The 67,149-nt window shown below is 37.6% G+C and overlaps 1 protein-coding gene and 1 non-coding gene across 3 annotated transcripts; one reads left to right on the forward strand and one right to left on the reverse strand.

Annotated features, from left to right (window-relative positions):
* Positions 1–329: 329 nt before the first annotated feature.
* LOC116727600 (double C2-like domain-containing protein alpha) lies at positions 330–41,739 on the reverse strand. Of its 2 annotated transcripts, none has more exons than XM_032575127.1 (11): positions 41,514–41,739; positions 32,482–32,842; positions 31,169–31,248; positions 29,801–29,875; positions 29,438–29,547; positions 23,295–23,421; positions 21,590–21,649; positions 15,760–15,959; positions 5,308–5,389; positions 5,087–5,183; positions 330–1,040 (listed from the first exon to the last, which is right to left on the reverse strand). In XM_032575127.1, the coding sequence occupies exons 1-11, from the start codon at positions 41,619–41,621 to the stop codon at positions 904–906; spliced, it is 1,437 nt and encodes a 478-aa protein (XP_032431018.1). In that variant the 5' UTR covers positions 41,622–41,739; the 3' UTR covers positions 330–903. The 2 variants fall into 2 exon arrangements, with proteins under 2 accessions (XP_032431018.1, XP_032431019.1); XM_032575128.1 differs by having other exon boundaries at positions 32,482–32,840; positions 41,505–41,738.
* On the forward strand, positions 31,774–31,845 carry trnad-guc (transfer RNA aspartic acid (anticodon GUC)). Its single transcript has one exon. It is a non-coding gene; the product is annotated as a tRNA-Asp (tRNA).
* Positions 41,740–67,149: the final 25,410 nt, after the last annotated feature.

Below are 67,149 nucleotides of genomic sequence, written 5' to 3' on the forward strand. Positions count from 1 at the left end.
TAGTTCCACTGGCAGATTATTTCACTTTCAACAGGTGAAAAATGTCTTGTTAAGTGAAATAATAGTTTCTAGTAACAAAACAAATTTACAAGTAACTTTTTAGTGAAAAATAGGAGCTTATTTTTAATTTAAAAGGTTTTAGTTCCACTGGTAAATTATTTTACTTATAATGAGACATTTTCCTCGTTCTAAGTTAAATAATCTGCGAGTGGAATTAGTACTTTCCATCAATATTAAGGAATTAATTACTTAAACCAAGCTCTTGTAAGTTAGTTTTCTAATATTTTGTGTTTTTGTTCTTCCATTTGGGTCTCAACTGCTTCTTAAAACAACCCAAGCGATTAAAAAAAAAGACATCCAGCTCTTTTTGGCCACTGCGCCGTTACCTAGCAACCCCAGCGGAACTCCGCCTGTCACCTAGCAACCAAAGCAAAGCTCCCGCTGGTTTTACTGCTTTATAATGGCAGCTGGAAAAGGCAAGTGTTTTGTTGTTGACTTACCATCGAGACTTATCATTCTTGTTGGTTGTGCAGGAGGCTCTACTAGTGCTTTTCAAAGATACGGTTGTGTAATTGTGCGTCTGTTTGCAGCCATTTCCACTTGCGAGTGTAAACGCTAAGTGGGGGGATGGATTTAAAGTGGCCAGAGGCCCTGAAACAACTCATTCTGAACTCATTAAAAATCTCATTATTTTGTGCAAAAAATGTGATGAACATGTTTTGTGTAGACCACAGACTTATCCTCACCTGATGAAGGAAGCATAATAGGTCACCTTTAAATTACATCCATCTAGCTTAAACATTAGATTACTGCTTCTTTCAGTCCTGGTAGAAAGTCAGCGGGAAATGAATCCATCGCAGTCATGCAGGAAGTGCTCAGAGCGTGCGGCGAATTGTCCCGGTTTCATTCCTGCACCGTGGAGCCGGGCAGCTCGTTGGTCAGGGTGTGCCAGCGCTCCACCTTCTGGCCCTTGTTCTTCAGACAGTCGATCCAGTGCTGCAGAGCGTCGCCCTGCGACTGGCAGCCGAAGGAAACGCCCCCTAACCAGAGCAGAGACGCAGAAGAAGAAGAGTTTTCAAACCCAGAGATGAGGGATCAGGTTGAACCTCTAATGATGTCATCAAAATGTCAAACCCAGACACGCTGTATTCAATAAATTAGAATATATGTCCATGAGATTTAAAAAAAAAAACTTTTAAGGAAGTATTAAACATACTTTTCATTAAGTTCATATTTCTGATTTTAAAAATATATCTAGGTTTTTATAGGTTTCTAATTTTAAATGTCATGATTTCATAGCTGAAAGTTATGATGGGGTGTTAGGGCCATAATACGAAAAATTAAAAAAATATATGAAATTACCAGAATAAAATTCACAAAGTCATAATATGAGAATAATGTCAAAATTATGACTTTGTTCTAACAAGTAATTTACAGGTAACTTTTGAGCAAAATACATACGTTTTTTAAAGTCAATAATTCCATAATATTAATGAAAAAGTTCTAGTTTGGTAAATTATTTAACTTATAACAACAAATGTCTTGTTATAAGTGAAATAATATGCAAGTAGAACTAATATTTTTAAAAATCAATATTAAGTAATTATTGACTTAAAATAAGTTCCTATATTTTGCAGAAAAGTCCCGTGTAAGTTAGTTTTGTTTAATTTAAACTAAGATATTTGCACCAAAAACTAGAGGAAAATACTTGGTAATATTTGAGTTTTTTGCAGTTTGTTACTGTGAAATGTTGTCTCTGCCGCCCAGAAATTCAGCTGTCGTCATGTCATGAAAGAGATGAATCAAACAGCAAAGGTCTTCAGTCAGAGGCCTCCTCAGATTTGTTGCTTGACTGACTGCTACGGGAGATCAGTCAGTTTCTTTCTGGGATAAATAATGTATTTTTTAATTGAGTTTATCAGAATTTTGACCATAATAGTGACCATATGGTGCTGAAATAGCAGTAAATACTTCAGCAGGAAAACAAAAATATACTTTTTTAGTTGTATAACTAAAAAAGTATATTTTTACTTGGCTGAAATTTAATACATGATTTGGAAGAAAACATGAATCTGATTTCTAGCTTTGATTTTGAGTTATTTTCTTACTTTTAAAAGGTTCGTTGATGTTTTGTTAATTAGTGCCATTAATAATTTTTCCTTGTGTAAATAAGTAACGAGAATGAAATGTCTGACTCCAGATTTAAAGTCTAAAAGGTGAGCGAGTTCAACATGCATAGCTTAAATGTTGAAAGTGGAAATTACAAATTAAATATTAATAAGTTAGGTTGCCCTTGTCGCCTTCGCTGACAGATTGCACACCATGAAATTCTCCCCAGCGGCTCTCTGCAGATGCCCATGGGCATTCACTATTACTTGCATTACATCACATGAATATATTTAAATTGCAATGAGATCCAGAACCAGGAGCCTCATTCGACACACAGAAACATTGTTTCCTGAAAGCCACGCCTTAAAGGAGTGATGAAATGTTTTTATACAATTATTTACCTCTAATGTTGTTAAAAATCATTCATTTGTGAGATTCTTTTGAAAATTTTAAACACTTTCCGATGAAAATATCTGCCTGCATCTATCACTGACATGAGACTTGATTTAAAAAAATTTCTTTTTGTCACTGAAGAATAAAAATAAAGAAGAGGTCAGATTGTATGAGGTGACGTTTATAAAGTTACACAGTCAAAAGTTAACCATAGAATACCCATTATGTAGCGAGTAATAAGAGAAAAAGATGGGAAGTCATTTTTTTAAGTCATATTTCTAATTAATTTATAAATGTCACGGTTTCAAACTAAATATTTACATCCAAATCAAATATTTAGCTGGCTAAGTATTTAGTTAGCCACCTAACTGGCTAACTAAATAGCCAGTCAATATTTAGTTAGCTGGCTAACAAAACAGCTAAATTATTAGCTAATAAACTAAATATTTAATTTACCAGCTAAAAATTTACCTTCAAACTAAAAATTTAACTTCCAGCTAAATATTTAACTTCAAGCTAAATATTTAGGTAGCAGGCTAAATATTTAATTTGACGGTAAATATTTACCTCTAAACTAAATATTTAGCTTAAAACTAAGCATATATGTAGAAAACTAAATATTTAGCTTAAAAAATCTTTCTTTTATGACAACATAAATAATCCACATTATTGATAATTTTTGATTGTGTAACTTTACAAGGTAAATCCCAAAGATTTGGCTCCAATTTCTACATCAGAAATCCAAACAAAAACAAATCTGAGGAAGTGGAGGCAGGAAAATATATTTCAGTAGCCTCCTGAGACCCAGCAATACATTTTTGTCCTCTGTGGAGCACATAGGTTTTTTGTTCATAACTCTGAAATCATACATGCCACTGTGTTAAATCCTGTTGGTCCTTAGAGAGGACATCCTGGGCTCTCCAATGATATGACATGTGTGGGGGTGGGGCTTTTCTAGAATTTTCTTCCTGATTCTTAAAAATGGCTGCCATCCCTGTGAGCACATTTTATCGAAAGAAGAAAGGTAAGTATATTATTTTCTAATTATGAGCTTTGTGAGTTTAATATTCAGATTGCTTCTAGTAAATGAACATCTAAGGAATAGTTAGGTGAATTTTCAGAGCAGTTTAATTATTTGTTGGCATAAAACATAACCTGTTTATGTGTGTCCTCCATAGAGGACATCAGGATTTGCTTTTTATTTTTTAACCTGTTTTAATAGAAGTCAGCTCACTGACTGAGGCAGAGAAAATCCTAAACAGGATTACTGATGGAGACTCAGACATAGATTTGTCAGATGAGGAGGACCAAGAGAGACAGATTGACGGTGATTTTGAGGTCGGGAGTTCAGAGGATGAGGCATCAAGTGAGGAAGAGGAGAGTGAAGTTGAGGATGCAAGGGCCCGTCGCCCACTTTGGACCAAAACTAACACGTAGGCTTCTGAGACAAGAGTAGATAAGCTTAGACAGATAAGAGTATTTTTTGGATGAACTATCACTTTTAGAGGACATAATTATTTAACGTATTTGTCTGTCTCTTAAGATTCCTGCCTGTGCTGGAAGACTCCGGAGAGGTTGTCTGTACTGCCCCAAACCGTGTAGACTGGCCACCATCAAAATACTTTGAGCAGTACATTGACAACAAAGTTTTTGAGGACATGTCCTTTTGCACAAACCAGAGACAGATTCAGGTGTCAGGCTCAAGTCTGAATACAACACCTGAGGAGATTAAGTCAGTCAGGCCAACCCAATCCAATTGAATCTGATGCGTCGAATGATGAGGAGTACGTTCCATCACAGAAGAGAAGGAGGCCCCAGCCAGATAAGGAAGTGAGAAAGTATGGAGCTGTCCATTTGCCACAGATGATGGACAATCCTAATACTTCCAGGTGCAGAGCAGAAGGGTGCACTGGAAAAACCTACATAAAGTGCATCAAATGCAACATGTACCTCTGCATCTCAAAGAAGAAGAACTGCTTTATGGACTACCACAAACCAAAACAGAACTAACACACCTGATTAAACTACACTAATCAGCTTGCTTTTGATAAGTTGAATGAGGTGCCTGGAAATCTGAACCACTGGCTTAAATGATGTAGCCATTTGAAATTTACAGCACTAAAGATTGTCAGAGTTCAGAGGTAAATGTATGCCTCAAAATGTGTTCATATTTGCCACAAGAGAGTCCCGATGTCCTCTCCAAAGGACATACTCTAAAAAATAAATAAAAACATGTTTTGAAATTTTTTCAATTGTAGTGATGTTTTTTCACTCCAAAGAGTCATGTAGTGTAAAAAAAAAAGAAATTCAAAAACTTTTTTTTCTCTGGGTCTCAGGAGGGTAGAACAACCCAAATAGATGTGATCACTTGCACCTTGTAGCCTGTGGTAAGTTTTAAACAAACCGACACCCATTTGGAGTATACACAGAGCTACACTGCTCTTATGCTAACAGCTAATTCAGAACATCTGCAAATATGCTGGGCAACATCTAGAATTGTACATGAGGCTATTAGAAATAATTAGGTCTAAAAAGACAAAAACACCTTTATTGTTATTCATCAGTGTTTTTGTAATAAACTCACCTATGAAGTCATTGGACTTTCCCAGGTCGTAGTCCCAAACTGTGACCTCCAGTGTCTTAGAAGCTAACTCCGTGAAGGAGATTTCATAGAAGAACTCCTGGGGAGAAGAAAGAGGTCAGAAGGTCACACAATATTCTCTAAAATTAGGTGGAAGATGAAAAGAAGCAAACTCTGAAATCAAAAACGCCTGTCGCAGTTACACACACAAACATGGAGGTTACCTCGTTAAACTCTGGGTTGAGAGTCTTTTTTATGACGGCTGTTTTGTGTTTGGATTTCTTCTGAACATCTGGCTTCAGGTACCTGAAACAGACAAACATGACAACAAATCATGACTGATCCTTAAGATTCAGCAGGAAAGTGCAAAGATAAATTTAGCATAAGTTTGGAGACATTTCCAGGAACACAGTTACTCAACTATTCAACAACATTTCGCTTGTATTAGCTTTTCTTGTGTTAGCTTAGCTTTATTGTTAGCTGGATTAGCCCCTCTTGCACTAGCCTTGCTACTATATTAGATATATTAGACAAACAGCAGTAAATGGTAAATTTACCATCTTATTTAATCTTTTATTAGATTAGCTATTTTACATTTCATTTTGCATTCACTTGTTTTTTATATTAACAGTGTCAGCTTCTCTTGTTTTAGCTTTATTAGCTAATTATAATGCACATAATTAGCTTTGTTATAATTATTACTATTATCATTGCTAAATGAATGCATCAATTTAGCTGTTACATTAATTAATCTTGCAATAGCACTGCGATTATATGAAATGTTTCCTGTAAGTTAGTTTTGTCTTATTTCACTACTAATTGTACTAAGATATTTGCACTAGAAACTAGATGAGTTTTTTGCAGTGTGGGTAGAAACTTTAAGCAAGAAAGCGTAGCGGCACTTCATAAATTAAAATTACTCGAGTAAAAGTAAAAAGTACAGCGTAGTAAAAATAGTTCTAAAAGTATTTTTTTTCTCAAAAAGTTTCTCAAGTTAGTATAACTAGTTACATTAAGACTTTATTTGAAGGGTTATGCATAAGACTGAATGTTTATGACTGCAGTCATAAAGCATCATTTGGTAATTAATGACCATTTTAATGCAAAATTCATATTAAAAGTCAATTAAAAGTGTTAACGTTGCACATCCCTTCAAATAAAGTGCTATCATAGTTACTACCCAACTCTGTTTAACAAACCAACTCTCAAAAAACCCCAAACTAAATTAACTTGGTGTGTCAAATAGTAAAGAAAAACCAATAGCTCAGCAACACAGCACAGACTTGCAAACAGCAGCAGCGTTTACAGGCTGTCTTTAAATTCGTAGGATATTTTTGAGCCAGCTGGAAGGAGAATGGCAAAAAAATCACTATTCACATTTGCTTTCCACCCACCACCCACAGCTCAGGATGCGTATGTTCCCACACGCTCTCAGACACAACAAAGCATCTGGGAAGAAGCTCCCGCCAAAGGCCAAAGATGTGAGCATGCATGTAAAGCGAAACGCAGGTGCATGATGGGACGAACGGCGTATCAGATGGGTGAGAGAAGGATGAGTGGGTTTGGGTGATGCTGAGAAGATGGTGAGAAAATTTGATGAGAAAGAAGAAAATAGAGAAAACGGCAAGACAAACTGCAGTCCTGTGCACTGTAAGATATCAGAAATTAGACATTTTTATATTTTAATCTTGTTGTTTATGTAAAACCAGCTAAAAAGACAAAGAACAAAAATTTTACTGTCTAAATACAAACATCGGTTTGTAGTTCTTGCCTTTCCTTCTTATTTATAACCTTTATCAAACAACTTGTAACCAGGTAACCTTTTATCTTTTAACCAGGTTGTTATGTATTGCAAATTTTTTGCTCAGGTCCCTCTTGAAAATGAGATCTAGATCTCAACGGGGTTTACCTGATTAAATAAAGGAATATATAACAAAACCATTTTAGAGGAGTTAAGAGTTAACTTTTCAATGACTGTATGAGTTTAAGAGATAGATGTAAGAAATTAGCTATTCTTCTATTAACTAACTTCTTATATTAGCAACATTTCACTCACTTTAGCTTGGCTAATATGTTAGGTATATTAGCTTTTATGTTAGCTGCTACTATATGATGTTTTGCTATTTTATAACTTATCCTTTAGCATTAACTCAATGTTTATATTAGCTGTGTTAGCTTCTGTGCTTGCAACTTCATTAGTTTCTCTTGCATTAATTTAGCTATTATATTAGCCAGTCCATCAGTAGCACAGTAGCATATAGGAGTCACATTTGGTCCTCTTTCATTTACAAAAGTGTAGCTAATGTATTAGCCACGTTAGTTCTTCTACATAAATGTAGCTAATGCATAATCTATATTAGCTCTTTTTACTTAAATGTAACTATTGTATGTGTTACATTAGCTTGTCTTATATTATCCTAGCGGTTGTTCTACTCACACAGAATGAATAAAATACCCATCTAGCTATCGCTGCCCAACACATACTGTATATTAGCAAAGGGAATGGTGCCATAAAATATAGGTAACCTACATATATTAGCGTTAAATTGTATATTAGCCACAAAAGCTTCCCCCACATTAGCTTAGCTATATTAGCTTCCTTTAAAATATTATTGATCATTTTTGCCAGGATAAGTTAAAAGCTGGTTGTAATGTGATTCAGACCTGAATGTCTGCAGTAACTCTTATTTTTTTTGTAAAATAAAAACTTTCTAGATAGAAGCAAATTTAATTTAAGCAAAAAATGTACCTTTGAAGCATGCTATTGCTGTGTTTTAAACCTTTTAATCATGTCAAGAACAACCTCAAAGGCACAGCAGCAATCCCCAGCCAGTGACAACACAGAGGGATTTTACATCTCATTCGTTCACATTCTGTCAAGTTGCATAATTCAGCTGAAGGACCTTCCTGCACTCCCTGGTGGAGCCACTGACACACAGACAGAGACACACAGCAACACTTTCCTGTCGTCAGTGAGTAATGAAACTCCAGACGACCTCATGACACTAGCAATATCTCTATAATCTGATTCCCCTTCTGTGGTAAAACACATCCCAAAGATGATACTCTGTGAGCTGGAGATCAGCACATTTTTTAAGACGTCAACAATGACACCTTTAAATATGAGTAACATACATTTTAAAATAGCTTCCATGTACGAAATGATAACTTGTCACCATTATCCTCAGTGGAGTTAACTCAAATCTTAAAAAATGCCTACAAAATGTCATCTAGCGTCTTCCAAAGGCCTCATAAGACCAAAACATAAGAGGCAATAAAACACAGCAGGCTGGAGAGTTCATCCTGAAATAGGTGTGAACTGTCAGAGCATCAATCTATGCTGGACGTCTGGTATGCAACACCTAAACCCCAGACGGGCAAAATAATTTGGACTCAGAACCACAAAAGCTGGACACACAACGTCGATTACAGCGTCAAAGACTTGGTAACTAAAAGTATTCATTCACCTGAACAGACAAATTACACAAAAGGAAGTGAAACAGCTCGATTAAATATTATTAAAAGGAATTTAAATCCTACTTTCCTACTACCATAACATGCCATTCTGCTAAAGAAATAAACAGTTTACAATATAATATATGTTACTTAGGTATAAATGGTATTGAATAAACGGATGTTTTCTTGAGTGTTTGAAATATTACAGTATCAGTGTTTGAATTCAAAGGAAACCATGGCAACGTGACATCACCGTAGTGCAGTGTAGTGTAATGTCACAATGTGTGACATCACACTACCGTGTCATAGGCAGAATTTTGTGACATCAAACCTTTATTTAGGCTTGTCATATTGATCAACCTTTGTCACAACCGCATAGCAGCCGTTCGCGACACATTCACCTGGGAGTTCCTTTCGACACTCAAAAGAAGTTCAACTTTGCTTGATACTCAACGGACACTGAGCTTGTGTGAAATCTTTACAGAATCTACTAGAAAACTGATTTATCTCTGACTGAAAGAAGGATGTCGTCAAACCATCTTATCATTAAGATAGATACACCCAACAATGTTGTTGTGAGGGAAGTTGAGCCACCGACGACGATGCATAGCGAGAAAAAGAAGGTGCCCTTCATGATGTGTTTAGCAGAACATGAACACAGTTTGGATGACGATACTGGAAAGCTTTACGATTCACTCATCATTGAACCCATCGATGCAACACAGGAGACTGTGGATGATGAAGGAAAAAACGGACCACCTGAGAGGAAGAGGAAGAAGAAGAAGGAGGAGCCGCTACCACTGAAGGTCTGGGTGGAGCTACGCGCTCCTATTGATCAACATATTTCAATTGAAATCACCGAAATCCAGGACGCCTTACAGATCACAATAAAGGAAATTATCCCTGAAACACAAGATCCGGTGGCTCAAACACAGGAGGAACAATCGATGCAGGATGTTAAGAAGACCTCACAAGAAGATTTCCCTCCATCGGTTGGTAAGATTTCATCCACAGAAACTGCAGATGAAAAAAATGATAGTACTGTTCTGAAAAAACAAGATGATCAGACAGACTGCTTAGAACAGGAGGCTCATAGCAGGGAAACTGTCTTCTCTACTGAACTGGATACGGAAAATGAATCAATGTATGAAGCACCGGAGACAGACAATGAGCCAGGAGAGAAAGAGCCATTGACCTGTGAGGACATGAAAAATACACCAACGTCTCTAACTGTGTCTGAACACATCCAGGTAGAGAAAGTTCCCGATGTCTCCCATGATCAAACCCTAGAAAATGTTGAAGAGGACAATGTCGATGATGAACAAACTGGAGAAAATGTCCAGTTAGAGAACGTCCCTGAGGTCCCTGACGACCAAACCTCTGAAGATGAAGTCAACAAACATGACAACACTGAAATCCCCATCCCTTTGCTTCTCCCATGTCCAAAAGAGCCACAACCTTTATTTAAATTGATTGTTGACCTTCAACAATATTTACACGAACTTCTTCAAGAACTGTGGAAAACAACTGCGTCGCTTCCTGAGGGAATTGAAAGGAGAACTTTCCTAGAAAATAGTTATGAGTGTTGTTTGAGACAGCTCCAGCTATATGAACAGATGCGACTGCTTGAAAGCTCAGAGGAAGTAGAAAATTTGCCCAAGTCCCCAGAACCTCAAAGAAAGACAGCAAAGTCTGTGAAAACACAGACAGAATTTCCAGAGACCTCAAAATTGAAAGCAGTCCGTCGCCAATTTGTGTCAGCAAAGAAATTCAGGCAACAATCAAAAGCAGTCCATCCAAAGATTGCCACAAAAACCAAGATGGAGACACAGAACATCAGGCACCAGTCAAAACCCGGACAAAATCAGGATATCACCTCTGACGAAGACAATAACCCAGTGAAAGAGGTTTCATTTTGGAGGCGTTTTAAAAAAGCTGTCACCCCATCATTTATGCGGCAGTATAAAGATAAGAGCAAACCAGCCAACATGGAGCGCTGATGTTTTATATTCAAAAGAGAGGTGAGAGTTAGATAATCTGGGCCTCCCTAGTATTTGCTCATTTCTATTAGTTATTTTTAGTTAAATATTGCTTGGTGGAAGTTTTAGTTCCTGTATTCGTCTGTTTAAAAAAGCGAGGGCTGCACGGTGGCAGAGTTTCCCCGTGTATGCATGGGTTCCCTCCGGGTACTCCGGCTTCCCCCATTCAGTCCAACATCCACGTTCATCCATTGCAGTCTGTATATCTGACTCTAAAAAAGCAACCAGTAATTGATTGCAATTTATTGCGATCAATAAATTGCAATAAATTCTTTTGTGACTTGTTTTAATTCATTTTTAGAGTGTAGTTGCTCATTTTTATTAGTTATTAATTAATTAAATCTTGCTTTGTTTTATTATAGTTTTTCTTAGTTATGGTAGTTTTAGTCCTTTATACTTCTGTTTATAAAAAAGCGAGGGCTGCACGGTGGCAGTTTCCACGTGTATGCATGGGTTCCCTCCGGGTACTCCGGCTTCCCCCATTCTTTATATATACAGTATATACTGTATATATATATATAAACATATATATATATGTTTATATATATATATACAGTATATACTGTATATATATATATATATATATATATATATATATATATATACTGCTCAAAAAAATAAAGGGAACACTTTAAGTGTTAAACACCTGTTTAAGTGTTCCTTTTATTTTTTTGAGCAGTGTATATATATATATATATATATATATGTCAGTGCTGCAGTTGGCTCCACTACACCACCAAACATGAAAGGGATGCTTCACATAAATAAACATAACATGAACCAGTAATAATGTGAGGCAACATATATAAAAAAGCGAGGGCTGCACGGTGGCAGAGTTTCCCCATGTATGCATGGGTTCCCTCCGGGTACTCCGGCTTCCCCCCATTCATTATATATAATTATATAAATATATATATATATGTTTATATATATATATATATACAACATACTATGGAAAAACATGATGGCCTTTAGAGGAATTGAATACAAGACATTTCAGAGAAATTCTGACGATTTTCCACTTACAGCTAATGATGAAAACATGACCTGCTGAATGAATTGTTCTCAGTGCTGCAGTTGGCTCCACTACACCACCAAACATGAAAGGGATGCTTCACATAAATAAACATAACATGAACCAGTAATAATGTGAGGCAACATATATAAAAAAGCGAGGGCTGCACGGTGGCAGAGTTTCCCCGTGTATGCATGGGTTCCCTCCGGGTACTCCGGCTTCCCCCATTCAGTCCAACATCCATTACAGTCTTTATATCTGACTCTAAAAATTGTCACCAATAAATGGCTAACACAGCAGCGGTTGATTAGCTACGTTAAACAGCTGCTCTACTGATGATCTGTCAGAGTTCATATGTGGGTCTCCGTTTTCTTGCAACTGATCCGCAGAACGCCGCATTCCTCAGCACATCTACATGTTAAGGTTGTCAAAGTCAAGCTAGCTTAGCTAAAACCAATGACAGTTATTGTTGGTGAATGGTTTTCTTCCAGTCACAAGCTGGTTGCAAACCTGAGGCCAGCAGGTGTCAGTCAGTTATGGTAGATCTGAAATTTGGTTTGATGATGTCAATATGAGAAGCTACAGACTGATAGGAGGAACCAAAGAGCTCTGTAAAGGTAAAGGCAAATCTTCTGAAGTTGGGATATAATTAATTTAATTTCACATAATTACTGCGGTAGAAGCCACTTGTTAAAATTATATGAAATATATTTGTTCTATTTGATGTTTGTTGTGAATGACGTAAACTCACAAACGAACGAGGTAATTAGTCCAACGTTTAGAAACTACAGCGGCTGTAATGCGCCACAGCAAAGGTAAACAAAGGTAAAATAACCCGAACAGGTGATCAACTCAAAACCACTCCTACCTTTTTACTCTCTCTCTCTTTGTAGTTTAAACACACCTGTTACCGTGGCAACCGCCTGCGCCCCGCAAGACGAGCAAAGATTACGTTAAAAACATAACATTCAGTCCGTTACGATATCAAGTTTCCAGGCTTGATATTTATTTCTCGATTATTAATCAGCGCTTCCCTGAACACAGCGATGGTTGATTGACTAGCTGTACTTGGTGCTAACGTGGCTAACACGAGTAACAGTTTAGTCCAAAGCCTTTTCTGCTAAAATAAAATCTTTAGTGTATGTCAGATACAGACACATTGCATATTGATCTGTTTAGCTAACGTAAGACTGTGTAGCAGACAGGCTTCAAGGTGTAGAAGTTGTATCAGTTCTGCCATTATGCTGTGCGAGGCCGCTTACAGGGAGAAGGTAGACCGTCTGGCTGAGTGGTGCGACAAAAACAACCTGCAGCTGAACACCGAGAAAACCAAGGAGCTTATCGTGGACTTCAGGAGGAACGCTGACCCACATCCACCCATCCACATTAAGGGGACAGTGGTGGAGTGTGTGGACACCTTTAAGTTCCTGGGAGTCCACATCTCCGAGGACCTGACTTGGACGACCAGCTGCTCCAAACTCATTAAGAAGGCGCATCAGCGCCTCTTCTTCATGAGGACCCTGAGGAAGAACCACCTGTCCTCAGAGATCCTCACCAACTGTATTACAGCTTGGTACGGGAACTGCTCTGTCTCCGACCAGCAGGCGCTGCAGAGGGTGGTGAAAACTGCCCAGTATATCGCCGGGGCACCGCTCCCTGCCATCAAGGACATCTACAGGAAGCGGTGTTTGAAAAGGGCCGGGAAAATCACAAAGGACTCCACTCACCCAGCACACACACTCTTTTCCCTCCTGCCCTCTGGGAGGCGTTACAGAAGCCTACGGACCAGAACCACCAGGCACCGGAACAGCTTCTTTCCCACAGCTGTCACGCTTTTGAACGCCTCCTGACATAAAACATAAACTATAAGGACTGTACTCCCCTATCCTCTCATACAACAATAACACATGGACTATCCTCACACACACACACATCACGGACTGTTTTCTTCACACACACATACAACCTGTAAATTTTATCTGCCATTATTTATCTATAATCCATTCCCTAACATTCTTGTATATTCTGTATAATCTGTATAATCTGTGCATATAGCTCCCATATTTATATTTATACACAATATCTACAGTATATCTCTTGCTATAACCCCTTATAGTCCATACATACATAGTCTTGTACATCTGTGAATAAATATTTATATCTCGTAGAGCACTTCTGGATAGATGCAAACTACATCTCGTTGCTTGTACTTGTGACAGTGCAATGACAATAAAGTTGAATTCTATTCTATTCTATTCTATTCTATTCTATTCTACTTAGCTAACGGGAAGCTAAGTGTGTTTGTGAGACGGCCACGCACGTGACCACGTAGAATGGGCATCTGCCAATGAAAAGCGGCCCCTCTGGTAAGGTCCATTGTGAAGCGCATACAGCGGTAAAAATTAGCTGACTAAACATTCTTGGGTTGCTAAGTAACAGGCGGAGCGCCACTGGGGTTGCTAGGTAACGGTGAGGTGCCCGTGGAATGTAACTCAACAATCGGGAGGTTTTTGACGTGACTCATTTTCCAGACTCCAAAAAAAAGGCATTAACTTGTTGCCAAAAATTGGCTGAATGTTTTTAGAAGCAACTGAGACTCAAATGGAAGTTCAGAAATGTGCAAAATGTGAATTCTGAATAACTGGTTGCCTTTAAATTTGGAAAAACCACTTGTCCTATTAGTTTTGTAATTTAAATAGTTCTTGTTTGACTTATTGATTGCAAACAACTTATATTTTGCATTTTTTTCTCAATAAACATACTTTGTTGTAGTTAATTTTAGGTGTAACTGTCAACACACAGGCTGCTAAAGGCGACCAACCCAAATTTAACCTGATTTAGACTCATTTTGTAAACGGCTACCACAGAAACATCTAGATCCAGGTGGTTTTATTAAAACCAGAAAGAATTATTGTTCAGATTCTGCCTTACATTTGTTTTCATCTTGTCTATCAGTAGCAGGCGGGGATATGAGACATTAAGCAGTCAGTTCGTGAACATGTTGAGCGCAGGGGAGTTGGGCAAGTGCAAAGACCTGACAAATGCCAAATGGTGAGCCAGATGACTGGCTGGGCCGCCTCTGAGAGAAAACGGATTTTGGGTTTCTTCCAGGCAACAGCTGGTCACAACGGTGAACTGAGGGGGAATATTTATCAAAAACTAGCAAAGTTTAACCAGAAACTGGTTGTGCCAGAATGTATTGATAGATTCAATTAATCAACAACTAAAATATCAATAAATATCTGTCTCTGCATTTAATAAGTACTTCTTAAAATTAAATAATATTGAATATCTATTGAATATGTTTTTACATTTATCAATTCCTCCAGGATTTCACAAATATTTTGTGGTGCTAATTTTGAATTATTGACAATAAATGTGACTTTTTGCTACTCACCGTATTGATTATGCATTATAACTTGAGATCAAGTAAGGCTGAGCAAGCAGAGTAGGAGAAGTAAGAAACACTGCCACCTGAAGGTGGGAGTTAGCATCACTTAAACTTAATGTTTTTTTATAGTTTTTGCAGAGAATCTGCAATAAACTCTGTACGACGGAGTATTAGGGCCATACTAAGAAAAAATTTAAAAATAAAATTACGAGAATAAAGTAATACAAGAATAAACTTGAAATAATGTGAGAATAAAGTCATAGTATTGTGATAATATAAAATTTCCTAATATTGCAAGAATAAAAGTGTTAATAATATGAGAATAAAGTCGTAGTATTAACATAGTAAAGTTGAAATATTCTGAGAAGTTGTACGAGAATGAAGTCGTAATATTAGGATTATATATTATAATCTCGTGTCATCTTGACTTTCTTCTTGTACAACTTTATTCCCTTAATTTTATTGTTTTTATTTTCTTAATGTGGCCCTAACACACTTAAATCACATTTATGCATCAGCACAAAAAATGTGAGCATTTGTCCATTTAGCGTAAATTTACAAAAACTGGAGGGATTGACTGAAGTAATTTGGCAGCATACAGGTAAATTTTCTTTGATCCAGGTGATTTTGAAGAAAACAATATGTGTCCCTTTGGAGCCCAGAGGACCACATAAAAAGCTAAGGCGGCCCGAATTTAGCCCCCGGGCCTTGAGTTTGACGTAGAGAATAAAAATCCAGTGGCAGTAACACAGTTTCAGTCTCAGTTTTAGCTCACGTTTTGACGTAGGGGTCGGAGAAGCCGTTGACGTCCATGGCTGCCAGGTGGGCGCAGCGCTTGACGCCCACGCAGAGTCCACCCCGAGCTCTCTCCTTGGCCTCGCCCTTCAAGTCCCCGTCACTGTTTGGGGGCAGGAACTGGAGGCAAAGCAGCAAACGGCCCCTTTCCTCCAGACTTCTCTGCTGCTCCATCTCCCACTGAAGGACAGGAAAGGACGAGATCTGTGTGCTGCACATGGACAGAGCGACTCGTGTTTATGTAAATACTCAGCATGGAAAACAACGTTTGTGTTCGTATCAGAGGTGGGCAGAGTACGCAAAAATGTACTCAAGTAAGAGTAGAGATTCTTTATAATAAAATTACTCACGTAAAAGTAAGAATTACAATGTAGTCAAATTACTCCTAAAAGTAAACAAATAAGTTTTATTTTATTTGTAGATTTCATAAAATCTCTGGCATATCTATATAAAATTTATTAACTTTTCCAGTTTTAAGTTTGCTAGAAAGTATTTACAAATAACCAGGCATATAACAGGTTTGAGTTTTTAATTTTAGTTTTATGACTTTTTGTTCGCCTAATTCAGAAAGTTTTAATGTGTTTGCTATTTTGTATCAGTTATTATTAATTAAATGTTGTTTAGCTGTTATTAGTTATAGTAGTTTTTTCATGCTTTGGTAAATTTTTTGGTGCAAAATTCAAATAGGCCAAATTATTATATTGTGATTGTATATAAACACATTGATTGGGTAATGAATACTCAACATTAGATACCAATCGATCATTGTTGAACAACCAACTGACTCTGGCGTTTTCCCCCAACTTTTGCTGTCGCCATTTTGTGAACTAGCGTAAGCGCCACCAGGAAGATTATGGAGTGCCGTAATTTGCCAACAGTTGTAATTTGCCAACAGTTGACATAAACTGCTTGTTTGGGGATAAAACAGTAGTTAGTTTTTTAAATGCATAATATAGTTCCAGTTAGCTATAGTTTTCCCCATTAATTACCGTTTTAATTTTTTTCAGTTAATGAATATTTTTTCTCTATTTCGGTTTTTGCTATTTTAGCTTTAGCTAACAACCTTGGTCAGAACAATGATTATGTTTTTCAGATCTCTATTCTTTAACTTTCATCCTACAGTGGACCTAACAAACAAACTACTTCAACAAATCACTAAGCACAACTACAAATTTAAAATCACAACATTAACTAAGCACAATTACAAATCGGCTTCAGGATTTTTCTCTGGGTAACGGCAAACTGTTGGCAAAGCGTCGTCTGAAAACATGTGGACCGACAGGGCAGATTCAAAGTGACACATAAAAGAAACGGGCAGAAAAAGAGAGAGAGAAGATGTTCTCTAGGGCCCATGACTCACCAAACTACAGCCTTCAGCTTACATATATGTACGTTATTTATAGAAGAGATGCATGTTTTGAATCACTACCGGTGGACGATTTTTTATCCGCTCTCTGCTTGTCCTTTGGTGATATTACAAATAGAGCTGAACATTAAATCAGTAATAATATATATCACAACAAAACGTGATCAATATCAATGGATAATAGGCCTGATTAAATATTCAATATGTAGAATATTCACTGGATAGGAACTTAACTCACTCACTCTTTGGTTACCTAGCAACATAAGCCCCCCACCCCCACATTTGGTTACCTAGCAACGACCTGTTGAGTAACTCGCAGCTGCAGTTTAAAGTTCCGCCACTTTACCTCATAACTACTTAGAAATAAAAAAACAACAACGGTGTAGAGTGAAAAGTGATATAACAGGAGAGGTCAGGCCACCAGTTTGGTAGTATTTCAGATATTTTAAACAGAAAACTAATCAATAATTATTGACATTGACTGATATCGTGCTAAGCTTTTCAGCTACAACGTCCAGCTCTAATACATAGTTCCAACTTCCCACAAATCTGAACTGGAAGTGATCCGCGCCATCTTAGTAGGCAAGTGTGCAGATCCATGGCTTCAAGACCAACAACAATAAAATATGTGAAAACGTTTAACCAATGTCTGAGGGAAAGATACATGAACAAAATGGCTGCTGTCAAAATCAACCTGTCTGAGACAGAGAATGGAAAATATGTCAGACGATGTGGACAAGCTGCCTACGATCTCATACTACGATATAATTACCTGCCTAGTGATTACAAAGAGTGAATACATTTGCAAAGGACGTACAAACTGTGTGAATAACAAGCATCTAGTGACTGAGAAAGCAGGCACATGTAGTAACACACATACAGGTTACATGTCTGTCTTAGCTAGCAGATAAAAGCTACATTAGCTAAGCAAACTTTGCTAGTTTGACACTAAGTACTACAGTAAATATCATTGATATTTATCTTATTATTACACAGAGGCGGGTGGAGTACTCAAAAACTGTGATCGAGTAATAATTGTGATGCACTTATATTGTTTATAACTTGGATAGGAACGAGGCGAGAGCTAGTTCTAAGCTTGTGGCTTGTTTATTGTTGTCATAGGAACTCTATACCAACTGCCTCCCAAGATGGCTGTCAGTTACAAAGTTCACAGACATGTGATGTCACATGAGAACTACCAGTATGTATTACATCAGTTTGTATTTTGTATCTCTAAATCTCTCATTAAGTTTTATCTGTAAAGGATGAGGCGGTCGATCAATATGCAACACGTCCATCCGCGTCCCCACAGTCCACCGCTTCCCTCATCATAATCCCTTCCCTCTTTCTTTCCGAGGGAGCCGCCGCCGCTGCCAGCGGCCTGTCCGCCATCTGTCAACTCTTCGGTGAGTTGCGAGCTTTAGAAACTCGCAATTAGAGAGGATGACTTGCACCAGGTAGCTGGTAGAACAACGGCGCAGACCTTCACAGATCGATAGAGAGCGACTCATTAGGCGGGTGAAAAACAAACAGGGAGCCAGCTGGAAACAGTGAGAAATGAACAGGAAGGAGGGAGGATTTGTTGGGTGCAAGACAGGAGAACAACAAGAGTCTCAGCAGACAAATGAAGTAACCTTGAATCTGGTAGAAGATGTAAAGTTTATCTTGAGTCTGATTAATGAGGCTGACGGGACTTCAAGGTGCTGGTTGGGCTCGGTTATTAAATCCTAACAAAAGATTTTATTGGCTCATTAGTGGATTTTGCGTCAGCTGCTTTAATTTGGATGAAGATTGATCCTGTAACTTCATCTTCACCTAAAGCTAAACCTGAAGGTACAATCCTGCTAATGAACCTGTTCCAGTCCACCAATCCAGTGCTTTGTTCAGCGCCTGAGGCCAAACCTTCACTCCAGCTTTTCACCAATCAGCTTCTGAATTTATTTAGTCTCATTTGGAGCTGCAGGGTTCAATATGTCAGTTTTACCTTTCATGTGTCTGGAAACAATGATCATTTGAGGCATAGTAAAGAAAAATAGTCTTCTTTATGCCATCTACCATCATTTTGGGCTTTTATTAAAGCATATAAAGTGTTCTTCAGGAGCTAGTTATACAAATCGGTCAAAATTATGCAAAGAGGCTTAAAAATGGAATATGCACATACACACCCATTAATATATGGTTTAATGTCACTTAGCAAGTTGCACCTTGACCATAAGCTTTTTTGTAACTACCAAGAAGCTGTTTCTATAATTCTAGATGAATATTTAAGTGCTACTCTTCACAAAAATGATAGTTTATTTAATCTTATTGGTTCCCTGCTACAGGCGTAGCATAAAAGGCAAACTGTTAGCCTTCTATGCTGATTCTAAAACAAGTTTTGATGTCTGTTTGGATTCATTGTTCTGTAAAAACTCCAAATTGTGTCACAGTTTCACTCATCTGACCCAATCCATCTGTTCAAATGGTTGGGTTTCTTCCACAGACCAGATTATCCCACAGAGCTTCAATTGATCAGAGGTTTATGCCCTTTCAGAAGCTTAATCTTAGCCACTTTTGGCTAACACTTAATCCATTCAGTATCCAAGTAGCAAGGGGACTATCACTTGCATAGTGATAGTCCTCAATGTTAGTACCCAATGACTAACATTGAGCTCTTATATCAAAATGAGCTTAAAAGCTAATGTTAGCATAAATTCTACCTTTCGCATATGGGCTATCACTAGCATGTTCTATAACACTTACTAAAAAGCTGCTAAATAAATAAGCTAAAATACTATGAGTAGCAAGAGGGCTATCACTTGCATGTTGACTAACATTGATTTACACTATTCATTATGTTACGTTGAGCTTTTATGTGAAAACAAGCTAAAATGCTAATGTTAGCCAAAATGCTAACATTAATAGCTGCTATCGGTAGCATGTCTCTTTTTAAACAGTGTCTGGTTTCGTATATGGGCTACAACTACCATGTTGTTTAACTCTATTCAGTATGAAAACATTTTACCTACAATCTTAAGGTTAGCCAAAATGCTAACATTAACAGCTGCTATCAGTAGCATGACTCTTTTTGTACAGTGTCGGGTTTCTCTTGCATAGTCAGTAAAAATGGTAAAGAAAATCTTAATGTTTGAGGCCAAACAGTTTTGCTGGAAGACATTCTCTTCCTTCAGCAGTCGATCTGACTGGAGCTGGAACTCACTGCTGGCTCGCGCGTCCTAAAGTCTCACGCTTGGTTTGTTTTGACATCTTTATGCTGCTGCTGGATTATCCGTGGGGCTGTTTATTTTCATTGCTGCTTTAAAAGGGACTCAACCTTTAAAGCAGCAACAAACCAACTGCATTCGTGACACTTTTGCTAATTTTATGAGACATTAAGTACATGTGGATCTGATTTCAAACGTAAACTTGTTTACTTGGAAACATCCATCAGCAGCAACATCAACTTGAACAAAATCAGCAACTGACAACCCACAAACACTTTAGAGAAAAACTTTCCTTGCTAAGTTAGTGTCTTCATCATTAACTATGCTTGTTAAGTTTTAAAGTTTTTCTGCAGTTGCCATGGTTGAAGGTACTGGGGACAGTGCCTTAGAAAAGTATTAATAATACCCAGTGAATGTCGTCACAATTTGTCTTTTTATAACCAGAATCATCAACAGACAAACGCAAAGTAGAGAAACATTGAATGATTCAATTATTCCTTTACATCTGCACATCCATACACTTAAATTTTTGCTTATTTTTCTTTTTAATAGCTCAAGTTAATTCACTTTGAATTCTTACCACAGATTCTCCATTAGCTTTGGCTCTGGACTTTGACTAGACCCTTCTTATGCATTAATAGACTTAGATCTAAATCATCCCATTATGGCTCTGATTGTTGTATAATCACCTCAATCCATAAGTGAATTCAATCCAAAAGTGAGAATTTCTCAGATTTTTTCCCCATCAGAATTCGGACTTTTTTTCTCAGAATTAGGAATTTTCCCAAAATTCTGTCTCTAATCTCACAATTCCAACTTTTATCTCAGAATTGTTTTTCCTCAGAATATTTTTTTCTCAGAATTCTGAATGTAATCTAAAAATTCTGAATTTTCTCAGAATTAAGACTCTAATCTTGTGAAATCAAAACTCTTTTTTTTTTTCCAGAAGGTTAAGATAAAACTGCTACTTGAGGAATCCTGAATAGAACATCTGTACAGACAAAGGTTTCTTTTGTCTTAAAAATGAAATGTATATATTTTTTGTACACTTCTGGCTTAACTACTGCTCCGAGTAGGTTGTTCTTTGACCAAACGGCCTTATTTCAAGCCTGTTTACTCCAGTTAACGATTAATCTATAACTAAATCAGTAGACAATTATTTGAGTAATTGATTAATCACGATTAATCATTTCAGACCTTTAACTTAGACAAACAAACAGAAGATTATACAAATGTTTCACCTCTCTGAGGTAGCAGGAGATTCCTCTCAGGGCCGTGCTCATCGCCGTCGGCGAGGGCAGCTGGGGGCAGAAAGCGAGAGAAGTGGATAAATGTTAGGAGGGGATGAGTGACGGCGGCGCGGCAGAAAGATGAGGAGACAGGGACGGATCTATCAGTCCGGAGGCGAAGCCGCTTTTAAGAGTTAGAGGCTGAAGCAGCAGCGTCTGGCTCGCAGGATGACAGAAGGGCTTTTCTGTTTGATGGCAGAGTGGCCGCCAGCCTCAGAGGGATCATCTAATACCACATGAAGAACAAAACTGCGGCTTCATCCCACTTCGTTTCACACACCAGCCCCCCTGCGCCGCCTTTCATTTTTTAATCCACTTGTTTCTCATCTCCACCCAGTCTCTGACGACCCCTCCTCGCCTCTCGCCCTTCCTCCTCACCTTTCATTTTTCTGATCTCGCAGCAATCGTTTCGAGCACGTGACCTCGCTGACATTTAGCCTGAGCGAAAAGCTATTTGTTCTCCATAGGAGGAGACACGATTCTCTGTTTGTAATTTTGAGGGAGGCACAAACCATGTCAGTGGGTCAGTATTACAAACTCAAACAAATCAAATAGGAAAAAGATCTGCTGCTTTTTTTGGGTAGTTTAGCCTTTATTTGAAGTGCATATATATACTGTATATATATATATATATATATATATATATATATATATATATATATATACATATATATATATATATATATATATAAAAAGAAGTGGAGTGGCTCAGCTTTCCTATAAAACGTCTTTGCTGTTATTTTAGTTCAAATTAATTGAAACTTTCTTCCCCATTTATAAAGTTTGTGTTGAATTTTCACATTTGCTTTGACTTGAGTAGAGCTATGATGCCATAAAGTTTGGTTCAAGTTGTTCTAAATGTTTCTCAAGTAAATGTAACTATTTACCTATGGAAGCCCATTTCTGCCATGAAAGAAAAAATACAAGCTCAACAGGTAGTCATAATTATGACTTTGAAAGTCACAAATAAAGTCATAATTTCAACTTTTGTTCATAATTTTGAGATACATAGCCATAATTATGATAGGAAGTACATTTTAAAATACAGTCATAATTTTGAATTTCCAAGTCATGATTATGAGATATGGGTTTCCACAGGAGTAAGCCTCTTTAGAGAAACAACTTTCTATCTCTTTGAATCTCATAATTATGACTTCCTGTTGGGCTTTTCTGTTTTTCTTTAATGGCAAAAAAGGTTTTCCATAAGTTACTTAGTTTCCACCAGTGTAATATTAAAAAACTGAATTTTTATGGTTCTATTAATGAATCTAATTATTACTGTTCACTGTTTAATTTGTAAGTAATAAAATTATTTAGGTTGGAACATGAATAGTCACAGTTTAGTTGGATGTCACACAGAAAGGGACTTAAAACTAATTAAAGCCCCTCCTTCAGTCATAGCTTTGGGGAACGTTCTGTGAAAAGGCCCATAAGTAATTATTTATGCCTACAGACAGATAAACGTCGATGTTTTGACCGACTCTCTTCTGGTTTGGATTTCCACTCCTCTCGTCTGTCCATGTTCAGAGCATCATGAGTCACGTAGGAAGCATTAGCACACAGACAGCTACACGACCCTGCAGCCATTTCTCCCCCCTGCACATTTATTTCCCCGTTTTCCTCCTCATCCTCCTGTTTTACTCCCTCTCTTCCTCACAGGAGGCGGATGCTCCAGACAGATGTTGAAGTGTTTGGTCTGGTCAGGCTTCACACGGCGCAGGGCTACCCTCGACTCCCCGATGAACTCGTTATGTGTCAGCTTGTCTTCGTCACAAACGGACACCCTAGGAGACAGAGGCAGAGCCGGCGGGGGGAGGAACAGTGACAAATGGTGAGCGAAGCATGAATAAAATATAAGAGCATAGCTGGGTAATGAGTCAGAGGTAGAGATCTGAAAGGAGACCAATAAAGGGTTTTTTCTGTGTGTGTGTAGTAAAGTAGTCAAATAAGCAACATCTTATGACGTCTTTTAAAGTCGCGACAGAGATATAAGAAGGGAATGAAATCAGTGATGAAAGCCTGACCTGAATTAGAAATGAAGCTGTCAGGAATCACAAAGCGAAGCTTTTGGGATTTATTCAAATTACACTTTCAAAATTAATGTATTCAGACGTGATTGCATCTGCTAAGCCAATATAGATTAATGCATCAGTGAGATAAAACTTTATGAATGGAGAGCATCTATCAATTTCCAAGTGATGATGTCGACTGTTAATTGGATTTAGGTGTAGACTTTCTTAATGCTCAATTCTACAACGGCATATTATGGGTTTTTTTTTAAAAAAAGGGAGTAAATTTCAGCCAAAAAACTCAGAAGTTATGAAGTTAATCTCAGAAATTAAAAAAAAAAAAAACGTGGAAATTTCTGAGCTCCAAAAGTTGAAAATTTGGTAGAAGAAACTCTGAAACTTTTAGATTAATATCAGCATTTTTTTAAGGAACAACAAGAAAATTTCTGCATTTTAAAAATAAAAAAAAATTGGTAAAAGAAACTCTGCAATTTTCTAGAAAAAAACAAGAAAATTTCTGAGCTCCAACAGTTGAAAACTTGGCAGAAGAAACTCAGAAACTTTGGGTAATCTCAGAAATGTTCCAGAAACAACCAGAAAATTTCTGCGTTTCAAAAGTCGAAAATTTGAAATTTAGATCCAAAAGTCAAAAATTTGGTAGAAGGAACTCAGAAATCTTCTAGAAAAACAAGACCATTTCTCAGCCCTAAAAGTAAAAAAAAATGTTAATGTATCCATATTTAAAAACATTAAATGGTTCCTTTCATTTCAAGCCAGCTATTAGCAGGGGCATATTATGAAAAACTTGCATTTTGCACATTTTTATTCTTCCATTTGGGTCTCAGCTGCTTCTAAAAAAAGAGAAAACGTCTAAAGAAGTCACCCAGACAGCTTTTGTCAACATTTTAAAATTTTTGGTGTCTGGAAAATTAAAAAATCTCAGTAATGTAATGTCACAAATCAGCAGGCACTGACCCTTCACCTAGTAACCCCAGCGGAACCCAGCCCGTTTCCTAGCAACCCAGGCTAAGCTCAGCCCGTTTCCTAGCAACCCAAGCAGAGTTCCACCACTTTTGGTCAGCTGGTTTTACGCCTGTATGCGGCGTAAAATGGCTGCTGGAAAAGACAAGTGTTTTGTTGTTGACTTATCATCCAAAAAACCCTTAAAATCTCATTATCTAAAAAGGATTTTGTTCAAAAAGATGTAAAAAACATGTTTTGTTCAATCCTAACCTGTTCAAGGAAGTGTAATTGATCACCTTTAAGAGCCACTGAAAACCCACTTGTAGTCTGCAGACTCCTGACTTTTAGATATAAGAGTGACAGCCATTCCACAATTATGTACCACTTCACAAAAAATCCCAATAAATAGATAAAACACTGTGATTGCAACGTGACAAAATGATGACTGCTCCTGCAAGCCGGCGTATGTGTTTGCATATTCTTGGAGATAATTGTCACATTTCTTTCAGTGGGGATTCGAACACTGTGAAAGTGCATTACAAGAGTTTGAATAAATCCATATTTATGCCATAAATTCAGCAATAATACAAGAGTGGGATCACCGAGGAGCGAAGGAGGTGGAAACAGGTTGTGGATGTGAGATCGAGAGGCGATGGAGTGATGTGGCTGAGAAAGAAAGGTTAAAGACAGAAGAATGAATTTAAATGTGCATCTGAACCCGAGGGCCTAAGATCACTAAGTTTCATATCTTTATTTATAAAAAAATCTGTCCTTCCATCACAGAAACGATCCAGTTACGCCTTCGATTTTCTAGTTTCTGGTTATGAAACAAAACCATTGCAGAAAGTTCAAGATATGTGCAAAACAAAATCTCTGGAGAAAACTTCCAATCTGATAATTCACCAAAGCAAAAAAAAAATCATACATTTAATATCAAACTGCAGGGAGAAACAGAAATGTAAGAAAATAAATGAGGGTGTGAGGAGCAGATGAGAACAAAGACAGATTGAGTCATCTGGAGAAAATCGGGACAGACCTGGGAGATGGAGTGATGAGTAGTGGTGTAACAGGTCAAAGGTCAAGAGCGGGGGATGGGCTCAGATGTTTACCTGCATATATTTACTACATCATCTCAGCATGATGTTAACAACCTACAAAATAAATAGGTTGAGAGAATATAACCAATCAAACTAAAGTCCAGTGAATTTTTCAGTGTATTGTGAATTACAAAGTTGACTTTAATCTAAAAAATTAAGTTTATTAACTGTACTTTTTACTAATTCTACTAATTTTTTACATTGTTATGATAAACAATGAATTTAAATAAGTTAAGGCCCTCTCTAAATTAACTTAAAGTAATGTAACAGTGAGGATTGACGAGCAAAGTATCCCACAATGCATTGTGCCAACAGTAGCAGCAACTAATGAAACCATTTTTTATTTTACTTATAACAAAATGTTTTACCAATGTTACAAGTGAAATAATCTGTCAGTAGAAGTAGCACTTTTTCATCCATATTAAGGAATTGTTTACTCAAAACAAGCATCTGTATCTTGTTGAAAAGTTACTTGTAAGTTAGTTTTATCTTATTTCAAGTGTAATAAAATATTTACACAAGAAATTCGACCAGAAATAGATTTTGTGTTTTTGCAGTGTAAGCATCTGATTGTCATACAACAACAGAGTCTCAAGGAAAAACTTCTAGATCCCCTGGCAGATTATTTTACTTTTAGTATGGGGAAATATTTTTTTGTTATAAGTGAAATAATCTGCTAGTGACTCAATATTAAGGAATTATTTACTTAAAACAAGATCCTATATCTTGCTGAAAAGTTACCTGTAGTTTAGTTTTGTCTTATTCCATGTGCACTAAGATATTTGGACTACTTGATACTTGGTTTGATTTTGTGTTTTTGCAGTGTATTAATGCATATCCAGGTATATTTGCTATTTGAACCATTTAAACAGGCAGTAATAATTGATTTTAGAGGGAATCTTTTTGGATTTCAACAATTTTCAGTCCCAGAAACGACCCATTTTGTTAGAAAAGATGATACTTCAAAAAGTACTTAATGTAAACAGACTTTTTCGCAGCATTGGGCTTGTAAGTCTTTCTTTTTTTGCCTGTCGTGTTGAGATTAAGACTTGGATTCTGGTGTTTATTCCCTCCAGGTTGGAGCCACATGCATATTCAGTAATCTTTCTGTTGTATGACCCATCTTTCCTTTGACATTTAACATTCACTGACATTTTCACAGAAGTCTCAGTCGCCATGAACTGAAGCAGCACACTGACCCAGATTCATGCAGGGAAATCCTCACAGACAATAACAGATGATCTCTATAATTTATTTCAAACTGGTCTGAACTGGGGAATCCTTTCTGTGCAGCTTTCTCTGAAAAATCTTAAATGTTTTGGTGGACTGGAGAAATATTTCTAAACAGGACAAAATTATAATATTCTCAGAGCATTTTATGAATTTATGAATGTGACCTTAACATATGAAAATGTCAGGCATTTCTGCTTGTTTTCATACCAACACTGTGTAGACCTGAGCTGTTTATTTTTTAATAATCGGAAAGCAAAAGGTGCTTAACAGGAGTTTCACAGAATTTGAACCAGGTGAAGCTAAAACTTTAATGATTAATCAATTACTAAATTATTTGAATAATTGATTAATCAAGATTAATTGTTTCAGCCTTAGCTAGAAAACACAGACATCTTCCTAAGGAGATGGTATTGACCTGCAGCAGGTTGTGAACCTGAATGAGTCAAACTCCTGATATTTACGTTCCGGTGCCGCGGGTCGGCAGCAGGACCAGTTCCTCTAATCACCCCCGAGAGCTAACCTGTCCATCCTGCTCAGATCCGGCTCTCATGTGGACCACGGCAAAGTTTCAGTCACAGACAGAAACAATTCGCAGCTTTCGTCACCTCCAGAGGGGGGGTCAATGAGATTAAAACACCCCGCGGTGCGCAGTCTGACCTCAATCTGTCGCTGCAACTTTGAAAAAGAGAAAGCAAAGAGGCAGATGGAAGGAGCGACAAAGAGAGGTGGAGATCTTCTCTGATCTCAGCGGACAGGAGAGATGTTTGGATAGGAAGGGACGAGGCTGAGGTGACACAACATGAAACAGCCTCAATGGAGACAGAGCGGGGGCGTCGAGAACTACTGGACGTCCTTCAAGCTGATAGCGAAGGACTCAGCGATTGAGACGGACGATAGGAAATCTTTTGTACTCAGATCAGTCAGATCAGGAACAGCCGAGAAAACAAGAAGGGCAGAAATAACCACAGGTAGCTAAAACATTACTCAAGTAAGAGCAGCAGTACTTCAATATATATATACTCAAGTAAAAGTAAAATGTAGCCGTCCAAGAAATTACAAGTAAGAAAGTATTTGGTAAAAATGCAACTCAAGTAACTGATCAAAACAGTGAAAAATATATCAGACTGACCAAAATATAAACTCATAAGTTTTATATTAAAAGGTGACCTATTTGGCTTCCTTGAACAGGTTAGCTTTTTTTTTTTTTTTTTTTTACACAAAATCATTTCTCAATAATGAGACTTCAGTTTGATCAGTTCTGCTTATGAGCTGTTTTATGGCCTCTGTCACTTTAAATCTAAATAAGCTGCTGCTAGCCACGCCCCCAACTCAATGTTTACACTCCCACATAAAAATGGCTGCAAACAGATGCACAATTATACAACTGTATGACTTTGAAAAGCACAAGTGGAGCCTCCTGTACAATCAACAGTGTACCACACTGCAAAAACAGTGTAGCATTTCAGTTTTGACTTGAGATAATACAAAACTAACTCACAAGTAACTAGTCAGAAAGATATGTTAGCTTAAATTATTGTTTTAGGCCAATAATTCTTGACTATTGATTAGAAACAGCACTAGTTCCACTGGAAGATTTTTAGACTTATAAGATGAAATTTTTCCCAAGAAGTTATAAATGAATAATCTGCTAATCCAGCTAATACTTTTTTAAAATCAATATTCAAAAATTATTTTCTTAAAACAAGCTGCTATATCTTACTGTAAAGTTACTTGTGAGTTAGTTTTATCTTATTCCAAATGTACCAAGACATTTGCACTTAAAACTAGACTTATTGGTAAGATTTTGTATTTTTGCAGTGTAGCATTAACAACAAAACTCTTGTCTTTTCCGGGAGCAAACTGTACAGCAGTAAAACCAGTCGGAACTCAACTTGGGTTGCTAGGTAACGGGGCTGGCCTCGTCTGGGGTTGCTAGGTAACGGATTTGTGACGTTACATTCCAGAAGTTTTTCCAGCGCTTCATTTTCCAGACACCAAAAAACATTAACTTACTGCCAAAACAAATAAATGGCTCGGTGTTTTTTGTAAAGCGCTGGGTTGTTTTTCGAAGCAATAGAGACCAAAATGGAAGAACAAAAATGCACAAGATTGTGAATTTTGCATAAGATTCTGTTAAAGATAAGAGTTTTGTCCCCTTTAAGGAGCAAAATGAAAATAATATAAATAACAAAATTAAAAAATCTAAAAAAAAAAGAGACATTTTTATAGAAAGAAATTATTTTCATATAAAACTTATGAAACTAACAAAAACTTCAGGTGTGTCTGGTGATTTTTGGGTTAAGATGATCTTATTTTTCAAATAATGAAGTTACTCATAGTGGCTAGAGTATCCAGAAATTTTACTCCAGTAAGAGTAGATATACTTAATAACAAAATTACTCAAGTAACAGTAAAAATAGTTCTAAAACTTTTTTCCCTAAAGTTACTGAAGTAAATGTGACTAGTTGCTACCCAGGCCAGTGACTAACAGAGACTACCTGAGAGTTTTGCGGTACATGTCTTCCTCGGTGATGCCGCAGTAGGTGAGCGTCTCGTTCCACACGGGGTTGAGTGTGTTTCGAACAATCTTCGTTTTCAGTTTGTTCGCCTGTCAACACGACGGGGAGAACAAAGTAAATGTCACTGCGAGCTTCGCTGCGACGTGCAAACAGCAGAAAAATAACTCCAAGGTCCTTCTATTGCTGCTCATTTATTCATCCACATTTTCGTCACACAGCTCTAAAATGAGACCATGATTGAAGAGTGTCCTCCAATCTTCCTGCAGACAGGAAGCTGAAGGTCTCTTTCAATTTCACAGAAAAACACTGAGAAATAAAAAAACACTTGTAATAAAATCCAACCTTGCAGGCTCCCGGCAGCAGGTGCAGCTTGACGTAGGGATCGGCCAAACCGTTGAAATCCATCGGCTTCAAACCCTTGCAGAGAAAATACAGGACATAAAAACTACAAAATGAGATGTGGAGGTGAATCTGGAAACCTCCAGCAGCGAAAAATGCTGAAGTACGGGGTTCATTTGGAAAATGTTTAAAGATCAATCAAAGTTTAACTTAAGAGTTTGAGTGTGAAGGGTGAAAATAAGAAGCTGAATGTTAAGTCTGTACCCTAAAAACAAAGATATGTCCAATTTAAAACATTTACAATGCTTGATACTAAACAACTTCACTTAAAAAAAGCATTAAATATCTGTGTGTTTGACAAAATCAATCACAGCTTTTCAAATCATAAAATGTGCAACATTACCATGCCAACACATTCTAATTGAGAAAGTTTAGTATGAATAATCTCTGCAGAAGTGAAATATTTGAGGGTGGAAAAAATAAACATTGCAGTTAATTTCTGAGAAATAAAAAAACATCATTGCCCAAATATTGATTGAAATGGTTAGTATTGGAGTTAATAATCAGATACAAAAATGTTTTGGAGGAATTTTTTGGTTTCTGACACGATAGCATGATTAAACACTCCCTGGGTCAAACTGACCCACGAACATTGTTGCTGTACCCTAGAAACGAACATAACAGGAGGGTTAATATTGATGAAAAACTACTAATTCTATTGGCAGATTATTTCTCTTATAAGACGGTAAAAATGATCTGTTTTAAGTGAAATAATCTGCCAGTGGAACTAGTATTTTTTAATCTATATTTGAGAATTATTTACCTAAAACAAAATCCTACATTTTGAGGAAATTTTAATTATAAGTTAGTTTTTTTTATTATTATTATTATTTCAAATGACTTAGGATATTTGCAGTAGAAACTAGACCAAAAATACTTAGTAAGTTTTTGTGTTTTTGCAGTGTGGCTAGTGCTAGCCAATCAAAGAGCCCCATTTATTTTCCTTGGTGCTGATTGGCTGAGAAGATAAGTAGATGTTAGTTTCTGCTGTGGTGCCAAGGTGATTTCAACTGTGTATATTAATGCATATTATGATATATTTGGGGTTTAAACTATTAAATCAGGCAACTTTGACAGTTTTTAGAGGGAATCTCAAGTATTACACTATATATGTAAGAGTGGCTAAATAGATTTTTGCTCATACATTACCTCAAATGTGTCTAAAACTATTTCCTCATGTTGGTTTCAGAAGTTTAACACATAATCATTATAGCTGACAGAAACATAACCTGGTTTTCCTTTGCTGGCTTTCTGTCTGACAAGATAACCGGCGTTTAGAGGTTGTAAAACATTTTCCCGTGGACACCGTACCTTTGCTCTGAGGACTGTGCAGTGTAAGGAGCTGGTGGCTTTCTCGTACAGAAGGTCAAACTCTAACGTCCCCAGGGAGGCTGGAAGGGAGTTAACGACAAGTCAGAAGAAATATGTGCCAATGATACAGGTAATTGCTTTTATGATGATGACTTCATTAGGAGGCGAAGAGCAAACGGCACAGAGAGCAAGAGAGAGAGAGAGAGAGAGACCGGTGGGAATATTGAATAAATATCGACTAGTTCCTGAAATCTAAAACTCTCTCTTTACACGATTTTCTTCTGAACTCTTTATATGAGTCCAGATCTGTGTCAGTGTCATTTATTTTGTCTTCTACGAGCTGAACCAGATTTTTAATGTGACCTAAGATGCCTCCTTGAACAGGTTAGGATAGGTGGATCTATGTGTGACACAAAACACATTAATTACAATTTTTTGCACAAAATCATTGTTGGATAATTATATTTCAGTCTGCCCAGTTCTGCCAATTTGGAGCCATTTCAGGCCCTCCTGTCACTTTAAAGCCAAATAACTGCTCACAGATGAAAATGGCTGCAAATTGATGCGCAATTATACAACCGTACGTCTTTGAAAAGCAGAAGTACTCCTCGTTAGTATAGTGGTGAGTATCCCCGCCTGTCACGCGGGAGACCGGGGTTCGATTCCCCGATGGGGAGTGAAGTTTGTTTCAGGTCCCTCTTGAAAATGAGATCTAGATCTCAACGGGGTTTACCTGATTTAATAAAGGAATACACAGAAGTGGAGCCTCCTGTACAACCAAATCCAAAACCACTAAATGCAAAAGGATTTATTAGCATACAGAAAAATTATATTTGCCAAGTTAAGCTAAAGTATGAGGTAGCTGATGATAAAAAAAGTGAAGAGCCATTTGGAAAATTAAAAAGAGCCAAACTAGGTCCAACTCCTTCTATATGATGGAGTATTTGGACCATACTAAAACAAATAATTAAAATAAAATTACCAGAATAAAGTAAAAGAAAGTATGAGAAAGTCGTACAAGAATAAAAGTAGCCAAAAAACGAGAAAAAAAGTCATAATTGTATTACTTTATTCTTGAAATATTGACTTTTTTCCTCATATTACTGCGACTTTATTCTCGTAATACTAGTACTTTATTCTTCTGCGACGTTATTCTCAAACAACTTTATTGTCATTATTGCGCCTTTATTTGCGTACAACTTTAGTTTTGCAATTTAATGACTTTATTCTCGTAATTTATTTTGCTAATACTCCCTCATCCTCCTAAACCCTGTTTTTCAGTGAGACCTGATCGTTGCTCTGAGGCGACTCACTGTTGTCGTCGCTGTCGCAGCTGTCGATCTCGATGGAGGTGTCCATGCTGCTCATGGCCGACAGCGACCCTCCTCCTCCTGCGGCTCCCGGTAGCAGCGGAGACAAAAGGCATCTGCCCGCCCCGCCTCCTCCTTCTCCGTCTCCTCCTCCCGCTGCTCCTCCTCCACCGGGGCTCAGCGGAGCCGGCGCCGTCAGCTGGTTGGGCGAGAGCGGCTCCGAGACGGAGGAAGTTGGTGAGAGGCGGGGGAAGTAGGCAGAGATCTGACGGATGGGGCGTATGGGGCCCGGGCAGACGTTGATGGCCATGTGCTCCTGGATGGAGATGCCCAAACGGTTTCCCTTCCGCACGGTCATAGGGCTGAGAGGAAACATGATGACAGTCAGCAAGTAAGTGGAGAAGACAGAAGTGCCAGTGCTACACTTAATGATACAAAAATAAGGGACAAAAACACACACAATGTTTTTATATAAATCTGTGTTTATCAGGCTGTTACAGAAGATAATTCTGGTCACTGAAAAAAAATCAGACTTCTTTTCTCAGAATGTTGACTTTTTTTTCCTCAGAATTGTGACATTTTTTCAGAATTTTGCCTTTTCTCTTTAGAGAATTTTGAGTTTTTGTCCTCAGAATTTTGAAATTTTTCTCAGAATTTTGCCTTTTCTCCTTACAGAATTCTGGCTTTTTTCTCAGGATTTTTAAATTTTTCTCAGAATTTTGCCATTCTCCTTACAGAATTCTGGCTTTTTTCTCAGAATTTTGACTTTTTTTCTTTCTTTTTTTTTTTTTTTTACAGAATTTTGGCTTGTCAGAATTTTGCCTTTTCTCTTTAGAGAATTTTGGCTTTTTTTCCTCAGAATTGTGACATTTTTTCAGAATTTTGCCTTTTCTTTTTAGAGAATTTTGAGTTTTTGTCCTCAGAATTTTGAAATTTTTCTCAGAATTTTGCCTTTTCTCTTTACAGAATTTTGGCTTTTTTCTCAGAATTTTGAAATTTTTCTCAGAATTTTGCCTTTTCTCCTTACAGAATTCTGGCTTTTTTCTCAGAATTTTGACTTTTTTTCTTTCTTTTTTTTTTTTTTTTACAGAATTTTGGCTTGTCAGAATTTTGCCTTTTCTCTTTAGAGAATTTTGGCTTTTTTTTCTCAGAATTTTGACTTTTTTCTCAGAATTTAGAAATTTTTCTCAGAATTTTGCCTTTTCTCTTTACAGAATTTTGAGTTTTTGAACTCAAAATTTTGACTTTTTCCTCAGAATTTTGACTTTTTTTTTTTTTACAGAATCTTGGCTTGTCATAATTTTGACTTTTTTCACAGAATTTTGAATATATCAGTAGTTTTATTGTACACAAATGACAAAGAACAAAAATATAATACACTATATGTAATCACTTAGCCCTGTTCTAAAATACAAATACATTTTGTATTAGTTTAACATGCTATACGCTAAAAAAAATGAGAAATGTGTTTTTTGCCTTCATTTGTTGTGGTTTGTTTGCAGTTTTAGTAATTTTTGTCTTTAAAATATCAAACTTGTGCATACCCAGATGTTCTGACCAGTTAGTAGTTTCTGTTTATCAAACACTTTTTTACTCTTTCTTTTTTTTTTGTAATTTCTTGTATTCTCTGTTTTGATGCGTTTTTTCTGGAGAAACGCAGACTGGCGTAACACCTGTTATAGTGTTACCTGCAGTGGAATATCTCATTTCAGAAAGCTATTACCACAAGTGGCTCTCTTAATGAAAGCTCTTTGAACCTAATTAAAGCAATTTAATGTAGTTTCTCACAGGACTACAAAATACAGCAGAGGATGTGCGCACATTTGCATTTCAATTAAATAAATCTGAATAAACCTGCAGAGGAAGGATAAGAGATAATGGACGGAAAGCGGCTGAGTTAAATTACAATCCATATTGAAAGTACAGTGGGCGTGTGTGTGTGTGTGTGTGTGTGTGTGGGGGCGTGTGCGGGTGTGTGTGTGTGTTTAAGCACCTTTATTATCTAAAATCCTTGACAAGCCTGCATAGTCAGACAATTACAGGAGGAAGTTTTTCCAGGCTGAATCGCTCTTCAGTCCTCTTACATTGCTAGAAGAGCCGCCTTGTTGCATAAAGCTGTGATTGCACTGCAAAAACACAAAATATTACCAACTATTTTTGGTCTAGCTTCTACTGCAAATACCGTAGTCCACTTTAAATAAGACAAAACTAACTTACAATAACATTTCAGTAACGTATAGGAGCTTGTTTTAGTAAATATTTCTACATATTATTTGAAAAAGTAGTACTTTTTTTCTATCCTACCTAAAAACACAATATTAAGGAGTTATTGACTTAAAATAAGCTCCTATATGTCACTGAAAAGTTATTGTAAGTTAGTTTTGTCTTATTTAAAGTGCACTAAGATATTTGTAGTAGAAGCTACAAAAATACTTGGGTAGATTTGATTTTTTTTATTCTGCTACAGGATATTCTTCCTGCCTACGGCTATCAGAATCTATAACAACTTGTTTGAAGAATCTTATATAAAATGAGTTGCAAAAACATTTAATTTCTCTTTTGGGTTAATAAAGTATTTCTTAATTTAATTAAATTATGAATTCATGCTTCCCTACCTTTATTTTGCTGAAAAGTTATTTGTAAGTTAGTTTTGTCTTATTTCAAGTGTACTAAGATATTAGTTCCATAAATACTTGATAAAATGTTGTGTTTTTGCAGTGTATTTGCTCTTCTTTGAAAATAAAAAAATAAAGTGAAGGGGGTGGAAAACAAACACGTTGCAGCTTTGGTTTTCTAAAGACAGCAGGGCTTGAGGGGGCGTTGTGTCCTCAATGCTGAGCAGAAAGCTCCCCCCTTTGGACTACCTTCTGTTCTCTCTGCATTCATCGATTCAAACTGAGAAGTTCATATTTGCACTGTGAATGTTCGTACTTCCTCTGTGTTGTCTGGGAGTTTTAATCTGTGAAAACAAATCAAAGAAAATCCGAGAATTTGGCTTCACTCTGTTTTGGATGCAGGAGTTGATTTTCTGGTCAGGAATCAAAATTCAGACTCCCTTCAAAATCCAGTGTGACTGCTGCCGTAACATGATTTTTCCTCACAATTCTGACTTTAAACTCTGAATTCTGACTTTTTTTCTCCAAATTTCTTAATTTTTTCTGTCAAAATTCAGATTTTTTCACAGAATTCTTGTTTTTTTTAGAATTCTGACTTTTTTCTCCAATTTTTTAATTTTCTTCTCATAATTCTGATCTTTTTAAATTTATTTTTTTCCCCTCAGAATTTGGACCTTTTTCTGATATTTTTCACAGAATTTTTTTTCTCACTTTAATTTCAGAATTTCAACTTTTTATCTCCAATTGTGTTTTATTTTTCTCCTCAAAATTCTGACTTTGTTTCTAAAATTTAGATTTTGTTGTCTCAAAATTCTGATTTTTTTCTCATCTTTCTGAGTTTTTGCTTAAAATTCAAATTTACCAAATACATTTGTGAAAATTTATTAGTTAATATATATATGCACAACAAAGAGACAGTTATTATTATTTTGTACACTCTCACTCACATACACCTAAGATTGATTATTTGTTTGGATTTTGACACAGAATTAGAATCCTGAGAAAAAAGTCAGAAGTCTGAGTTGAGAATTTAATTAATTTTTTCTGGTGGTCCTAATCCTCTTCCATACGTTTGCTGACACTACAGACAATAGGTAAGACAGAAGACCAAAAGTAAGGAGCAATCTTCTCCACAATCCAAAGAAATTAATCTAATCTGCTAATCTTACTCCTGTAACATCAGATTATCTACACCTTGTCGTTTGTTTTCTTTTGCTGTAAAGTTGAATCTCCAGGTTTAAAACTAAAAACAGAGCTGAGCGCTTCAGAGCGTTCATTCATCATAATGAAGTTAATCGGAGCAGCTATGCCCCGGCAGAAAGTGACTCTAAAACCGCCGCTCCTGACTGTTGACCTTCGGCGAAATTACAAGCAGTCGGGGTCACTGGCGACGACCCGGTTCTGTTGTGAACTCGGCGGGCGGGCGAGATGCGCCGCGGCTCATCCAGCTTCATCTTGGCTGGTGATGAAACCGCGCTCTGAAAGCCGCCGCAGCGTGCCAACACGTCAGCTTCCCTCACTCGTTAGGCTGAAAGGACTTTGGCAGACGTCTGGCTCAAGGAAGGGAGATGATGGACAAGCTGACTTTTGAAAACCCATCGGCGGCCATTTTGGTCTCATGAATGTATGATGAATAACTTCATCATGTCGGAGTTGTGCTACTTTTTTAGCTGTCTCCCAATTAACCGATGTGGAAAAAACATCAGCTTTTGATGAAACAATACTGAAACGATTAATCAGATTAATAGAGATGAAGTACAGCAGTATTTTTATGTTGGATCAAAAATCTTTGATTGTTCCTCTTTATGGAAACTCTCCAGATAATCCAGAGTCTTGGTTCCTTTCAAAACCTTTCTACCTGGAAGTAGAGCTGAAACGATTAATCGCGATTAATCAATTACTCAAATAATTGTCAACTAATTAAGTAATCTAATAATCATTAAGCGGAGCTTACAGGTTAAAAAAGGTGAATTTGCTGAAAGGTCAACATATTCAAAATAGTAATTTAGCCAAAACTGTACAAAATGAATTCATACATTTCACACTTAAGATAAAAAAAACTTTTATCTGTAAGTATTTTATACCCAGAACTCCTAAGATGGTGGTTTCAGATTCACCTGGTTCAAATCCTATCAAAACAATCTTCCACTTATTACCATTTTCAAACAATTATTAATCTGTTAATCCAAAAGTTAACCAACAGATCGGTATCGATGAAGTCAAGCAGAAAGGACCAAACGTTTTACATGTTGATGTTAGATTTATTAATTGCTACAAATGATCAAGAGTTCATTAAATAAATGTTGCCTTATTGCATTTTAAGCATTAAAATGTTTATTTTCTTATTTAAAAAAAAAAAAATGTTATTTCCGTTTTTTATGTATTTTTGATATTTTATAAAATAGACTTATGTGGTTAAATGAAAAATCTGCAGAATGTGCCAATTTTGTTATCCAATCAATCATCAGAATAATGGATGGATTAATAAAATGCTAAAATAATTGCTAGCTGTAGCTAATAGGGAAATTCGGTTATCAAAGTTACAATAAATCATTTCAGTTTGTCACAACATTAAAGCCAAACTCACAAAGCCCTTTATTAGGAATTATCTGAAGAGTCTGATTGCATTGCATTAAGGTGAAGCTGCAGACAAGTTAATTAAGCTCTTAGTATGATGGAGACGTTTATAGCAGGAATGGATTTAAAGATCAATACACTTAAGAGTCTGTGATGATGAGAATCCTGGAGTTGAATGCATAATTCATCAAAAACAATAGTGCAAACATAAACACAGCCAAGCTTCTGTCAGACCGTCAATCCGTGCGTCCGCACACACACTTCATGAGGCCGTTGACATGATGTGTGCAGTCATTCGCCTCCCAGTTCTGGCAGATGTGGCCTTGAGTCGGAGCAGCTTGAGGACCAGCAGCAAACGTGCAACAGCAAAGAGCCTGAGGCTCTCCGGGAGCGGGTGATTGATCACCGCCATGCTGCCAGCTGGAGGTCCTCCTCTTCTTCTTACCGCCACCACCACCATCATCACCATCTCGCTCACGAGAGCGTCAGCGCAGAAGCAAAATCACCAAACCCAACGCTTGTAAACATTGCTCCAAGCTTTGGAAGGCCTGGTGGAAAAACTCTGATGTCTTTGTTTACATCCAGAAATTTCATGCATGCGCACAACGCTGGAGGGCAGAAAGACGACTCTTTTCTGTGCCATCCATATCCGCCCTGCTGCAGCAGAACGATCCCGTCAACAAAACAAAACCTGGAGATGTTAAGTTAGTGCAGCGAGCCCCAACAAAGGGAAAAAATAACGCAGAAAAATTGCTGAAGAACAAATCAAGACGATTCATATCCTTCTTTTTTCTTGCTCTCGATTTCAGCAACACTACACACAACCTTGTTGCCATAGCAACTGACAACACTACCCTATGTTTCAGGATTCAACACCCAAAAAAAAAAAACAAAAAAAAAAAACATTTCTATTATTTGTTTGTTTCCCAAACAAATAACAGAACATTCAGTCCATTACAGTTTCATGTTTTCAGGCTTGATATTTATTTTGCGATTATTATTGTTAAGTGATCGCTGTCGTAGCTCAGCTATCACTGCTATTAGCTAAGCTAACGCTGCAGTGGTAGATTAGCTAATTTAAACACCTGCTCTACTGACAATATGCCAGAGAGTTGGTGTCTGGGTTTTGACTGAACCAAAACACACAGAATTCCACAGCACATCTAAATGTTACATTTATCATAGTCATGCTAGCATAACTGAACTACTTCCCTCTTCTTCGCTATTTTTTTTAGTTAGAATGTTTTCCTGACCCTGTTATCTAGTTGTTGTACAATAAGTAGCAACGCACTACGTCCTTTTTTCTTTTATATATCAGGCGTACATTTCAGATTTAGCGGGTTTTGTTGACAACTTGACAGCTAAAACCAATGGTAGCCATTATTAGCAAGCAGTTTATTGCCGACCAGCAGAAAGCTGGGGGTGGGATCTTGTGCTCATAACATGTTGCTGCAATGTGTCTATCGATGTGAAAATGTAGAACCAAATCTAAAATAACAATAGATTTTATTCATTGCATTAAAGTATTCACACACCGGAAAGTTTGGTAAAACATTTAACATGAGTGTTTTTACTCATTGGGAAACATCACATTGGTTGAAAGGGTTGTTCTTTCAGCAAATGGCCTTTTTTTGAGTTAACAATTAATCGATTACTTATTATTTGAATAATCGGAAAATCGGCCCCCTACTTCTAGCTAAGGCTCTAGAGTTTCCATAAAGAGATACAATCAAAGATCTTTCTCTGTAAGGACACCAACCTAAAAATACTTCTATAACTGCTCAGTAGAGATCCCACATTTTAACATTTTTGGTGTTTAATTATTCTGCTGGTATAAAAGCTCCAATCCAGCTTTTTCCAAATTTACTTAAAGACTTCTTACACACTAAATCCAACTAAACTTGTCCATAATGGCACATGATAGCTCATCTTGTCTCCTGCAGGCATAAACTGGGTTTCTGTTGGTTTTATTTATGCTGCAGGAGACGCATCTCCCCCACCTTGTGTTTGTAACACGCAGATTTCCAGCCAAGAAAACGAGAGAGGAAGCTCACATCCGGTAGTCAGGAATATATCTCTGTGCAACATGCAACCTCCCCTTCCCTCCTCTTTTAGCTCCTTCACTTTAAATTAGAGTCATATGACAGGCATGGGGCGCTCGCTGTCTCTCAGACCCTACCTTCTCATCTTCACTGTCAAAAATTCACCCCTTCTTTATCCTCTCATTATCTCTCCATCACTCTTTGCATCACCTGTGGCTGCGAGAAGATTTCTTCCGTTTGTGTGGCAGCAGCCACGTACTTTCTGAGATGCTTTATCATTCCTGAGCGACTATGTGTGTAAAATACCATATTTTTCGGACTATAAGCCGCTACGGTGCGGCTTTTCTGTGGATTTTTCTTTGACTTTAGCAGGAAGTGAATCATTGGAAGTCAAATTTCATTTATAACAAGCACATGCTAGCAGCAGGCATGACGGAGAAATTTCTTCAAACTCCCTCATCAAGGAAACCACACAAATAAGTTCATATAATGCAGCTTTTAAGTTAAAGGCTATTGTTCTGGCAGTACAGATCGATGAGTTTACCTTACAGGAGTAGCAAACTAAAAACATTTATTTAGATTTAAAAATGTAGATTATTTTCATTATTTGAAAGTAGCAGCGATAACTTTACAATAAACAGAGTTAACATGTTTGATATAGCAGCAGCCACCAGCAGGAAGCATTAATCTATTTTTTCTGTAATAAGTATAAAAATAATATAGACATTGTTTTTTCATGTCCATATATTTGTACAAACAAACAAATTTGATTCATGAAACGCAGCAATTTTGAAAAATCTATTTTTGCAATTGGATGAGGTGATTTTTTTGCTGCATTAAAATGAGTGAATTTTGTTAAACTGCAATGAAAACACTTTTGCATCGCACAAGTTACAACCGGACATTACTACTGGCGAAAACGACAAAGAAGACAACAGGAAGTGGTAGGAGGATGATGACGCTGCATGTTTTTTCATGACTCATTGTGTGGACAAACTTGTTCACGTGTGATTTTAATTGCATTTCTTAATGAATGGAAACAAGACTTTTGCAAAATTGTGTTTTTTCAACATTAGTGGAATATTGACAAAGTTTTGCACGCATTTGGAAACGCAGCTACTATTATTTTAAATATATAACTTGCATACAGCTTGGTGAAGTTCTGCCTGTACACCTGTAACTACACCACAGTTAGAAACTTAAGCTAAATATTTGCAAGCCTCCTGAAATAACTTACCTACTGACTGTCAATCTCTCTGAAATGCATTTTCCCTCTTTCTTTTCTGCCTCTCCAGGACTAGCTCCCTTTCATAAGACAAGAACACGAGTTTTAAAAAATTGCGTCCTAGCGCAATCTCAACTAGGAATATTTTTTCCACCATATTCTGGCGCCCCCTTTAGCGCAGCGCCCATATACATCGCATATAGTGGTTTCGCGGCACTAATCGGTACCACGGGTAGCTCCTTTCACCTTTTCATAACAAGCTTGTGACTGGCACTCGGCATCGCTACTCCTTAGGCTTTTTAACGAGAATCATTTATAACTAAGCACGTCAGGTGGAAGACAAGTTATTTTCAGGGATGAGTAAACTTCAAGTCTCTGTGGGTAAAAGTGGAAAAAAACACTTAATTTCAGTCACACGTTGCACCTGCTCACTGTGGGAGGCGATAGAGGAAACAGTCCAGAGGAAACCCCAGCAGTCAGGATGTAACGGAAATAAAATGAATATTGATCAGCTTGCTTCAACGTGCATCTGTTCAGAAAATAAATGCATAAAAAATGTTGCCTTACCTCAGAGGGAAGAACAAGCGTGAAACTCCTCATAAAAACCAGGTGAAAATATTGAAATCCAGCGCGAGGAGGAGATGCGGGGCTAACAGGTGGTGAAGAGGGGAGCGGGGAGCGCATGCAGTGAGTGTCATTAAAAAATGAATGTGCTGCTAGATCCAAGTTGAGATGAAATGAGGAGCAGAGGAGAGACAGAGAGAGCTGGAGGATGGAGAGAGAGAGAGGGAGAGAGAGAGGAAGGGATGGAGAGAGAGAGAAAAGGGTGCAGCAGGGATTTATTCCTTAACAGTTGTGACTGTGACTGCTTTGCCTCATCCGCTCTGGAAACCTCCACCTTCACCACTCACACGTTTTCCTCACTTAATCTGACCATTAATGGCTGAAATCTCAAAGTACACCAGCTGAAAGAAACTGCTTTTACTGCATAAATGTGAAGATATTAAAAATCTGTTCAAATCTACAGCTTTCATCAACCACTCATAGGCGGACGTGAGAGAGTTGCGCAACACAAATAATCACACGGTGCGCTAAATAGCAAAACATAATTTAACGAAGCTTCTAGGCAGATAATTTTAATTATTGATATTAGGGCTGTTCTAAATGATTATTTTACTAATCAAGTATTGCATCAATTATTCTGACAATTAATTGAGTAATCAAATAAAATAATTAGATAAAATAAATATTGGTAAATACTGCCATTACAGCAATATTAATATCTAATATCAACATTGGTCCAAATTTACATGTTTGTGCATTCCTAACAATTACTTTCCTGTTAAAGTGTAACAATAGCAGCTACATTTTTAAGGTAACCTGTACAAAAATTATGCAAAATTCAAAAAATTATATTCAATTTAATAATAAAATAGCAGGCTAATAAAGACTCTTTAATCAATAAAATCAATTAAATCTCCCAGACCAAACTTGAAAACTGAACGTTATGCTGCTAGCTGTTAGCATTCATTAACAGCTCATGGGCGGAAGTGAGAGCGTTGCGCAACACAAATAATCACCAGGGTGGCACACGGTGAGCTAAATAATGAACATAATTTAAAGAAGCTTCGAGGCAAATAATTTTTCTTGAGGAATTAATAGAGATGCTCGAAAGATTTGAGGATTCATTACAGTCCTGGCATGAAGAGCAAATCCCAGGTCCTGTCTGGAAAAATGTTGGCCACCCCACTGGCAAAAATCAAAACTATGAACATCAGAATCAAGACAAGGAAACAGAGCAAAAGTAGCTAATATAGCTTTATGTGTTAGCATGATGTTAGGTTGACAATCTGCATAAGAATTTCTCTCTAAGTCTCAAAGCTTAAACTGAAGCGACTGCTATTAATAGAACAGGCTCATGATTCATTACTACTCCACCAATTTTTTATCCAATTAATCAACTAATCGTCAAAATAATTGATAAATTATTAACTAATCATCATTAGTTGACATGTTCCCTACTAGCCGCCTACTTCCAGTCTGTAGTTCCTCAGCAGAACCTACGAAGTTACTTAACAGCAGTTAGAGTTAATCGTGGAAGCGTAATGGTTTAAAGGTGGTGAGAAATTGGTTTGGTTGCCCAGGTGAGGTCGTTTATCAGTGTTAAATTTGGAGGAGAAACACATCTAATGAATCTGTCAGTGCTAATTCCAACCACCGGTCAGATCTCTGCCTCTCAAACATGAACACACACACCCACGCACACTTTTCCTCATCGTTCTCAGTTCCTCTGTATAATTAGGCTAATAGTTCTTGAGTCAGTGACAGACAAAAAGGAAACATGCTATTTCCCCTGTTTCGAAAACAGAAAATTGGTGTTCTCTCAGTCTCTTTGCTGCTCACTTGGCTCTTTTTTTGTGCTTTTTAAATCGTTAAAGCAGAAGAAGCAAGAAGCTGCAAGTTTGCTGCCAAATGCTTCTTTTGTGGCGTTCTGATTAAAAATTAGCCAAACGCCTTCATTTAGTGCCGCTTTTCAGGCCTAATTTCTTTATATTATGGCTTAAATCTTCTGATTTTAGTTTCCTCCACACACACACACACACACACACACACACACGCGGACACCCCGACACACACACAGGTTTCAGGACCATAAAATTGATGCTACGGTACTGTCATGCATGAATGCATTAACACGACAAAATAATGCACTCAAGCCTCCAGAGTAGGACGACTCCCACTCCTTCACACACACAAACACACGTTGCAATTTAAAGCCTCCTCTGCCAGTGTTGTCAAAAGATCCTTCAATCTGTATAACATCTTTTTAGGTTTTATTCTGCTTCCCACCTTCTTCCCTCCTCCTCTTCCTCCTGCCCAGAAAATCTCATTATAAATTCATCAGTTGTTTTAGTGAAAACAACCAATGTGCCTTTTTTTCAAGGGAGCCAAATAATTCACTTTTTTTTATCCATCTGCTTTACTCATTTCCTAAAATAAAATATTTCTCTCTGTGTCGTCAGGATGACACTTTACTCTTTTTTTTATATATAAAAATAGGCTCTGCAGTTGTTGGCAGGTTGGAAAATGCAAATACAGAATGTAGGCCATAGATGTGGCAACACTTTGCAGAAATTATCCAGAGGAATCAGAAGCAGCAGCATGTAAATTCAGCGGCGTCCCCTTGGGTGGAAGCATGAAAAGCAGCATGCAGTAATAAAACATACATGAGCTCTAGCCTGTGGTTACGCTATGCTACATGCAGCCTGGCTCGTTCTGGATGCATCACTGTCACAAGTGGCTAATAATACACCTCAGTTGTGTCAGGACAGTCTGAGTCACTCCGACACGTTTTGAGGCACAAAATAGCCATTGATTTATTAGCTTCTGTTCTGTATTAGCGCAATTCAAAAGACTGTGGACTGGAGCTGGTGTTTCAGCTCACAGACAAACATTTTTTGTTGATATTTTTGGTTGTTTATTGTTTTTCACACAACAGCAAAGCCTGGGAGGTTTGGATACCCCCAAATAAACTTTTTTTTATTGCTGTTAAAGTGTCTAAATAGGTTGTTTAGGGTTCTATCTGCATGTTTCTGTGCTAATTTTGTCATTTTTGTGTAATTTTGTTTAATCCAGAGTTATTATGCCTGAGAACGTCTCAGTGCTGACTTCTTTGGTTAATTCAAATTCAAAAGTACTTTACTGATCCCAAAGGGAAATGAAATGATGTTGTTACTCATGTTAATTCACCACCTACAATAACAAAAACGAGTTATTGAAGGTGGTGATGGATGTTGGTAGGAAAGATCTCCTGTAGCAGTCTGTATTACAGCAAATTTGAAGAAGTCTCTGACTGAAGACACTGTTTTTCTAAGACTGTCTAAAAAAATCCCCTGTCTCACTCTGACACCTGGCCAGTGTCGCCAGTACAGCAGGTTTTGAACACGTTTGGATGGAAAATAAAATATATATATACACAAGTCTCCAAAACACAGAAAAAAGTCACTACATTTGTCACTTTTTTAATACAAAAAGTCATCAGAAGGGTCTGAAAAGTTGCTAAATATAAATATAGGAACAAAGTTTAAAAGTAAACAAAAGGACATTGCTGGTGTTACTACAATTCGTGTTTCCCCATCAGATACGGTTCCCTCAGAGTCTCTTCACCGCTCCGCACCGCCCAGGTGAAAAAATACACCTGTCCTTGTTCAGCGATCATGAAGCGCTCTTATGTAGAGAACTACGGACACCGTGAAAGCTCAAACAACGTGTTTCAGCGAAGTTTAACTTTTTTCCAGCTGCGCTCTAATCAGACGCACATAGTGCGTGTTTTCCCCCAGTATCTGGAGGATCGGTACCTGATGGGGAAACGCGAATCGACGTGCTTTCAACTTTTTTTTCTTTTTTAAAACACACGTGCACTTAGTTTCAAAGAGCCTAGCACCAACTAGTGGCGTGGCGAGAGCATTACACCTCTTCAATGTGTGCCGTTACTGTGCATTTTAGACAACGATTGTAATTAGAACGTCTTCATGTAAATGTAATAATAGAAACGGAACAAAAATTCCATTTTTATTGGATCATTGTCATGTATACCAGTGTTTCCCAACCCTGGACCTCAAGGCTCACTGTCCTACATGTTTTAGAGGTTTCCCTGCTTTAATGTGCCTGATTCAACTGATTGCAGTTCAACAAACTCCAGTTAATCAGTCATCAATTGAAATCAGCTGGACTGAAGCAAGGAAATACATATATATATATACAAACAGGTATTTCCTTGGCATATTCCTTTTTTGGCATATATTTCCATTATATATATATATATACAGTATATACTGTATATATATACAGTATATATATATAATGAATAGGAGCTGTTGGGCAGGAAGAAAATAAATACTGTGAGACACCATTTGTAAACATCAAGGTTACAGTGTTGCTTTTCACTTCCCTTCTTGTGCAACACATTGAGCCTCCGTTTCACTATAAGCATCTAAACCCAACAGGGTTCAGCTTTAAAAGCCTATTTGCATTCTGAATTTAATTAGAGTCATATAACTGTGATGTTGCCTGAAGGAAAAGCAGCAGATTCTGCAATTATGAGACAACAACCAAGCTAAATTAGTCAGGATAGTCTACGTTTCGTAGATGTACCTGTACTTTCTACTTCTTCTCTAAAATTGTGCATCAACAGACTGAAGCTGCTGGTGACTTTACCTTCATTTGCTTCATTTACAAACCCAGGCGAAATGACACTCCAGCATGTCTGCTGAGTGGATGTAGACGTTAGGCTGCAGGGTTCATGGTCGTCAGCACACGCAAGCCGCACGTCATAAATAGTTACTCGTTAAACTCCAGGGACTCGTCTTCACACGGCAACCCAGGCCACCTGCTGAATGACTCAGCCAATGAACTAGTTCCTTGGTATTTGTCTGTTTGTCACGACGCAGCGTGTTCTTCATGAAAAAACTCCATCAGCACCAAGTTTATTTAAATCAGCTTTAAGATGCAGATTATGCGTGGTTTCTTAAAGGTGACCTATTATGCTTCCTTGAACAGGTTAGGATGAGTTTATGGGTGATAAAAAAAACATGTTAATTACTTTTTTGCACAAAATTATTCTTAGTTAATGAGATTTTAGTCTGCTCAGGTCTGCCTATTTTGTTTGTTTCTTGCCACTTTAAATAAGATCTTGCTGGCGCTGAACTCAACTTTTACACTCACACATGAGAATAGCTGCAAACAGATGCACAATTATACAACCGTACGTCTTTGAAAAGCAGAAGTGGAGCCTCCTGCACAACCATCAAGATTGCATCAAGTGGTTTCTGAATGGAAAGTCAACAACAAGACACTTGTCTTTTCCAACAGCCATTGTACAGCGCATACACACATTTTCTTTTATTTAAAACTGAAAGGATTTATTTCTTAAGATATTTGTTGTTTTTATCTCTTCAGTGATATACTAAATAGACAATATTTAGTAAAGTAGTCAAATTTTTGTAGAAAAGGAATCAGCAAATCATAAACAAGACTAATAAATATTTTCTAAAACTTTTTTTGGCACATTGTTGGTTTTTTTTTAACTTTTGCCAACAAAGATTGAGCAAAAGTAGAGGGTTTTAGTAGCGTGTGCCTGTGATCAATGAAAACAGAAACATTGTTAATTAATAGAAATACTTTGTCCAGTACCTAAATAAATAAATAAATGCTTAAGAAGATTTCATTTGTCTTTAAAAAAGATCTCAAATTAATCACGGATTGGCTCTATTCTTGAGTTGTGAACTGAGAGGCCAAACAAAATCACCAAGAGAGCCACAAACTGGGGCCACAGTTTGGACATCCCTGGTGTCATATAATATTAAACTTTTTCACCATGTTCTTACTTTTAATGTGCCTGTACATAAAAATGTGCACTAAACACCAAACTTCAGCTCGTAATTTCAATCATAAATATCCCAGAGACTAATTTTTTTATTGTTTTACGGGATGAGCGAGGAGTGGAGAGTTAGTGGAGGCTTAACGAGATCCTGTGATATTAAAGCAGCACAATATTCGTCTCCAAGCTGAAAGTCTGACGGCGCGCTATCTAGACGCAGCATCAGCTGAAGACATTATTGTGAGCCACGGATATGAAAGTGTGTACTTTAAGCATCGCACCCTGTTGTGTCTGGAGTGCTGCGAAATGCATTTGCCCATTACAGATTTATTGTATTTTTCCTGCTCTGTGACACTTAAATGTTTCACGCAGATTTATTATCAGACCAGAGAAAATTCAAAAACTGTTTTCACATGATGATTTCCTACCTTAAACAGGAAAGTGTTATCCAAATCCACCGGGCGCTATTTAAAAAACACTAATTACACCCTTGTGCTGAGGCATTAATTAACTGTGATTGAGCACATTTTTGGAAAGCTGAGTTCAATTTCACTGTCTCCATCCATGCCTCATTACTGCCAGACCAAAGAATCAAGATGTCACTTAAACAGAACCTGTCAGACGACACAGATAAAACAGTAAAAAAAGACACATCATGTCTCCAATTTAAAGAAATTCAAGAACACATCAGAAACAAAGTTACTGACATCGACCAACGGACTATGAACCCATTTCTAAGGATTTGTGGTTCCAGTGAAACCAGTGATGTCTATAGTTTACATAAATGATGGATTAAAATGTTTTTAGCCCTTTTATTCACCACAAGTTTAGCCCACACTGGAAAAACCTAAAATCTTAAGTATTTCTGTCTAGTTTCCAGTGCAAATATCAGAGTACACTTGAAATAAGACAAAACTAACTTACAAGTAAATTTTAGGCAAGATATCTGAGCTTGTTTTAAGTCAATAATTCATTAATATTTATGAATACACCAGAGAGAAAACACTTTGCCATAGCAGTAGATCTCCAGGCCACAAGTCAAGTCTTGACCGGCTCATGTTTATCCAAACAAAGCATTTTGAAGGTGACCAAATCTCAACAGACATGGACAGAATCCGGAGAGAAAATTACTAAATTAATTTAAAGTAAGGTAGATAGTCAAATCAAGCATCAACTGATCTATGGTTCAGCAGGAAAAATGTTCTATCGCAGACTGACACCTGAAAACTGTGCCTGAAAATGTAGAGTATGACTGTCAGAATAAATTTACCCAAATGGTTGGACTTCTTGAGCTGAACAAACTTCCAGAGCAGCAGTTTACAAATGTCTTCAAGCTTTAAAATATGGAGGATCTCCGACACCAGGAAGTGTTTGTCTTAGTGATCCATGAGGAACTGAATTTCTAACATTTTTGTTCTCATCCCCTGTGGGTGTTCACAGCACTGCTGATGTGCTTCACTCAGCCAAACTCCTAAAGCACGGAGGATTTTCGACATCGTCAATGTTAAATCGCGGCACTGAAACAGAACACGACAACCGAGGAACGACACGTCAGGTTATCATTCGAGTCACATCCGACCTTCAGCCCTGTGATCATCTGTATGCTGTGGCAGTTCCTCACACAATGAATTAAGTCCCATTGGTTTAATATAAACAGGGATGTAATAAATCTAAAAAATGTAATCACTTCCTGTGGTTGAAAGCTGATACTCTGTTGTCTGACACTGTTTAATTTCTCCATTTCAGAAAGGAAGAGATTTCACCTGCTCAAATATATTAATGTCACATTAAGTTGTATTTCCTAAACCTAAAAAGAATTTCTTAAAAATGTGGGATATTGTTGTTTTCTTAGCATTCAAATGCATAATGACCTGTCCCCTATTAATATGACCTGTCCCCTATTAATATGACCTGTCACCTATTAATATGACCTGTCCCCTATTAATATGACCTGTCACCTATTAATATGACCTGTCACCTATTAATATGACCTGTCACCTATTAATATGACCTGTCACTTATTAATATGACCTGTCACCTATTAATATGACCTGTCACCTATTAATATGACCTGTCACTTATTAATATGACCTGTCACCTATTAATATGACCTGTCACCTATTAATATGACCTGTCACCTATTAATATGACCTGTCAACTATTAATATGACCTGTCCCCTATTAATATGACCTGTCCCCTATTAATATGACCTGTCCCCTATTAATATGACCTGTCACTTATTAATATGACCTGTCACTTATTAATATGACCTGTCAACTATTAATATGACCTGTCCCCTATTAATATGACCTGTCACCTATTAATATGACCTGTCACTTATTAATATGACCTGTCACCTATTAATATGACCTGTCACCTATTAATATGACCTGTCACTTATTAATATGACCTGTCAACTATTAATATGACCTGTCACCTATTAATATGACCTGTCACCTATTAATATGACCTGTCAACTATTAATATGACCTGTCCCCTATTAATATGACCTGTCCCCTATTAATATGACCTGTCAACTATTAATATGACCTGTCCCCTATTAATATGACCTGTCACCTATTAATATGACCTGTCACCTATTAATATGACCTGTCAACTATTAATATGACCTGTCACCTATTAATATGACCTGTCAACTATTAATATGACCTGTCACCTATTAATATGACCTGTCAACTATTAATATGACCTGTCCCCTATTAATATGACCTGTCACCTATTAATATGACCTGTCAACTATTAATATGACCTGTCACCTATTAATATGACCTGTCAACTATTAATATGACCTGTCAACTATTAATATGACCTGTCCCCTATTAATATGACCTGTCAACTATTAATATGACCTGTCACCTATTAATATGACCTGTCCCCTATTAATATGACCTGTCACCTATTAATATGACCTGTCACCCTGGACAGGTCATATTAATAATACATAAATATTTAATATTCACAGTAAATATATATTTAAACCTTTGATAGAATGGTTTAAATGGACAAGACACCCATCATCCATCCATCCACCATCCATCCATCCATCCACCATCCATCCTCCATCCATCCAGCATCAGTCTCTGACATACCTTAAACTTTGAAGTTTAACTTAAACTGCATCAGCCCCTTTTTTCTCTGATTATATTTTTATAAAACATTTTATTTCAAACAGTGTAATGTTCTCAGAATTTACAAACAGAATAAAACATTTGGGGTTTTATAATAAATAATGCAGCGCCTGAATAATGAACATGAGTTTTGATCTCTCCAATCCGCTTCTACCTAATATGCCGCATTGTGCTTACAGAAGTGTGTTAATCCCAACACTGACTCTAATGAAACGTCAGTCATAATATCCCCATTCAGCATCACAGCTCTGCTTACGCTCAGCAGCTAAATTCAAGATGAAAAGCTGCTGAGTCAGCAAATGCTCCCATGTTTTTTTTAAACGAGGGGCACAGCATCGACTCGCTTTGTTGTTGTTGTTTTCTCTCAGAAGTGCGAACACACAGCCCCAGGTGATAAGCAGCCAGCCGAATGTTGACTGAATCGCATTAAAATGCAAACTGGCTGAAAGGGCATTTTATTCAGAGCAGGTTGGTTGTCGGATCAGAACCGCCGGGATGAACGGCAACGGTTCCCTAAGATTCACTGAAACTGTGGAGGTTCAAAACCAACCAGAGATTAATATGAGATCTACTGATGGCAGATAGAACGAATATGAGGACATCCATTGGTTCATCCATCTAAACGTCCGTCCGTCCGTCCGTCCAGCTGCATCATGGGTAAATATTTTCATTTGTTTTAGTTTTGTGAAAATCTGACGCCATCCGATCAGATAAATATCAGGAGGATTAATAAATATTTACAAAACCACATTTTAACACAACATGTTACTTCATTTGCAACATAACGAGCCAGGCTGCAATTAGCGAGTGTGGGTGACAGTTTTACAGTGTAGTGTTAATAATATACAAGATGAAGCCAGAGACAGAAACACATTTTAAACTGCGATGGAAAAATAGATTGAAATGAGTCTCAAAAACCAGCTGTAAAAATTAGCTTATTAGGTTTGTTTTTGTTTTCCCTGCTTCATCTCCACTCAGATCTTTACCAGGTGAATAAGAGCACATTCTGGTGAACGCTGCCACCAGAAAAACAATCAATAAATTTAGAAAAAGCCTTATTGATTAGACTGAAATTGTTCCGACTCAGCTGAGATATTGATTTTACGTATCAGGCAGACTCTTTTCAATCTCACAAGGCTTTGGAAATGCCACATGGATTCAGGGTTTAATAGAAAAAACATATCACAGTGTTTCGGCTTTGTTGTGAAAATGCAGGTTTATACAGTTAGGAGTGGCTTTGTTTCGACTGCAGCAGTTTTCATCCAGATTTCCCAGAACAATAACTTTTGTTATCATCTTTGCAGCTTAATTGCCTAATTTGTGGGTGTGCAAGTCTCTGAGATGAGAAGAAAACATGAGGAAACAAGACATTCTCCAGTTTAAAGTGTTGAGATTAATGAACGGCTCAGTAAGCGCTCCAATTACAGCCGGCTACGTTAAGTTTCTAAATGTTAAGAAACATTGTGTTAAATGAAAGCTTGAAATAAACCAATTTATAGAATCTACGCAAATAAATGTTTATGTCAGTGGAGGAAAGAGATACAAAAAAATCTAGCAAAGCAAACAAATACATTTATTTTAAAGATTTTAGCTGAAAACTGCTCATAATGTGGCATAAATCCGATAATAAGGACATCTCCTGTCCATCATCGTCCTCTGGTGAGACGATACGTCTCTTCATCTTTAGCTTTCTGATCCAAACTGGATTTAAAGAGTAACAAAAACCAGTATCAACCTTTTTCTACCTGCAGATAAATTGTGTAAATTGGACCTTAAAGGTGCTATCTTCAAGTTTTTGTGCAAATTGTGACATTTTCATGTAAATTTCTCCAATATTTGGCCTAAAACCGTCTCAGTGCTGCCCTCTTTGGGCTTAAGGGTAGCTAAAAAAAAGAAAAAAAATCTGGTGAAGGGGTCTGAAAAGTTGCTAAATATAACGCAAAATTAGTTAATTTAGCAACAGTGCTTTCGTCTCTTCAGCCCATCAACTCATCCACGCACTTAGCCACGCCCACTGTGCATCTCAGCTCCGCCCACTTCAGAGGAATTTCAACGTTTATCTGTTGCCACAAAGTCGACTTCATTCATGAAACCAAATCATATTTAAACCTTTTGATAAATCTACCAAAAACAACAATAATGCTGTTGACAATTGTTGTGCAATTTGACATTTCAAAAATAAATTTGCTAAATTGCAATAAAAAAATAAAATAAAACTGTAGTTTTTGATGAAAACTTTTGAGGTGGCTTTTCAGACTTATCAAAAAAAAATTTTTTCAGACTACAATGGAGACACTTTTTTTCACAGCAAATGACTCACATGATCAACAACCAGATGTTGCTACTGGCAGAAACCACGAAGACAACAGGAAGTGGTAAGAATGATGGCGCAGCATGTTCTTTAATGACATGAACAAACTTATTCATGTGATTTTAATAGCTTTTTTTTGTTTAAAGGAAGCAACACAATTGCAACATTGTGTATTTTTGACATAAGTGGAATACTGACAAAGTTTTGCTCACATCTGTAATGGAAACACAGCGACTGTCAGGAACACAAATGTTAAAAACGTCTTACTCCAACAGTTATCTCTACTTGGTAAGAAATAAACATCAATCAATCCTGCTATTTTTCTATCCATCCATCTGCTCATCCATCCGTCCGTCCATTATACCATCCATTTCTAACTTCCTGCCGCTTATAGCTGTGCTGCAGTGTCCACTTTAGCTTGTAAACAGAGACCAGTGTTTCAGCTTGAGTTTAATTTCTCTATTTCTACCCTTTTCTGGAACTGCAACACATCTGGAAATACCTTTTGTTATTCTGGATCCTGCACCAACAGACACATAAACGAGGCGACACCCCCATAAAGACCAGTAAATCCTCACCAGCCAGTTTCTAGGCAACACTGGAGCCTCTAATAACGCCTGGTTATTGTGGCCTGCTGTCCGGGTGGGGGCATGTAAGAGGGCTGACAGTCAGGGGTTGCAGATAGGAAAACATTTCTGATGAAGACCTCATCTCTGTAAGCGTCGTGGGACCCAGCAGTCACCATTAACGCCGCAGCAGACTGACACGAGGGGCCGGGATGTTGATGCGAGTCGTGACGGCTCGGAGAGCGGCCGAGGTGCCTTCTGTGTCTCTCCTTTTACCAGATCAGAGGGAGGAAGAGCGAGGGTACGAGTGGGCGATGGTAAAAACGAACCCTTCAAACCTGAAAAACATCTCAACAGAACACGATAACAACTCCTGTTTTTTTTTTATCTGAGCCTCCTTGTTCTGCTCACAGGAAATTGGATAAATTGAACAGTTTCTCATTTACATCTCCACATCTCTGGGAAAAATGAAGAGCCCACTGCACTGAAACAAACGGAAAACCTCCTGGTTATTCCACCGAATACTGATTTCTAAACTCTTCCTGAGTTAAAACATTAGTGTTGTTGCTTCTAAATGAATATGAACTTGTTCTCTTTGCATTATTTGAGGTCTGAAAGCGCTGCATCTTTTTCATGATTTTGACCATTTGTCATTTTCTGCAAATAAATATTAAATTTTTGCTTTAAAGTTTGGAGACATGTTGTCAGTAGTTAATAGAATAAAAGAACAATGTTCATTTTACTCAAACATAAACCTATAAACAGTAAAATCAGAGAAACTGATCATTTTAAGGGGTCTCTTAAATATTTTCAGACCTGTCTGAAAATTTTATGTAAAAAAACCTTTTAATTTTAGATGTGAAGTTTTCAGCAGCAGATTAATGGCACGGCTCATATGGAAGTCTAAAACATATTAATTTTTAATAAATTTCTGAAATCCAATGTTTAATTTGAATATATTCATTCAATGGAAGCCAAAAATAGTCAAGTTTTTTTAAATATCAGTTTGTAGGGTAGATTTATGGAATGGATTAAATTATAATCTCAAATATTAACCTTCTTTAAAAAAACTGTTTAAAAAGGATCTAATTGGGAAATATGGGTGTCTCAAAGACCAAAAGTGCTGTTGTTATTAAGGATGTATAAATAATTGTACATTTAGGGATGAGAATGTGAAGTTTGAGTGTCATTCAGGGTGGGAATAATTTCAGAGTTTATTTGATGTGGGAGGATTTAAGTGTTTGTAGGTTGATGAGTATCAAAGGCGCAAGAAATCATAAGATTTTGTTTCTTCTACTTGATTCTTTTCTAACAAATTATGTGAAATTGAATGTCAATGATCAAGGTTATTTGTTTTATTATTTTTTCAGATTTTACTTTTTGTCTTTTTGGAATAAATAACTAAAAGAATCGACATAAAATAAAAGTCACTGAAATTGAACCATTTTCAATTATACTTTACTACAGAGAAATGAGGGACTTAATTAGCAATTATATCGTTTTGGTTTTTTTTATTGCTCTGTTATGCAATGTAATAAAGGATTAATATGTGTTAGGACTGTTTATTTCACAAGGAGTAAGAGTGTTACTGTAAAAATCTACATATTTTTACTTCACTTTCAGCATATTTGAATTAATAAAACATCAAATGATGAAGAAAAATTGAGCTAAAGAAAATCTGCTTCCAGTTTAAAGTGACAAAAACAGTAAAAAACAGAAAAGTTGAATTTAGTTTATTTGCAGAGAACAAAATCACTAAAGTAGCTCCTTCCATCCTGATGACACTTCACTCTGACATTCATGTGATTTTTATTTTTACTGTTTCATCTCTGAGATGGCAGCCATTTTGTCAGGTTTAGTCAAGCCGCCTGAACCGTCTCCCCATCAAAATTTTAAAACGCATAAAAGTCACAAGCAGAAATTTCTTCAGAGGACGTTTTTGCAGCAAAGCAGTCGACTCACTGCAGGACAACAAGGTTTTTCATGATCCATTCCCATCTATTTCTGAAGGTATCTCAAGGCAAATAAACCCAATTTTACCCTGGGTGCAGCATTAGAGTGAATGCACAAGCGTTGGCCAAATGTCTAATAGTCATGGCCGTCTCTCAGCGTGATGAAAAGAAGTCATCATCAAAACAACAGCAAGTGCAGAAATATGAAGACTACAGCAGTAGAAAGCAGCAACAACACGGTGAGAGGTTTCAGGAGCAAAGTGAAATAAATGTAACAAATATAATAATAATCAGGTCACTTCCATATATTCACTTCTAAAGTTAGACTATATAAATTTTGTTGCTAATCTTAATTGATCAAGAACAAATTTAAAGTGTAAAAATCCATTTTTAGAGCCTGCAAACAAAAATGTGAAAGATAAAAATAAAACAGCAATAAGCATTCCATTTTTAAAATTTCAATTTAATGATTTGAAGACATTTTTCTAGATACCCCCTTAACAAACGGCAAAAACAAACCAACAACAAAAACAGGACTTTACCATAGTCTGGATGTTGACATTTTGAATGCTGTGAACAGGAAACAGATTGTTTTATTGATAATATTTTTTTTTTTTTAAAACTGCAAAAAACTTTAAGGGAACGTTTCAGATGCAAATGTTGCTTATTGACATCTAAAAACAGATACAGAGAAGAAAACGAGCAACAAAGATGATCGATGCCATAAATGTAGTTTACTCCGCAGAGTAAACTGATAGCAGAAAGTAAACATACAGACCAGAAGGCAGCTGGAGGGGTTGTTTGTGAGCATAAAGTTTATCAGGTAAAAAAGTGTCCTTTAAGTACATAAACATCTTCTGGTGTTCAAATAATGTTTTAGAAGCTGCATTACTGTAGTTCAGTTAAACCATCATAACTGAAACACAGAATAATAAAGGAAGAACAGTAAGACTTTATCATTTAGCTTTGCTAATATCAAGTATTGACGCAATGGCTTTTCACATGATGGTGAGAATGCTGGTCAGAACTGGAGCATATATTATATCTTTATCAGGGGAAGGAACCGTTACAATTCACTCTAATCTTTGCCTCTTCTTGTGCCAACTTTAATTTCTCTAGAGGAGCAAGATGATTTTAATCTCTGAAAAAATTTAACTTTTTTTAAAACTGTTGTTTCCAACGTTTGTGAGGGGACACATAAGAAAAATAACATTTTGAGTAGAACGAGTTGAGTTCTTTACAGTTTTGGTCAAGACAGCTGACTTAAAGTAAAAATAGACAAAATAATCTTTATGCCAATAGCTACAACAAAAAACATTTTATCTGTTCTATTTGTTTTTGATTTTGTTGAAGAATTTTACTGGAGATGTTCAGAACAAACAGCAGAAAGTAGTCTTTCATGTTCTTAATTTGAATAAAACATTTATTTATATCACTTTAGGTTAATAAGGGACACCATGGAGAAGCTAACGGGTGACAAATGGCTGAAATGATTGTGATTAAAAATGCTTTTAATCACAATCATTCACTTTGTGGGTCCCGGTTTGCTAGGTCTCCAAGCTACATCCTCAGCACTAGATAAGTCACCATATACGTCCCCAAACTCTTTCTTTGAATTGCATTTAACCATCATGAGCCAAATCACAACTGAAATATAACATTTTTAAATGATATGTGCCATTTTAGAGAGAGAACATTTGTTTGACATTCGTGCTGCATTTCTCTGAAAACAGAGATACGATTATTTAAACTGTTACTATGAAAGTCTAAGCATTTCTGAAAGTAGATCATCTGTATTTTTTTATTTCCCGGCTCATTGCCATCATCAGACGACCAGCCTCCTGGTCGTCTGACCGAGTGGATCAGCCACAGGGAATCACTGCCTGGCATCATTATGGCCGCCTGCCAGCATCCATCATCAGCTCCTACAGAGCTAATGTTTGCCCACTGAAGACAAACTGTGCCACCCTGTGGTGGAAAAATCACTCCCATCACAGCTCGGAGTCCAATATTAACTTTAAGGAGATTCTGACTGAGCTGCACACAAATCAAATGGTTCTGGTTTCTGTTTCAAACATCTGAACTCATCTATGAATCCTGAGGAAAATAAAACCAGTTTTTTTGTAGTGGTCACTTGCATCTTTTCAGTTTACAAAAGCTTTGATTTATATATTAAATGACCTGATTTTCTATTGTCATTGTGCTAATCTAAAATTTCACATTTTAAGCTTAGCAGTTTAGCGTTAGCGTAGCAAAGATTCTTGTTTAGGAGATTAGTGGTTAGTGGACCAAACGTTTTGGCTAGCTTCATCAAACAGCAAACTACAAATTATTTGAAAAGTAGTAGAATTATTCCAACGATGTGTTAATTCTGTACAAACAGAATCTGTGAATCTTTTTTTTCATTTTCAATTAACAACCAAATATTTTTTTTAAAATTTAAAAAGAAAACTTGACTGTTTTTTTTTTTTGCTTTTGAATCAGATACAAAAAGAAAGAAAGACTATTATATATTAAACTTTTGTCTTGGATTAAAAATATAAATAAGGCCAACTTGTGCAACTAGCTACCCCAGCAAACAATAGTCTGTTGCAAAGAAATAGAGGTTTAAAATCTGTTTAATTGACTCCTTTAAAAGTGGTATTAGGGCTGAACCACTGACCTCCATAGAAAGCAGTTCTGTTCATCAGCTCCTCCCAGTCTGAACCAGCTCCCAGTAAGGCATCCAGCGCTATCATGGGAGCATCATGGCCACAGGACCCCCCCCAGCCAGACAGACTGAAGCTCTTATAGGCCTCATCCCTCTCAGCCACACCGTAGGGGTCGGGCCAGGTCACCGGCCCCTTTCCGTCAGAGATTCCCCGCAGATCCAGGTACCTGAGGACAGAGGGAAAAGCTTATTGATGATTGGGTGTGGATAGAAGCATAAATATTAGCATAAAACAGTATTATTAAAAAACGGTATAGTTCAACTGCCAGCTACTGTTCTCAGGGCCGTACTTAGGAGAGTGTGGGCCCCTGGGCTTGAGCCAAGGTGCGGGCCCTACTTAATCATCGTTATGTTATTGTTTACATATGGAAATTTTGTGCATGCGGACAACATTGGAGGGCAAAAAGACTATACTTTCACATCCCATCCATAGCCGCGTTGCCAAGGTAGAATAATTCAGTTAACTCAATGAAACCTGGAAATATAGATATTATTAATTTAGTGATATGCTCCACAGCAAAGGAAAAACCTGTTGAAGTACAACTCAATCCACCTTTTTCTCTCTCTGTATCAGCCAAGCTACACGTAGACTCGCTGCGTGTAGCTCAGGGTCTCAAACTCTAGTCCTCGAGGGGCGCAGTCCAGCAACTTTTAGATGTGCCTCTGCTGCACCACACCTGAACATAATAATTAGGTCATTAAGGCTCTGGAGAACTTATCTACACAAGGAGGAGGTAATTAAGTCATTTCATTCCGGTGTTTTGTACCTGAGGCACATCTAAAAACTGCAGGACTGCAGCCCTCGAGGCCTGGAGTTTGAGACCCCTGGTGTAGCTTCCCTTATTTACTGTATCACTAGCTCGCTGTTACTGTCTCTTACTCTGCAGTTGTGGAGTCACAATGTCTGGGATCATGAGCGCCCCCTGCCATAAGGCAAGAGAACTGCCCGCCTCACCTCGAATCTGTTCTCTGCCGTTTCTGATCGCTCCTCAGCACACGAAACACGTTACACACACAGTTGATGACAAAAAGCACTCTACATTATATACATAACGTAATTATGGAAAATCAGTTCATATATTAAATGTTTTTTAGCCATTTTATTGGCGGCGTACAGACAGGAGGATCAGGCTCTCAGAGTGGCAGCCAGTTCAGTTAGCGAGAGGTAGATCAATCCCAGGTGAGGCTCAACTCGCTGCTGCCTCACCGGCTTCGCTTCCGAGCATTTGAATGGAAAATTGTGACAATTCAGCGATTTTGAAGAAAAAATCATAAAACTTGGTTAAGCTAAATGAAAAATAAATACTTTATAGTACAAACCACAGGGTGAAAATAGCAATCATTACATTATTCTTCAATGAGCCCAGAGCCTCACCTGCCTCCCCTGACCGCATGTCACTGAGATTTTATATACAGGTCCTTCTCAAAATATTAGCATATTGTGATAAAGTTCATTATTTTCCATAATGTAATGATAAAAATTGAACATTCATATATTTTAGATTCATTGCACACTAACTGAAATATTTCAGGTCTTTTATTGTCTTAATATGGATGATTTTGGCATACAGCTCATGAAAACCCAAAATTCCTATCTCACAAAATTAGCATATCATGAAAAGGGTCTCTAAACGAGCTATGAACCTAATCATCTGAAGCAACGAATTAACTCTAAACACCTGCAAAAGATTCCTGAGGCCTTTAAAACTCCCAGCCTGGTTCATCACTCAAAACCCCAATCATGGGTAAGTGTCAGGTCTAAATACCTATTAAAGACAATTTAAACAAATACAGGAAAGACAAGAGAGTTAGATTCTTTTATACTCGCGAGGAGAGCAGACAGAGAGATGCTTCCAGTTACAAATCTCCAACCGCTCTGAAACACATCTGTCTGTTCCTCTCTTTTTATTGCTCTTTAGGAACCCTGCCACAAGGGGCGCTGCAACTCTATGGGGTGGGGTCAAAACATTCATCACATGGTTGCAGCGCTAAATAACATTCACTTCTAGACACATGTTATCTATACTCTAGATCCCTTTTGCTCCAAGAACGGCGTTGAATAAGACACGTTGCATAGCTTCAAAGCAACGGCTTTGTATCACAAAGAAGCACAGAGTTTATTGTCAGGCATGTAAAACTCTGCTGGGAGCAATTAACACCTCTGTCTTGTAGGAAGTCCTGCAGGGCAACAGCTGCTGAGAGTAGCTGTCACCCCTATTTCCCAGGGAAATCTCAGGATAGAATCAAAGTTATTTAGCACACAGAAACATTATCTAAATGTAACTACAAGGCTACATGATACAACAAATATTTGATAATTACTAAAAATACAATTTACCCAACAGTAAGACTGCCAACCTGACTGCTGTCCAGAAGGCCATCATTGACACCCTCAAGCAAGAGGGTATGACACAGAAAGATATTTCTGAACGAATAGGCTGTTCCCAGAGTGCTGTATCAAGGTACCTCAGTGGGAAGTTTGTGGGAAGGAAAAAGTGTGGCAGAAAACGCTGCACAACGAGAAGAGGTGACCGGACACTGAGGAAGATTGTGGAGAAGGGCCGATTCCAGACCTTGGGGGACCTGCGGAAGCAGTGGACTGAGTCTGGAGTAGAAACATCCAGAGCCACCGTGCACAGGCGTGTGCAGGAAATGGACTACAGGTGCCGCATTCCCCAGGTCAAGCCACTTTTGAACCAGAAACAGCGGCAGAGGCGCCTGACCTGGGCTACAGAGAAGCAGCACTGGAATGTTGCTCAGTGGTCCAAAGTACTTTTTCGGATGAAAGCAAATTTTGCATGTCAATCGGAAATCTAGGTGCCAGAGTCTGGAGGAAGACTGGGGAGAAGGAAATGCCAAAATGCCAGAAGTCCAGTGTCAAGTACCCACAGTCAGTGATGGTCTGGGATGCCATGTCAGCTGCTGGTGTTGGTCCACTGTGTTTTATCAAGGGCAGGGTCAATGCAGCTAGCTATCAGGAGATTTTGGAGCACTTCATGCTTTAGCTTTATGGAGATGAAGATTTCATTTTTCAGCACGACCTGGCACCTGCTCACAGTGCCAAAACCACTGGTAAATGGTTTACTGACCATGGTATCACTGTGCTCAATTGGCCTGCCAACTCTCCTGACCTGAACCCCATAGAGAATCTGTGGGATATTGTGAATAGAAAGTTGAGAGACGCAAGACCCAACACTCTGGATGAGCTAAAGGCCGCTATCGAAGCATCCTGGGCCTCCATAACACCTCAGCAGTGCCACAGGCTGATTGCCTCCATGCGACGCCGCATTCAAGCAGTCATTTCTGCAAAAGGATTCCCGACCAAGTATTGAGTGCATAACTGTACATAATTATTTGAAGGTTGACTTTTTTTATATATTAAAAACACTTTTCTTTGATTGGTCGGATGAAATATGCTAATTTTGTGAGATAGGAATTTTGGGTTTTCATGAGCTGTATGCCAAAATCATCCGTATTAAGACAATAAAAGACCTGAAATATTTCAGTTAGTGTGCAATGAATCTAAAATATATGAATGTTCAATTTTTATCAGTACATTATGGAAAATAATGAACTTTATCACAATATGCTAATATTTTGAGAAGGACCTGTATATATATAGTGTATGTATATATATATATACTGCTCAAAAAAATAAAGGGAACACTTTAAGTGTTAAACACCTGTTTAAGTGTTCCCTTTAATTTTTTGAGCAGTGTATATATATATGTATATCCCTGATTTCCGGCCCTTTGGGTGTTTGGCGCTTGGCTGTGACTTGCTTGTGGAACTGATCGTATCCACAAACCTTATCTACCTACAAGGTCACAGAAATCAGCCACTGTCCACCATGAGAGAGGCTGATGGTCAGTCCCAACCACCAGCTCTTCTCTCCATGCAGGTTTACAACAGTCACTCCATGATTGCCAACTTTTTTGCTGTATTTTGCACACACACACACAAAAACATTTCAGCAAGTCATATTTTTAAAGATCGGTGATCGGCCAGAAAATTGCTACCGGTGCACCTTTAATGAATGTAAAGATCATTACTACAAAATATACTTAGTAGTTATTAAAAGGAATACTTGAACATCTTCAGTATGTCTATTCAACGGAGCTTTCCTAAGGAAGAAAAATTTGACAATGTTCTCCATCCATCCTCTATGGAGAATATTTATTTATTCTTCTTCATTTCTCTTTATCTGTCTCCCTCCCTCTTTCAATTTTTATCAATTGTATTTTTCACTGTAATTATCAGGTTTATTTCCTTACCAAGTTCAGACTGTCAGGCTGTTTCCCCTCTGAGAGCCAAACCTGGTCAAAACTTTTATTCGGTGATGACTGAACCTTAGCTGCGTGTCAGGGCAGGGCAGGGCTCACACGTCTTCATTTCTACAGTTGGCCCTTCGCCATATTAGGACATTTCCTCCCGCTGCTGCTAGCTGGAAGCTAAAGCTAGTTCCGCTTTTTTAACTTCACATTGAGCGCGAGCGAGCAGAGCAGTCGCATTACTTTTCTGTGACTTTAGCCGTTTTCTTTCTCTTTGAATCGTTCTTCTGCTGTTTTCCACTCACGGAAACCCGTTTCAAAGCATCACTGACTTTTAGCATCGTTTAAAATACAAAACACAGCCGCGGTGGATGGAGGAAAACTCAGCCTGTGTTTGGATGTACTCACCACTTGCGAGTTGGCTTTCAAAACGCGATCCGGAGAAGAATGGACCTTACCAGAGGAGCCGCCTTTCATTGGCTGATGCCCATTCTACGTGGTCACGTGAGTGGCCGTCTCACAAACACACTTAGCTTCCCGTTAGCTAAGTACAGCATAATGGCAGAACTGATGCAACTTCTACACCTTGAAGCCTGTCTGCTACACAGTCTTACGTTAGCTAAACAGATCAATATGCAATGTGTCTGTATCTGACATACACTAAAGATTTTATTTTAGCAGAAAAGGCTTTGGACCAGAGGTGTGACCAAGTCACTGTGTTGCAAGTCTCAAGTAAGTCTCAAGTCTCTGTCCTCAAGTCCGAGTCAAGTCTCAAGTAAAGACAGGCAAAAGTCGAGTCAAGTCTCAAGTCAGGAACCTTTAATTTCAAGTCATTTCGAGTCGTTTTTTTTTTTTTTTAATAATTTGCAATTATACATAAAATTCAAATATTAGACCATTTGTTCTTTTTAAAATATGTATTTGAGGTTCATTTGTGATCCTCTTATTCATCTGGTATTCTTCAAATCTGTCAGAAGTAAACAGATGTCAGAAAATAAATTACAGCCTTTCATGAATTACATTTGACTTCAGTTTACTCCTTCTATTCATAAATAAACATCAACACTACAACAATCATAGTTTTCAAAAAATGAAATAAGTATAAATGAAGTTATCACAAGTAAACTCAGGAAGGTCTGGTGCATTTATTTTTCTGCTTTTATTTCTAAGTATGTTAGTTTCAGTCCTCCGTAAATATGGGACAGATATTCTAAACACAACATTTATTTGGGACAGTCACTGTATTTGGTCTTTTTTTTTTTTTTCCCAGCAAAGCTATACTACTTGGAAATGGGTTCTGTGCCACATGTGACAGTCACGCCGGTCAGTGCATTAAGTCAAAAACAGTTGACTTAATGCATTGACTGCAGTAAACAATATATTGTCAATATAATTTCCCAACGTAGATGTCTTCAAATACACCAACCATCCTTAGATGATACTAGACCCGGCTCATCATCATGATGGGACAGAGAGACTCTGTTCCCTGTGTTCAGGTCCAGAATCTGCTTTCTGTTCCGGAGCCCCGCTCACTATCCACCGGCTTCCTGAGCTAACACGGTGCACATTATTTGTGGAGGCATTTGAAGGACCGGATTTATGGTAAATCATCACCAATTTAACCCGGAGTACACATGCTAACACGAAGTTAGCTAAAGTCAACTATCTTACAGCAAAAGAAAAGTGCCACCTACCGATCTTTGTGAAGCTTCAAATGCCGGACAAAGTTGGACGTCGTGGCATCTCCATCCGATATTCTCTTCTTGCATGTTTTACAAGTTGCAGTTCGTTTTTTAGTCGAAAGTTCATAACCTACGTAGCCTAAAGAAATTACTCGCGGAAGCATATTCGAGCGGTTATTTCGTATTTCGTTCCCTGAGCTCTGTAGCTTTGCCGCGTTTTTTTAAACGTCCAAATCCTGTTAATTTGATTGGTTGTGCTGCAGCTACGTACACATACATACATAAGGAGAGAGGAAAACCATAGTGACGGTCTGCGCATATTGATACGGAATGAGTGAAATTAATTAATGACGCCACTTTATAAATAATGTGTTTTAAATTTTAAGACTTTGAGTAAAAAATATCAAGTCTTTTCAAGTAAACAGCTTCAAGTCGAGTCAAGTCCCAAGTCAATGGCATGAAAGTCAAAGTCAAGTCCGAGTCTTTGAGCATTTTTTCAAGTCAAGTCTCAAGTCGTGATTTTAACGACTCGAGTCTGACTCGAGTCCAAGTCATGTGACTCGAGTCCCCACCTCTGCTTTGGACTAAACTGTTACTCGTGTTAGCCACGTTAGCACCAAGTACAGCTAGTCAATCAACCATCGCTGTGTTCAGGGAAGCGCTGATTAATAATCGAGAAATAAATATCAAGCCTGGAAACTTGATATCGTAACGGACTGAATGTTATGTTTTTAACGTAATCTTTGCTCGTCTTGCGGGGCGCAGGCGGTTGCCACGGTAACAGGTGTGCTTAAACTACAGAGAGAGAGAGAGTAAAGAGGTAGGAGTGGTTTTGAGTTGATCACCTGCTAATCAACCGCTGCTGTGTTAGCCATTTATTGGTGACAATTTTTAGAGTCAGATATAAAGACTGTAATGGATGTTGGACTGAATGGGGGAAGCCGGAGTACCCGGAGGGAACCCATGCATACACGGGGAAACTCTGCCACCGTGCAGCCCTCGCTTTTTTATATATGTTGCCTCACATTATTACTGGTTCATGTCATGTTTATTTATGTGAAGCATCCCTGTCATGTTTGGTGGTGTAGTGGAGCCAACTGCAGCACTGAGAACAATTCATTCAGCAGGTCATGTTTTCATCATTAGCTGTAAGTGGAAAATCGTCAGAATTTCTCTGAAATGTCTTGTATTCAATTCCTCTAAAGGCCATCACGTTTTTCCATAGTATGTTGTATATATATATATATATATAAACATATATGTATATATATATATATACAGTATATACTGTATATATAATGAATGGGGGAAGCCGGAGTACCCGGAGGGAACCCATGCATACACGTGGAAACTGCCACCGTGCAGCCCTTGCTTTTTTATAAACAAAAGTATAAAGGACTAAAACTACCATAACTAAGAAAAACTATAATAAAACAAAGCAAGATTTAATTAATTAATAACTAATAAAAATGAGCAACTACACTCTAAAAATGAATTAAAACAAGTCACAAAACAATTTATTGCAATTTATTGATCGCAATAAATTGCAACCAATTACTGGTTGCATTTTCAGAGTCAGATATACAGACTGCAATGGATGAACGTGGATGTTGGACTGAATGGGGGAAGCCGGAGTACCCGGAGGGAACCCATGCATACACGGGGAAACTCTGCCACCGTGCAGCCCTCGCTTTTTTAAACAGACGAATACAGGAACTAAAACTTCCACCAAGCAATATTTAACTAAAAATAACTAATAGAAATGAGCAAATACTAGGGAGGCCCAGATTATCTAACTCTCACCTCTCTTTTGAATATAAAACATCAGCGCTCCATGTTGGCTGGTTTGCTCTTATCTTTATATTGCCGCATAAATGATGGGGTGACAGCTTTTTTAAAACGCCTCCAAAATGAAACCTCTTTCACTGGGTTATTGTCTTCTTCAGAGGTGATATCCTGATTTTGTCCCGGTTTTGACTGGTGCCTGATGTTCTGTGTCTCCATCTTGGTTTTTGTGGCAATCTTTGGATGGACTGCTTTTGATTGCCGCCTGAATTTCTTTGCTGACACAAATTGGCGGTGGACTGCTTTCAATTTTGAGGTCTCTGGAAATTCTGTCTGGGTTTTCACAGAGACCATTTTGTTCTTGTTCTCTCCTTGTGTAATCGCATTATGTCCCATTTCATTCTCATCAGATGTGGCTTCACTCTTTCTTTTAGGTTCTGGGGACTTGGGCAAATTTTCTACTTCCTCTGAGTCTTGAAGCAGTCGCATCTGTTCATATAGCTGGAGCTGTCTCAAACAACACTCATAACTATTTTCTAGGAAAGTTCTCCTTTCAACTCCCTCAGGTAGCGACGCAGTTGTTTTCCACAGTTCTTGAAGAAGTTGGTGTAAATATTGTTGAAGGTCAACAATCAATTTAAATAAAGGTTGTGGCTCTTTTGGACATGGGAGAAGCAAAGGGATGGGGATTTCAGTGTTGCCGTGTTTGTTGACTTCATCTTCAGATGTTTGGTCGTCAGGGACGTTCTCTAACTGGACATTTTCTACGGTTTGATCGTGGGAGACATCGGGAACTTTCTCTACCTGGATGTGTAATGGTTCAGACACAGTTAGAGACGTTGGTGTATTTTTCATGTCCTCACAGGTCAATGGCTCTTTCTCTCCTGGCTCATTGTCTGTCTCCGGTGCTTCATACATGGATTCATTTTCCATATGCAGTTCAGTAGGGAAGACAGTTTCCCTGCTATGAGCCTCCTGATCTAAGCAGTCTGTCTGATCATCTTGATTTTTCAGAACAGTACTATCATTTTTTTCATCAGCATTTTCAGTGGATGAAATCTTACCAACCGATGGAGTGAAATCTTCTCGTGAGGTCTTAATATCCTGAGCAGATTGCTCCTCCTGTGTTTGAGCCACTTCCTCTTGTGTTTCAGGGATAATTTCCTTTATGGTGATCTGTAAGGCGTCCTGCATTTCAGTGATTTCAATTGAAATATGTTGATCAATTGGAGCGCGTAGCTCCACCCAGACCTTCAGTGGTAGCGGCTCCTCCTTCTTCTTCTTCCTCTTCCTCTCAGGTGGTCCGTTCTTTCCTTCCTCATCCACAGTCTCCTGTGTTGCATCGATGGGTTCAAAGATGAGTGAATCGTAAAGCTTTCCAGTATCGTCATCCAAACTGTGTTCAT

The sequence above is a fragment of the Xiphophorus hellerii genome, chromosome 10 (assembly GCF_003331165.1).
Source record: "Xiphophorus hellerii strain 12219 chromosome 10, Xiphophorus_hellerii-4.1, whole genome shotgun sequence".
Lineage (NCBI taxonomy): Eukaryota > Metazoa > Chordata > Actinopteri > Cyprinodontiformes > Poeciliidae > Xiphophorus > Xiphophorus hellerii.

Coding starts and splice junctions, on each gene's coding strand:
- LOC116727600 (XM_032575127.1), bottom strand. CDS start 41,621: ATGCGCTCCCCGCTCCCCTCTTCACCACCTGTTAGCCCCGCATCTCCT. Junction 21,650..23,294: donor GTCTGGAGCATCCGCCTCCT/GTGAGGAAGAGA, acceptor TTCTGCCCCCAG/CTGCCCTCGCCGACGGCGAT. Junction 1,041..5,086: donor AAAGTCCAATGACTTCATAG/GTGAGTTTATTA, acceptor TGCTCTGGTTAG/GGGGCGTTTCCTTCGGCTGC.